Source organism: Equus quagga, chromosome 5, assembly GCF_021613505.1.
Source record: "Equus quagga isolate Etosha38 chromosome 5, UCLA_HA_Equagga_1.0, whole genome shotgun sequence".
In the NCBI taxonomy this organism is placed as follows: Eukaryota; Metazoa; Chordata; class Mammalia; order Perissodactyla; family Equidae; genus Equus; species Equus quagga.
In genome coordinates this window covers 40,102,885-40,173,110 of record NC_060271.1, presented here as the reverse complement: position 1 = coordinate 40,173,110, position 70,226 = coordinate 40,102,885, and the positions used below count along the sequence as shown (strand labels likewise).

Below are 70,226 nucleotides of genomic sequence, written 5' to 3'. Positions count from 1 at the left end.
CATTCTTTTGCATGTGACTGTCCAGTTTTCCCAATACCATTTATTGAAGAAACTGTCCTTTCTCCATTTTATGTTCTTGGCTCCTTTGTTATAAATTAACTGTCCATATATGCGTGGGTTTATTTCTGGGATCTCAATTCTGTTCTATTGATCTGTGTGTCTGTTTTTGTGCCAGTACCATGGTGTTTTGATTACTATAGCTTTGCAGTATAGTTTGAAATCAGGGAGCATGATGCCTCCAGCTTTGTTCTTTTTCTCAAGATTGCTTTGGCTATTCGGGGTCTTTTGTGGTTCCATACAAATTTTAGAATTATTTGTTCTAGTTCTGTGAAAAATGCCACTGGAATTTTGATGGAGATTGCACTGAATCTGTGGATTGCTTGTGGTAATACAAACGTTTTAACAATATCAATTCTTCTAATCCGTGAGCATGGATTATCTTTCCATTTACTTACGTCTTCAGTTTCTTTCATCAGCGTCTTATAGTTTTAGGTGACCAGGTCTTTCACCTCCTTGATTAAATTTACTCCTAGATTTTTTTTTATTTTTAAAGACTTCCTTTTTCTCCCCAAAGTCCCCCGGTACATAGCTGTGTATTTTTACTTGTGAGTCCTTCTGGTTGTGGCATGTGGGACGCTGCCTCAGCATAGCCTGATGAGCGGTGCCATGTCCGTGCCCAGGATCCGAACCGGCAAAACCCCGGGCCGCTGCAGGGGAGCGCACAAACTTAACCTCTTGGCCACGGGGCCGGCCCCTTTTTAAAATTTTTGATGCAATTGTAAATAAGATTATTTTCTTAATTTCTCTGTCTGATAGTTTGTCATTAGTGTGTAGAAATGCCACAGATTTCTGCATATTGATTTTGTATCCTGCAACTTTACTGAATTCGTTTATTAATTTTAACAGTTTTTTGTGGAGTCTTTAGGGTTTTCTCTATATAGTGTCGTGTCATCTGCAAAAGTGACAGTTCTACTTCTTCCTGTCCAATCTGGATGTCTTTTCTTTCTTTTTCTTGCCTAATTGCTGTGGCTAGGACTTCCAAGACTGTGTTGAATAAACGTGGTGAGAGTGGGCATCCTTGTCTTGTTCCTGATCTTAGAGGAAAAACTGTCACCTTTTCACTGTTGAGTACGATGTTAGCTGTGGGTTTGTCATAGATGGCCGTTATTATGTTGAGGTATGTTCCCCCGATACTCACTTTCCTGAGAGTTTTTATCATAAAAGGATGTTGAATTTTGTCAAATGCTTTGTCGGTATCTATCGAGATGATTGTATGATTTTTATCCTTCATTTTGTTGATGTGGCGTATCATGTTGACTGATTTGTGGATGTTGAGCTATCCTCGCATCTCTATAGTAAATCTCACTCCATCATGGTGTGTGATCCTTTTAATGTGTTGTTTGTATTAACTCATTTAATCCCCCACAATAACCCTAAGAGGTAGATGCTTTTGTTGTCCCCATTTTACAGATGAATGAACTGAGCTCAGAGCAGTTAAGCACTTCTTCAAGGTCTAATGATTGATAAACCTCAGAGTGAAGATGTGAATTCAGACCACGAATGAGGACGCTATCCTTGCCTTGAAAGGCCATGCAGCTGAGCAGCAGAGAGAGGAGCATGTACTCAAGGGTCCAAGGAGAGGCCAGAGCTTCAGTGCTAGGGAAGGCTAGAGCCCAGAGATGCTCCTGGACTGAGAAGGTGGTATTCTTGCACATCGCCATGTGGGGGCCCTTCATTTTATCCCTGAGACCATGAGCTCCCGGAGGGCAGGAGAGGACTATGTATGATTCCCTTTGCCTCTCCCTCTCCAGTCCTGACAGAGCCCTGCTCACAGCAGGCAGAGCCTGTCATCTCCAGGTGTGGGTCCTAACCAGCTGGGCGTCTGTGTACTTTTCCACCACACCAGTCACCATTCGTGAGGCTCAGGGAGAGGCAGCTGAAAACTGCTCCAATTCACCCCAGGAAGGAGAAAAGCTTGGCTTTGGGGTCAAACCAACTGGTGTTTCAATTTCAGCACTGCCACACATCAGCTGTGTGACCCCAGTCCAGTCACTTGAGCTCTCTGAGCTCTCATTTTCTTATGTGTACGGTGGTGAAGACAATGAGGGAAACTATGACAGACAAGTAGGGAGCAGGTCCAGAAAGCCAGCAAGCAGTTGATGGTGGCTATTATGCCTCCCCCAGTCTCTTCCTCCCACGGTGCTCAGAGCCATCTTCCATGGGGTGGTGGACACAGCTGCTATTTCCTTTGCATTTAACTCACTTACTTAAATTTTAACAAATTTTAAAGAAATGAAGCAAAACACAGCTAAACAACCATTTAGATTCATGACTCCATAATCCAGGAATTCTCCGTCCGATGCAATCTGTTCAGCAATTGTTGTGTGAGTGGGAGGGAAAGCATCGTGGGTAAATGTTTCTGCAGATCCCCAGGGAGGAGGTGAAAGCCCAGCTTCTCAGGATGAGTCTTTTCTCCCCAGAAACATCAGCACGTGTCCCAGTTTGGGACTCTAATGCTGGAGTCTTGGTAAGCTCCTGGGGAGAGGTCTCTGCACATGGGGGCAGGTGCTAGTGTGGAGTGGGGTGAGAGGCAGCCAAGTGGGGACAAAAGCTTCAGTTCTCTGTGGTTAAAATGGCCAGCAGATGTCCTCTGGGGACAGCCATGTCCGGGGGCCCAGAGACTGGGCTGGGTCATTCACCCAATGTCTTGGCAACGGCTGAGTTTATGGCCAAGCTCTGGCTCTGTCACTTGCTGGCTGCGTGGCTTTGGGCGAGTCCCTTAGCCTCTTGGGACCTCAGTTTCCTGAGGTGTAAAATGGTCACGGTAGTGCTCTCCTCATCGCGGGTGATGAGGAACGAGAGAGAATGCATGGCAGAGCTCAGCCCTGCTTCTGGCCCTTGGGAAGGGCTGAGCACGTGGAATTATGGTGGCCAATATTCCCAGGCAGACAAGACAAGGACTGCCTTGACACGCTCTGAGAGAAAGCAGAGAAAAGAGCCAAGAGCTCTGCCCAGGGACAGGAAGGACTTCCCACAGGAGGTGGCATTCCCATAGGAGATGGCCTTCGAGCTGGGCCTGGCATGGAGGAGGTGGGTTCCCATGGGGAGGGTACAGAAGTGAAAGCCCATTTCCTGGAGCTTCCTGCAAGGACCATCATAACGTTTAAATGAGTGTGAGGCTCTTTACATGGGGCTGGTATGCGGTGGGTGCTCACTCCGCATCGCCCTGTCTTAGGGAGTATGCACATCCACCTCTCACAGAGCTCGGAACACAGTAGGTGCTAAATACCTCCTTCCCTCTCACAAGGATTCCACCTACTAAATGCCCTATTCACATTCGTCTCGCTCAGGGACTGGCACATGGTAGATGCTCAATGTGCGTTGCCCCCACACAAGATGTGGCACACGGCCATGTTCAATAAATGCCCGTGACGCTCCCCTGCTCCTGCCTCTTTAAGAGCAGGGCCTGTGTCCCCTCCTTGTTGCCCCGCTGCGTCTCACCCACGGCTGAACGCACAGCAGGTGCTCGGTCAATGTGGACTGAATGGACCTCGACTTGACACGTGAGCATGATTACAGTCCTGGTGCCAACGTCCTCAACTCTCTGGGATCAGTAATCTGACTGCAGTTACTGCCTCACTAACCTGCCCGTTAGCCCCTTGCTGGAGACCGCAGGTATGCTGCTGCCACCTGTCTGCCTCCCTCCTCCCTCCCTCCCACTTTCCTGGGAAGGAGCCAGGCCAGATGGGCTGTGCCGGGCACCTCTCCGCAGCACACCAGGGCCAGCACTCAACTCTGAGTGCTGGAGGATTGGCAAGTGAGAAGTTGGCCAATATGCTGTTAGAACGAGGCACAAAAGGAGCCATGACCAGGATGGAACTGAAGCCCATGAGGACATTTTGTCCTCTGACACTGAGATCTGGGTACCTCATTCAGTCACATTTGTCACTTTGCCCCCTACACTGGGAATCTTGGTGTCTCACTCAATCACATTTGCCTTGAGCATTTATTCCTACCAAGCCTAGAGCTTGGTGCTAGGGATCCTGATGGTCCCTGATCTCCAGGAGCTGCGGTCCACTGGGGCAGGGAGGTTTTAATGGAGGTGCATAATGCAGGCAGGAAGTGCTCCTGTCTCCAAGGAATTTGGGTTGTCCCTACCTGGAGGCATTGGGGGCCTTCACTGAAAAGGTGACATTTGAGTTGGGCCTTAGTGACTGCGTAAGATTAGTCCAGAAGAGGAGGCAAAAAAGTGGACATCAGGTAGTGGGAACAGGCGATGCATGGTGTGAAATGTCGTGAAGGTGGGGACGGGTCACCTGCCCCCTGGACCCATCTTTGTGGCCCATGTGGATGCACCAGCTTCTCCATTTCTTAGAGCCTGAGGAGGAGGAGAGAAAAATCACAGCATTTCAGGGTCCAAGGCCTGCAGCTGCCACCAACACAGAGTTGGAGAGGTTGTCAGAGATCACCCAGCATCCGAAATAGTAAAGAGGGTTTAATTTCAATGCCAACCCCGACCACCTGAGAGGGGAGGTGGGCGCAGGAAAGCTCTGGGGTCAATCCGGGGCGTGGTGGGAAGCAGTGCTTCATCTGCCAGGGGACGCTAGGGGAGGGTGGCAGCCCTGATCTTGTCCACCCTGCTCATTTACACACGTGGAAACTGAAGCCCAAAGGACAGTCACCAGACCAAGGACACAGATGAAGGACCTGCCAGCTCTCCTCTCCCAGTCCAGGGCACTTTCTGATAGACCAATGGTTCTCCAACTTGAGCGTGCATCAGAGTCTCCTGGACAAGCCTGATAAAACACAGATTCTGGGCCCACCCCCGGATCTTCTGATTCTGCAGTTCACATTTCTAGTCAGCTCCTGGGTGCTGCTGATGCTGCTGGCCTGGGGCTTGGCTTTGAGAACCTCTGCTCTACGCCCGCTAGGTAGAAAAATGAAGATATCCCCATTTCCAAAAAATAGGGATAACCATACCCTCCTGAGCTCCTAGGGTTGTTGTGAAGGGCATATGAGGTCAAGTTTAGGAATGTGTACTGTTGGTTAAAGCAGTGGTCCTCAACCTCAGCTGCACATTAGGATCACCCACTGGACATTAAAAAGTCCTCCTTGAAAAGAAATGACAATTATGTGATGTGATGGAGGCATTAGCTAACCCTATGGTGGTGATCATTTTGCAATATATAAGTGTATCCGGGCCAGCTCCAATGGCCTAAAAGTGTGACACATTCTGCTTTGGCAGCCCTGGTTCGGTTCCCAGGCACAGAACCATACCACTCATCTGTCAGTGGCCATGCTGTGGTGGTGGCTCACATAAAAAAAGTAAGATTGGCAACAGATGTTAGCTCAAGGCAAATCTTCCCCAGCAAAAAAAATATATATATATATGTATATATATATATATGTGCATCAAATCAACATGTTGTGCACCTTAAACTTATGCAACATTATATGTCAATTGTATCTCAATAAAGTCCTGCTGCCCAGGCCACAGCCCAGACCAATAAATCAGAATCTCTGGGGTAGAGCCAGGCATCAGCGTTTTCCACGCCTCCCTGGTGATTCTAACGTGTGTCCAGCCTTAAGAAACAGTGGGGGACCTCGTTGAAAATGCAAACTCACATTCAGTAGGTCCAGGATGGGACTGAGAGTCTGCATTCTTAACAAATGCCCAGGTGTTGCCAATGCTGCTGGTCCATGGACCACACTTTGAGAAGCAAGGCCCAGAGGACAGAGAGAACCTGCTGTCATCATCTGAGGCTGGCACATTTCAAGATATTTTCAGTAGGCAGTTAAGGGTTCATCCTCATGTTTGCAAACCCTCCCTCTTTGCTACTGGTGTTAGCAGTGTGTCATCATGATTGCAGCTTTTCCATCCTCTCTGCAGCCCTGACTGGGGGGATCCGGGACCACTCCAGAGCTCATCGCCCAAGTGCAGCCCCTGCAGGCCCCAAGCTGCTTTGTCAGGCAGGAGCCAAGCACACCAGCCGCCACCACTCATTTCCTTCATCTCCGTTCTGGTCTTTAGCAAACAGCGTCAGATATGATAGATTTTTGTTTGCAAACCCAGCCTCGAGGCTGGAAATTGACGTCTCCCTTTCTCCTGTTGCATCCTTTGCATCCCGCTGTCTTTTTGCCGATGATGCCTCCTTGCCCGTTGCCCACAAGGTATTTCAGCCAATTCATGCATTGATTGAGCACCTACTATGTGCAAGGGATGATAGCTTGCTCTATGAACTTGAGCGAGTCTGTTACCCACCCCGACTGAGCAGCTTGTGGGTTGAGATCTTGTTTTTGTCACCTTAGTGTCCTTGGAGCCCAGCACGGTGACTGGCAAGTAGAATGTGCTCATCTAGTACTTGTTAAATGAATGCTACTGAATGAATGATGTCAGGACCTCTCAGAGCCTTGGTTTCCTTGCCTGTAGAATCGGAGTGGTAAGGTATATTTCATAAAAGTGTAGTGTGGGGCTTCTCATTATTGGGGAGGCCTCCAGTTTATAAGTGGGTAGACTGAGGCCAAGATATGCAAGTAGCAGGTCACCAGAGAAAGTGGATCTAGAACCCCAGTCTACTACACTCACGATACTCCCTTCAGGGCAAAGGAGCATTTGCCTTCTGAGAAGAGTGGCCAGGCCAGAAGTGAAGCTGCATCCTGGAGCTGCAGCCAGGCAGGAGGCCGCGTGGGTTGGAGGGGAACAAAGGCAGTGGCAACCCCAGCCCTGGCAGGGGCAAGTGGCCCAGGAGCCAGGTCAGCCGCTGGCTCCCTTGAAGACTGTCTCAGCAGGTGGGGAAGCCAGAGCAAGGTGTGAGCCTTCATTCCCTTTCCTGAAATATCTGCTCAGAAAGGTTAGCCAGCAAGAACGGGTACTGATGCCAAGCTGGAGGTTGGCACATTGGGCCAGGAACCTGGCTCAGAGGAGTCCAGTCTGGGGCAGCCTGCTCTGCCAACCAAATGCAGGCCTTCCAAGGGGCGCCTCACTGTCCACCCCTCCCTCTGAGCATCTTTGTGCTTTCCAGATCCTTGTCTATAGCAGCTTGTCCTGCACTGTCCCAGGCAACTCAGACCCCATCTCCTCCTCGGATGAGAGGATGAGAGAGTGCCGTGTAGAAACACAACCATGAAGGGCTACAGGTTGGAGCCATTGTTGAGACCAAGAAGCTGGGCTTATCCATCTCATTGCACCTGGCTCGCCCAGGCCAACCTGCAGGCAAGAGCCTGGTGCTGCAGGAGCTCCTGGTCAAGGACAAACGTGCTGGCATCAGTCAGGCTACATAAAGTCACCTGGGTTCTCCACCTCCCCACACCCACAGCTTTGGGCCCCTCCCCATGCTCCCCTGAATCAAGATTAGTCTCTAAGAACTTCAACTCTCTGAGATTCAATGAATTTTTTATTCTAATCATCCTTGGCTCTAGGTGTCCAAATTTTTGTAATTGTAGGATTCCAAGTTTATTTCTCAGGATTCTTTCAGTTGCAAGGGACAGAAAACCTGTTCCACCCGGGCTTATAGTTGAAAAGTCCAAAAGTAGAACTAGGACTTCAGTCATAGTTTGATCCAGGAACTCAAATCTCTCTCTGTTCCTCAGTTCATGGTGACTTTATTCTTGGAAGCAATGTGGTGGCATATGGCTCCTGGTAACACAAAGCCTGTATCCTCTCAGGTTCAAGTCCTGTAGGAGAAATAGTCTCTTTCTGACTTCCTCTAACTCCTCATACCAGGCCCAGCAATTTGACAAAAAGTCCAGGACTGAATTCTCTTTGGCCTGGATTTGTCGTGAATCTATCTCTGAAGCAATCGCTGTCGCCAAGGGGATGGTGGGGTACTCTGATTGGCTTAGGCCTGGGTCACATGAGCATCCCCCCACACAAATCACATGGCTTGAAGGGGAGGAAATTGGGGAGCTGCTATCAAAAGAATGGTGAACAGATGGAAGAAGGCAAAAATAAAAAGTGTCCCCAGGGGCCGGCCCAGTACCGCAGCGGTTAAGTGCGCTCGTTCTGCGTTAGCCGCCCAGGGCCTGCCGGTTTGGATCCCTGATGCAGACATGGCACCACTTGGCAAGCCATGCTGTGGTAGGTGTCCTACATATAAAGTAGAGGAAGATGGGCACGGATGTTAGCTCAGGGCCAGTCTTCCACAGCAAAAAAAAAAAAAAGGAGGATTGGCAGCAGATGTTAGCTCAGGGCTAATCTTCCTAAAAAAAAAAAAAACTGTCCACACACTGAGGTTCTGAGGTTATACAGATCAGTAATCCTATGAGAACTTGACTCAAAGCTTTGAGGGGTCCCTAAAGGTCGCCTCTCAGATTGGCTAGTTCCAGAAGGTGGGGTGAGGGAAGTCTCCCCCACTGTCCACCCTTCCAGAGCTAAACAAACTGTGTGCCCCTTTCCTCTTCCTTTGCTTTCAATTCTTGGAGCCTGAATATTCTCTTTACACTTCTCCATTGTTATTTTGCAACCAGCATGGCGAAGTTTTGGCTGGGGAAGGTGGAGAGTCAGCCAAAGGCTCTGCGGGAGGGAGGTTGGGGGGACCTGTCCAGTGGCTTTGGGGCAGTTGGCTATCAATTTGAATCTGTGAGAGGGGAGGTGGAGGCGTAAATGCAGCACAGAAGATTGAGATAGCTGTCTCAGTTCTTCACTCTCCTGAAGCAGCATCTTACTTTCACACCTTTGCTTGGCCACACGGTGAGACACGTCTACTCCCTCATCACTTGACTTTGGGCTTGGCTGGCTGACTTGCTCCGGCCAATGGGATGGTAGCAGATACCAGGAGAGGGGAGGCTTGAGATGTGTTTCCGTGGCTGTGCTTGCCCTCTTGCACTCCTGCCATAGCCAGAAAAGGAACTTCACTAGGGTAGCCACAGCCCCTTATGTGACACGTGGAGCAGACACGAGCTGATCCACAACCAGAAACAGAGCCCCTCCAGTCAGCTTCCAGACCTGTGAGCTAAATATGTGTTACTGTTAGATGCCACTGAGATTTTGAGGTTTGTTAGGTCGCGTTATTTTGGCAAAAGCTGACTGATAAAGCTATCAGGGAGGACTGGAGGTTCTGGGTGACAGAGAGCGAGTGTGCATCAGCCCAGCCCTGCAACTGGAGCTTTGGGGACCCCACTGGATTAGGAGTCGGGAGCCCAGTTTCTACAGTCCCCTCGTGAAGTGCCATATGATCACGGGAAAGCCGTTCCTTCAATGAGCCTCAATTGTCCCGTCTCTGAAATGAGAAGGATCATGTGACCCTGACTTCTGACCTCAGTAGCCAGGTCCTGGAGCAGATGGTCCCAGAACGCCAGGCCCTGCTGCTGCTTATGATCTGCCCCTTTACCCTGCCCTCAGCCCTGGCTGGGAAATGGCCCCTCTACAGAGTCTTCGGGCATCTTCACACCTCGTGCATTCTCACACAACAACCTCTATATAGAAAACACGTCAGACTGTGATACACGCAGAAATAGATGTGTGAAACTGTTCTAGGAGCGAGGTGGAAAGCGAGTTGAAGACTCTTTGGGGAAAGAGTGGGGGTAGGGTTGGGGGTGGCTTCATCATGGAAGGGATGAGTACTTAAGGATGAGTAATAGTTCAGCTGGTAGAGAAGAAGAGAGAGCTTTTCAGGCAGATGGAGAGACATGAGTCAAGGCTGAGAGGCACGAAGGATCCTGGTGTGTGTGAGCGACGTGGGCTGGCTCCTCAGCTGGGAGCGGAGCTGGGGCTGCTGGGGTGGGGAGGGGGCTGCCGTTGATGGGGTTGGAGAGAGGCCACTGAGGAGGAAAGGGCCTTGAGTGCCATGTTTTTCGTCAGGGCTGTGTCCTGCAGGCAGTGCGGAGGGGCAGGAACAGCAGAAGTCGTGCTGGCTTCCTGGGTGTCCCGGGATTTCTCCTGGCTTCCCCCAGGCCCCGAGACCAGGCCTGGATTCAGGGCTTCTGTAGGCCCCCAGGCCCTGGGAGCCCTGCAAAGTGAGCAGGTTTGGGAGTGGGAAGGTCCAGGGAATCTGTTGGGGTTAAAGAAGAATTTTTGAAATAAATGATTGGGTGGGAGAGGGTGAGTTTCCAGCTAAGACAAGAGGAAGCGAGAGGGTGGGAGGTGAGCTCACCCGGGCCATGCCATTGGAGCAGACGGACGGAGCCTTGGACGGGCCACGAATCCCACCCTCCTCTTACCTGGTAGAGACGTGGCTGCAGTGGGAAACCCCTAGGCTCGGAAATCAGTCCAACCTGAGTTCAAATCCTGGCTCTGGCATTTACCAGCTGTATGACCCTGGACTAATGACCCAACTTCTCTCAGTCATCTCTTTTCTAAAACAGGGACTATAATATTCACTTTCTGAGATTGTTGTGGAGATTACATAATTAAAGCTGACATTGACCGAGCACTTACTGTGTCTAGGCACTGCTCTCAGTACCTTCCAGGCACCCCCTAACTCCTCAGCACAGCCTTAGGAAGAAGGCACTACTATAAGCCCCGTTTACAGATGAGGAAACTGAATCACAGAAAGGTTAGGTGACTTTCCCAAAGTCACACAGCTAGCAAGTGGCAGAGCTGGGATTTGAACCCAGGTCATCTGGCTCCAGGTCTTGTGCTCTGAACCCACATGATCTATGTGAGATGATAGGAGCAATTCACACATCACACATGGGACATATACAAAAATGTTGGCTATTAACTTGTTAATTAAATCCTACCAAAAATTATTTAGGAGGACACACAATTTCTGGGAAATGAGTCCCAGGGAGACCTCCACGGGGTAGAGTAAGTACGTTTCTCTAAATTCCCTTGAGACAAAATGAGATGGAGCCAGACAATGCCATTGCCCGGGGACTGCTGCATGCCAGACACACCACATAGGCCACCTTCTTGGATCCTCACAACTACTCCTTGGGGTGAGTGTTGTCTCCATTTTACAGGTGAGGACACTGAGACTCAGAGAGTTGAGGCAACTTGGCAACATCACTCAGCCAGTAAGTAACATAACTGTAAATGGAGTCAAGTCTGTCTGACTCCAAACTCCCTGCTCTTAGCCACCAGCGCTGCAGGCTCTGTGGTTGTCCATGGATTAAAACGACAGTGATCACAAAATCCCCAGGGGATGAAGGGAAGTACTCTGTACTTGGCCCAGTAATGCTCGGTCCCACATGTGACAGTCTGGTTCCATTTTCCTGATTTCCCAAACCTGATGAGCATCAGCTGACCCTGGGCTGCCCATACGTACAGTGGGAAGGGAAGGATTAGAAGGCACAGAGAACCTAATAATCCAGTGTGGGGAGATGAATTCAGCTTATAGTTTTAAAGGAAAACCAAAAGAAAAAAAGCACCCGCTAAACAATCCATCCAAGGCCAAAAGAGAACGCATCATAGCACCTCCTGCCTCCTTGCTCCATGTGTGATGAAGTGCTACTGTCCCCAGCAGAGCAAAGGGACCGGAGAGTGTGGGCTCGGAAGTCAGCTGGACCTTATAAACCCTGAACTCTTTGCACCATATTTTCCTCATCTGTAAAAGGGAGATGATGATTCTCCAAGGGCTATTGTGAAGATTAAAGGGGACGGTGCATGTAAAACCCTTGGTATGGGGCTTGTCACACAGTAAGTGCTCAATAAATGTTTACTGCGGTCATTATGAAGGGAAGGGGTAAGTGTGAAGGATGAAGGTGGGGAGTTTGGGAGCATAGCAGGGAGACACAGAAAAGAAAACAAGGAGGAGGAGGAGGAGGGTAAGGAGAGAGGAGAAAGAGGAGGAGGGTGAGGGGAGAGGAGGAGGAGAAGGAGGAGGGTGGGGGGAGAGGAGGAGGAGAAGGAGGAGGGTGAGGGGAGAGGAGGAGGAGAAGGAGGGTGAGGGGAGAGAAGGAGGAGAAGGAGGAGGGTAAGGAGAGAGGAGAAAAAGGAGGAGGGTGAGGGGAGAGGAGGAGGAGAAGGAGGAGGGTGAGGGGAGAGGAGGCAGGTCGCTAAGGGGACATGTCGCTAGCCCAGCTCCCCAGGCACCATCAGCCGTGCTGGCCTGGCCCAGGCGACTGCCCACGTGGTCATTAAGGCTACTCATGCATTCCTCCTGCATCCTGCTGCCACATCTGCCAGATGTGGCCCTGGATGCCAGCAAGAACAGATGTCCCCAGACGTGCCCAGCTGCAAAATGGGGACTTGGGGGTGTTGTGAAGGACACAGAGGCCTTGGAGGGGTGGCCAAAAGGACAATTCTGTCAGCAGGCAACCACCCCACTGTGACCACTGCCCTGAGGCTCCGTCTCCCCATTGATCAATGAGAAGCTGGGACATGACCTGGGGTTTTGTGTCAGGTGATGCCAATCCCATGATGTGTCCACAGCCAGCAGCCCCAGCCCCTACATCTTGTTCTGGAACGTACGGGTGTGACCCTGTCCTCCTGGGTCCTAGGACTGTCCTGCCATTTTGCAGGATGGCCCTTCTAGTTTCCATGGGCACATCTCATCAGACAAAGCAATTCTCAAATTGGACTGTGACTCTGTCTTAGAATGTTTCCCTTGGGAGATTGGGGCTCAGAGAGAAGCAGTGACTTTTCTAAAGATGAACAGGGAGGTTAGTTGTGTTGTAGTCCTAGGATGAGCCCCGAGTGCCACAGTAGGGGGCTCTGAAAGTGGGCACCCAAGGGGGACCTAATTCATCGGGGAGCAGCAGAGTAGAGCAGATAAATGTGGTATCTTGGACATAAGGTAAACCTTGGTTCAAATCCTCTCCATCATTGAGGCTTTCTGTGACCTTAACCAAGTCCCTTAACCTCTCTGAGCATCAATTTTCCCTTCCGTAAAGTGGGAATAATAATGTGATAAAGATTTTGGGCTATAGAATTAAATTGCCTGAGGTTGCGTTCTCAGTATTTACCTGCTGTGTGACATGAAGCGACTTACTCTCTGAGCCTCAATTTCCTCACCTGGAAATGAGGATGACAAGAAGACTCACCTCATGGGGTGGTTGTGAGTTTAAATGAAGTAACGCATATATAGGGCCTGGCGCTCAATAAATGGCAGCCATTAATTATTATTGGTGCTGATGTTGTTAGTAGCATCTCTTGCTTCCTCAAAGGTGTTTTAAAAGCCTGGGCACTGATGATCTGTCTACCAGCCCTTCATTCCAACTTAGGGGCCCTGGCCACACGGTTCTCTGGCATAGAACATTTCCTGCCCTGCCCACACTGGATGTGCTGGAATAGGAGCTGGCACCGGGGCAGCCCATCAGAGCCGCACAGATTTCTGGCTGGGAAAGTGCCAGAAAAGCTCTTTCTTGCTGTCACTGCAGAAGCCCAGATGGAGCCTGGTGGTCAGGGTTAAAGCTGGCCTGGCTCCTGGCGCCAGAGGGCCAGCCAGGCTGACTGGGGCAGGGGGAGGTGCTGACCAACTTTGCCAGGAAGCTGAGGCCAGAGGGACAAAGGGGCAGGGTGGAGTGAGGAGATGGGGCTGGGATTCCATGCTGAGTCATGGAAGAGCTTGCACACAGGCAGGTGCACCAGGAGCTTTAGGAATTCCTGGGGAGGGGCTGGGAGACAGGCCCTATACATGACCCTACCCTCTAATGCTTGGGCAGCCCCACCCGGCACTCAATGACCACCAGGTGTAACTGAGTTATTCTTGAGCCCTGGCATCACTAACACTGAGCATCACACCACCTTCAGGGATCCAATTCAATGGCCAAGTCTGCACCACTCATTGCTTTGCCTGACCCTCAGCCAGGGCCCAGGTGTTTGGAGGCTGGCATCGGCTGCTGTCCATGGTCCCTGAAACACCCCACCAACAAGGGCTGCACTCGGGACAGGTACCCAGCCTTTCTCAGGAGTTCTGAACCAGGTGATGATCTTTATTTCCTATCTTGATAAAAGGTGTGTGGTTTCTTTGATGTAGAACCAACAGATTCAGGACTCTAGACTTAACTGTTCATATAAATGATTTCACACTCTTTTGACAATTCCATCACATTTACGACTGCTGCCATTCACCCCTCAAAACACTCGTGATTCCATGTTCCCCGTGGCCTCCTACTCATTCTACACTCATTCCCTCTGCCAATACTCTCCTGAAAGATCACATTTAGAGGGGCTCTAGGGAAAATCTTGCCTCATGCCCTCATTTGCAGGTAGGAACAAGAAGCCAGAGTGGAAAGGGCATCAAGAACACAGTGTAAGTTAGAGCAAACCTGGGGTCAACGTCCAGGTTTCCTAACTCCCCATCTATCTCATTCCCTATTGCCCCACACTTCCAATCCCCTGCCAAGGGACCTACAGGCGACATGGACTTTTTTCTCCTTCCAGTGCTCTTCCCATATTGAATGCAATTGCTACCATTTATTTCCAGCTCACTTTGTGCCACTCGCTGTGCTGCTATGTGCTTCTGCACAGCATATTCCTCCTTGGGGAGGCATGGCCACTGTCCCCAATTTACAGGTAAGGAAATGAGCTCAGAGACATGAAGAAATTTTCCCAAAGCCACAAAGCTAGTATGTGACTGAGCTGAGATTAAAACCAGAACTTTGGGGGGTATTTCTGACCTCTCCCTTTCAAGCCAGTCCTAACAATCAGACCCTCAGGGAATCTACTTAAAACCATCAACCTGGAGGTTATACCCTCTCCCACACAATGGGGCAGTCTTTGGCTAACGCCATACTGTCCAGATCTTGGGCAGGTCCTGCTCTTCCCCGCCAGTGCTTTGGTCCTGCTATGCACAACGCCCCTCGAGGTCTAACCTCTCCTTGACTTTCATTCTTGAAGGCCTCAGCAATACTTGGTCTTCCACCGATGTTGGGGTCAGAGCAAAGGTCCCTAGAAACACGGATGGGGATGAAGGGACTATCATGCTGGGAAAGGATTATGTGGCAACGTGAATACTGATGGAGCTGTAATTGGCTCCCTCTTTCCGAGCCTGGGTGTCTGCAGGCCCAGGTGCTGAGGCTAATTGTTGCAGGCAATTAATAACTTGGATTGTATTCACTCTGGCGCAGGCTGCCTACTTCCTTGGAGGAGGCAGGCAAGGCTGGGAAAGGAGAGCTCGGCCCGGCTGCTTGCGGAATTCTGGAGGAGGCAGGAGTGGAGGGCTGCCATCTGTCCAGCTGCCCCCAGGCCTTCTCTGCAGCATCCCCATCCCAGTCTGGCCCTTTCATCTTTCTTCAGACCTCTCTCTCCTCTTGAAGTATTGGCTTCTCTATCCTCTTCCTTCATAAACTCTCACTCACCTCCTGAGTGGTGCTCCAGGGAAGAGGGGGCTGGGGAGAGGAAAGATGGTGTCTGGGAGAAACGGAAACCTGGGAGGCCTGGGTCCAGCCCAAGCTCTTCCACTAACTTGCTACATGACCTTGAGTTGGAAATTCATTCATAATGAACTTGGGCAAGTTTCCTGAGCTCTTTCACATTCATTTTATTTCACATGAAATGCAATCAACCCTGGAAGTCAAGGAAACAGGAATTGATAATTCTATCTATCATGTATCTCTCTAACTACATATAACTATAACAATATATAACTATATATGTAACTATATGCATATGACTAATTATCAAGTTGTTACCTATACATCCATGCTCCATCTCAGCTGAAAAAATAATTGCAAGCATATTATAGGTGGAGATCATTATTACTCCCGCTTTGCAGTTGAGGAAACTAAGTCTCAGAGAAATGAAGTGGCTCATCCAAGGTCATACAGCTAATAAAAGACACACAGAAAAACTCAGCTTCCTGAGTCTAGAGCTCTTCCCAGCACACCCCAGTTCACTTGCCTGTACCCAATGGCTTCCTGGAGAAGGCAAGATTGGAGGCAGGGGCCAAAGTCAGTGTCCTAGCAGATTGAAGAGAGAATTACTTATAAGTGTAATCCCTCAATTCCCTGATGCTGGGACAATGGAGAAACTGTCTTAATCTATTACATTTTTAAAGATAAACACCCTCAGCCCTCCCCATATAGCCTTCCCCTCGGGGGCCCAACCATCTGGTGGGACTTGATTTATACACAGTGCTCCTCACCACGGATGGGGCGAAGAGGTGAGAGATGTTATGGTCATCTCTTGCCCGGCAGGTAGTAATAATAACAATAATAAGCTAATATTTATTTAGACTTTGGTTTGTGCCATGCACTGTGCTAAACGCTATTTTTGCCCTGAGATTACCTCATTTAATAAACTCTTTATAACCACTGCTATGAGACGGATCCTTTTACCGTCCTCATTTTGTAAACAGGATGACTGGGGCTCAGCAAGGTGAAGTGACTTTCCCAAGGTCACATAGCTGGGAAGGGGCGGAAAAGAAATATGACCTTACTGGGAGTGGTGGAATCAGAGGCTGGGCTCAGAGTCCACAGATGAAGAGAAAATAGAAATAAAGGCATGAAAGCTAAGGACAAAGCAGCCCGTTATAGCTCAAACCCCTTACAAAAGAAGGCTTTTCAATTAGTTGTGAAGACAGAGTATAAGGGAAGCCACTTATTAGCAGCAAGAGGCATTTAAATCAGACCCAGGAAGAACGTTCACCAGATAGTGCTGGAGTGGGGGCCAGGCAGGATGTAGAATCTGCAGCCTTTTAGTTGGGCAGACTATTTGGCCACTGGAGTCATCTCTAATTACCACCAAGAGGTAAAGGAGGCTTCAGGGATGTGCCCTGAGACTGGGCAGGGATCTCTGAGTCCAGTACTCCCAGGCCCCTGTAAACAGGCACCCTGCAGGCAGAGCTGGGAGCAAAGGGAAGGAAGTCTGAGGATGAGGCCCCAGGAGGAGGATTCTCATGACTTTGCACACCCGCGCCAGCTCCTGCTGCCAGCACTGGTTCCCCTTTATGGCAGGCATATTTCAAAGGCCCGGTTCCATTTGCATTTTTAAAACCCTGCTGATGGCCTGGGAAAATTGCATCCTTCCAGTGTTCCTGGGTACCACACTTGCCACCTCCTCCCCGACTCCGCTGGGCCTCTGCCTCTGCACCCTCGGTTCCCAGAAGATCCTCAACCCAGGGCAGAGCAAACCCACTGGAGATCGTCTGGAGGTCCTAGGAGGCCAGGGAGGGCTCTGAGGCAGGTATAGCTGGGGTGGCCACGGCTATAGCCAGAAGGGCAGCATGAAGCTAGGACCCAAATCCACTAAAAATAGTTACCAGGGGAGTGGGGGACTGTGTCTCCAGGAGTGGGCTGAAGTGACACGGCACCTTAGGGCGCACCAATGGCATTCCCTGTGGATTTGTCAGACTGAGAGGAACAGTGCAGGAGCCCTGGAGAACTTCCTGGAAGCAGCCTTCAAACCGACTGAAAAGAGTAAGCCATTCACCCAGCAAAGAAAACCCTTTGCTCACCTCTGGGCTTGGGAACACAGTTTGTGTCTCCCCCGGTGCTCCCTTAAAAACAGATCTTTCCCTGTTCTCCTTCCTCCCACCCTCTCCCACGGCTCCGTGTTCTCTGCCTTCCCGCTGGGCTGTAACAAGAGCGACTGGAAGTTTGCAGGGCAGTACTTGGTCTGTTCCTCTGCATTTTCACGTCAGATTTGGCCTCTGATCTTGGGGCAGCAACATGCACACTCTCCACTTCTCAGGAGAGATCTCCTGTCTCTTTCTGTCTCTTCACAGGCCCAGGCAGCGCCCTTCGTGCCAGGAGCTGCCTCCAATCCTAATGTCTTTGAGGCCAGATGGAGCCTCTGGGAGTCCCTTGATAGGCTTGGTCAGCCTGGCAATGGATCCCCAGACAATCCTGAGCACATGGGGAGTGAGTGCCAGGGCAGGGACATCGGCTCGGGCCATTTGCTTCTGCATAGATGAGCTCTCAGGGCTTCCAGGGTTATAAATACCGATGTGGCCAGCTGGCAGCCAGCCAGCGGACACAGCTCCAGGGATTTCACACCAGAGAGACAGAAGCAGTGGCAGGTGAGCAACAGAGCAGGAGCTCCGCTCAGCACCTTGAAGTTAGAGGTGCCTCTGACTCAGTTTTCCTCTATTAAAAAGAGGGGCTGCGGGGGCTGGCCCCATGGCCAAGTGGTTAAGTTCACGCGCTCCGCTGCAGGCGGCCCAGTGTTTCGTAGGTTCGAATCCTGGGCGCGGACATGGCACGGCTCATCAAACCACGCTGAGGCAGCGTCCCACATGCCACAACTAGAAGGACCTACAATGAAGAATATACAACTATGTACCAGTGGGCTTTGGGGAGAAAAACGAAAAATAAAAATCTTTAAAAAAAAAAAAAAAAAGAGGGGCTGCGGAAACTGACATGGGCTGAGTGCCTGTGTGCTTGGGGCTTGGTGCTTCATTTCAGAGCTCTCTGGTGTTCTTATTCCCCCCAAAGCTGGGAACTTCCTGAAGGCAGGGCTTGTATCTCACCCATCTCGCTCTCTTCCCTGTTCCTCTCTCGCTCAGCTCTGAGAATGTATGATAAACTCCTGGCTCACACAACAGTGGGCAATGGCCTGCCTTCTTTCTGGCTTCCATAAGTAAAACCTCTCGATCCTGCTGGGGGCTGGCAGCTGGTCCTCTTCTGAGGTGACCCCCTTTGGCTCTCCCTGGGTGACACCAATGCCAATGCCCTCTGAACCCTGATGGAGAGAAATGGCACTGGCTTTGGCTCCCCAGCCCCTTCTCCTTGTGGCCCTCCAGCCACGGGCAACAAGGAGACCGTGTGCTAGAGCTGGAGCGATGCCTGGTTCCAGGGACTGGCATGACTCTGGGCTCTGGTGCCAGAGAGGTGAATGGAGGAGGGAGGAAGGGACGGCGCCAGCAGCCTGGGCTTGGCAGCTCCCTCCGGAGGAGCCCGGGGATGCCCTCGAGTGTCCAGGGGGCTGGTGACCTGCCAAGGCTGGACGCACCGGGAGAGGAGCGCAGGCGGGGAGAGACGTGAGAAACTCGGGGGCTGGCCGGGGGGCCCAGCCTGGGCCGTTTGCAGATGCGGGGACTGACCCCCAGGGGTCGCTGCGCCGCGCGTAGCCCCCTCCCGCAGGCTCAGGGAGACCGGCTGTACCACCGCGCGGCTCCCGCAGGGGGAGCGGCGGCCACGGCGGCACCTGGCGGCGGGATGCAGACACAGCAGTGCGCGGCGGAGCGCCGGCCCTCGCTGGCCATTGACGCAAGGCCCGGCAGCGCGGAGACCAGAGGCTCCAGTGGCTGCGGGGCGGCAAGGCTCCGGAGCCTGCCCCGGACACCCCCACACCCTGTGGTAGGAGCCAAGACCCAAACAAAGGCGGGCGGCGAATAAAAGGCGGCGGCGGCGGCGCCAAGTGCTCTGGATTCCGCGCTGGGGACTGGGATGCGCTCTGGAGCGGAGCGGGGAACCCCGGCCTCCTGTAGCTCGGAAGAGCTTCTCCCTGAGACTCCCTCGAGGGGACAGGTCCGCACGGCGGGGTGGCTGCAGTCCCCGGCCCCTCCGGCGCGCCTCCCTCCTGCGCCCGCGGCTCAGCCAGCTCAGCTTGGCCAGCCGAGGTGAGTGCGACAGCCGTTGGGCACCATCCGGGTCGGGGCCGGGGGATGCATTGCTCGGAGGAGGGAGGCAAGTCCTCCGCGCCGCCCCCACTCCGGCCTGCGCGGGGCTGTATGTGAAGTTCTCCCGCTGTGCACTTAGCCGGGATGCGGGCTTCGGACCCTGCAGGAAGGCTGGCTGGTGGGGGTGCTGAGCCCAGAGCTTGCCCCACCATGGCCGGGCTGCAGCTCCACACCAACTCCCCGTGGGGCCCGAGGACCCTTGATCTGCACTGGCAGGTTTGATGTCCACAAACGGCAAGGCTTCCGACCTCCGGAGAGGCTTCAGACCTCCGGCCCCTGCTCGTCCCCGCGGACGGATGACTGATTCCATAAAAGTTGAGCGTCAGTCTGAAACCGTCTGAGATCGAGCTTTTGGCCAGGCTAGCACGGAGGGAGGAGACAGGAAAAGGTTAATGACCTCCTCTCCATCCACTCCCTACCTTAGCACACTCATGCTTTTGGCGGGACGTTTCCTGAGTCCTGGGGCCAAATTAACCTGGCTGCAGGTCCAGCCAGGCACGCGGGGAGCTCTGGGGCAGACCGAGCGGGCGATAGAAGCCGAGCGCGGGAGGGTTCCCACGCTCTACCGAGAACGCAAGTGAGGGTGGAGGTGGCATGGGCAGCTGGGCAGTGGCGGCGCTAAGAGTCAGGGGAAGATTCCTGGCGAGAGCGGCGGCGAGTCCCGTGAGCCAACCCCGCCGCTGGGAAAACTTTTCCCAACTCCCAGTGGGGGCCCGCCGCTGGGCTAGGAATGAGCCTCCGTGGAGGCTTCCCTTCCTCTGCCCCTCTCTCCTCCACAGTCTGCGCCAGCTTCCTGCGGTCCCACCTGAGGCTGGGCGCGGGTCCCTTTCCGTCCACGCCCTGGGTCAGCACCGCGGACAGCGCCTCGAGGCCGCCTTGGAGACTCACGATCCCCTCACGTGCCCACGGTCCCACGCATACAGACCTACAGTCCACGCGCACACTCACACAGATCTACAGACCACCTGCAAACAATCCCCACACAGATTCATAGTCCGCTCACGCAAATATTCATCCCCCCACCGTCCACACAATCCACATACAGAGGGAAGATGCACGCACACGTGGACAAAAACAGATCAAGCACCAGCAATCCGGGCAGCATCTGCACTCCAGGTCCCGCAGTCTCTGGGCACCTGACTAAGCCCCAGACTCCAGAGCTCACCGACAGGTGCTCACAGAAATGCCCAGTGACTCAGAGCCATTCAGGCTCCTGGGCATACACACACTCTTCGGGGAAAGCAGCAGTTGAAGAGCGAACCCTTCCCCGCACCCCAATGCGGACCTGGGCAGGAACCAGGGCATATGCTAAATGGAGGGAGGAGGCTGTGGCCCAGTGGAAGCTGCAGGCAGAAGCCCAGCCTTACAGAATCTTGATTTTATGCTCAGAGTCCATTTTGCTCAGCTCAGCACCCCCTTTCCTGCTCCCCTTTCCTCAGACCTTACTCTAGACAAATCTCCATCTACAACCAAGGTCCATGGCCCCTCCCCGCATCATTCTTTGCTTGCACTTTCTGTGTCTTTGTTTCCCTGCTCTGTTCCCCTCCCCCACGTTTATCTTGCGCCCCCCTCCCTTTTTTGTCTTTCTCAATTCCACCTCCCCAGCTGCCTTCACTCTCTCCCCAACTTAGGTCTTAGACCAAAGACCCCATAGCTTGGGTCTAACCCAGTCAATCTACTCTACTGCCGGCACAGCTGATGCTTAAGGGGAGCTGACTCTATTCTCCGGGCAGATTCCACGCCCCTTCTCTTCTCTCTTTGGAAGTCTGGTACCCCCTCCCCATGGGGAGCTTCTGCCCCCTCCCTGGGAAAATCTCCAGGGCCAGACGCCCCAGTTCCCCCACAGTCTCTCCAGGGGGTCAGGATTCCCTGGTTTCCCAGCCCCTTGGGGATTTGAAGGATCTGGTACCCATGCCCCAGCTTGCCCTTTGACAGCCTTCCCGCTGTTGCCCTTAAAATCCGGAAACTGGGTTGAAAGAGGAAGCGTCCCAGCATGATGTGGTGGAAGGATCACTGGAGTGGAAGTGGGGAGACCTTGGTCCTAGACTCCCACAGACTCCCAGTGTGTCCTTGGGAAAGTCACTTCTCTTTTCTGAGCCTCAGGTGTCCCATCTGTGCAAGGATAGGGCTGGTCCAGGTGATCTTCAAGGGTCCCTGTTTGGCCTTAATAATTTGGGACATTGACTCTCTCGTGAGTCTCTTGAGTGTGTGTGGGATTGAAAATCATGGTTCTGACCCTAGAGGTTATGGTACCTTTCCCCTTCCTCAGAGCACCACCACTGGGGAAGTCATCCTGTCCTCTGAGCAAGGGATGTTCAGATGATTTCCTTTATAGGACCAGAGATGTCAAGTAATTTTCTTGAGGTCACACTGCTGATATGCAATCTCCACTGGGGCAGGCATTGATTCTAGTGTCAGTATATCCTCTGCATGAACAGCTGGTTCTGCTGGCGCATGCTTGGTGAATGAATAAATGAATGAGTAGAAGAGTAGGCACTAAAACCTGCATCTCCTGACCCTTAGAATCTTGGAATTATGGGTTGAGCCCCTTTCTCTGATAGTTTAGACCTGTTTCCCTTGTTTCCTCATCTCCCTTCCCACTCACTGGGTCATTCAAAGGCAGATGGAGTTGTCTGAGTTAAGACCCTTCTTCCCTTAAGGCAGATGCTAGGGTGGTGCAAATGACCACAGAGAAAGGACTAGCTGGGAACAGCTTTAGAGGCCTTGCCTGGTGGGTAGGGGCTTAGCAATCAACCCCTGGTCCCTAAGACTTCACCAAGTAGGCTGTCCGTGGGCAGCTGGCCAGCATCTGAGGCTGGGCAGGGAGGGGGGAGACAGTCATTGCTGCCATTTGTCTGAGCAGCCACTTCTCTCAGCCGCATGAGCTGGGCACTGCAAACACTGTCTTTACAGATGAGCAGAGTGAGATGCTGAAAGATAACGTGGTTTTCCTAAGGGCAATCAGCCAGCCCACTGTCAGTCATAAAAATAGGCACCCAAAAATGGTGGTGGTGGTGACAACGGTGGTTGAGAATAAAATCATTGGTGTTGATAATGATGTTAGCATTGTTACGATTGGAAGTTCAACGGCTGGCATCCTTAGTTCCCTTCCCCCACTTTGAAATTGTTCACCCACCTGAATCTCTCTTATACTCCTCCCCACACCCAATATGGAGAAACCGAGGGCTGGGACAGTGAGATAGGGGTATCCAATGGTCCATCAGTCCTAGCAGGGGAGGAGAGCTTGTCATTTGAAATCCTCCTTCTCGTGCCCACCCTCCCCCGCCTCGAGCCTGTCTCCTGCCAGAGGAGCCGGGAGCAGTGTCAAAGTCTGTCAAAACACGCTTCCAAGCTGGGTTCCAAACGCAAAGCCCAGGGAAAATAAATAAAGAGAGCAGCGTCGGCCCGAAATAGAAACACACACCAGCTCACCAATATGCATGTTTTCCGAAAGTCGCATTTCACGGGCAGACAGTGTGGCTCACGCTCCAGCTGCTCAACAAAGGCTGGAGGCATGGACCCTGCTGGGACTGGTCCAGGAAAGGTGGCAGAGCCTCCCCCAGCGAGCTCCCTGCCTGCCTGGCCACCGAGAAACCAGACAGCCACTCCGTCTCCTCACCAGCTGGAAGGTACGCGGGCGGGAGGGCTGCGATGAACGCGGCTGTGTGGTAGTCAAAGCTCTTCGGAAACGGGCACCAGACGAGGCTGATGGCCTCGGGGCCTCTGCCTACAGTGGGAACAGCAGGCTGGTAATAACAATAGCAATAATAATAGCTGCCATTCATTGAGTACCTACTGTGTGCCATGTACTAAGCATTTACAGGTGCTATCTCAACCTTGCAACCATCTCATGGTGTGTGGATTGTTATCACCATTTAACGTAACGGAAAACCAAGGTTCAGAGAAGTGAAGAGGCTTGCTCAAGGCCACACAGCTAGAAGAGGCCAAGTTTTGGGATCAGATTTTGACTTGAATGAAGCAAGCCCCTCTTTTGCCCAGTACTCTGCATTGTTTCTGGTATTCATTCATTCATTCATTCAATATTTTTTGTCAAGAAACCATTATGTGATGGGTTTCAAAAGAATGTAAATTCTTCTGCTGGCTAGGCGAGGGGTGAAGGGCAGCACTGCCGCCTGAGCGTAGCTCTGGCCTCTCTCAGTGCCTCCCAGGATGGATACCCCAGGCTTCTGGGCTGGGGCTGAGACTGGGTGCCTTACCTCTGCACCTCGGGGTCTGACCTCAACCGTGAGAGTCAGAACCCGTCTGCCTGGGATATGGACTCAGGTAGGAGCCCCACTGTGGGGCTCGGACTATGAAAAACAATTTAACTTCATAAGAGGTCAGAGCTGCGAGAGGCCTCTGCTGATGGGGAAGTTACTTTAGAGAGGGCAGTTGAGTTGCCCAGTATCGCACAGCACATTGGTGGCAGAGCCTGAATCTTAGAATCCCAGGCTGGCATGCCACATATCCAGGCTGGCCTCCTTGAGTGTGTGGGGAGGGTCCAAACGGCCCCAGGAAAGGGGGTTGAACAATGCAGGCAGTAGGCCTAACACTTCCCTTCCCAGCACAGAGGTGAAATGCAACTGCCTTTCCCTGCCCAAGGCCTCTCCTCCGCATCCTCCCTGATATCAAGCCTGGCCCTGCTGACCTGCCCCAGGCCATCATCATCGCAAACAACAGTAACAGTAGCAAAGACAGAGCGTGTGCCATGTGCCAGGCACTGTGCTAAATGCCTGGCATATATTGATGGATGAGATCCCCACAACAACCATGGAGGCAGGTGTTCTTACTCCCCTTTGCCACTGAAGGATCTGAGGCTAGAGAGGTCGACTCGCCTGCGCAAGGTCACACAGCTGGTAAAGAGGCAGGTGGAGCCCCACAGAGCCCCTGCCAGCAGGTTTACTCTGGGGCTGAGGAAGGGGAAGCTTTGGAACCAAAGCCAAGGGGAAGGAAGAGCTAACGGGCAGCAGCAGGCTATTTATATTACACCTGCAGGCCTTGTCACACTTGCTGGCATTTGTGCTGGCAGAAGCCGTGTCTCTGCCAAAACCTGGAAGGAAGCAGGCTGGTGCAGGGTCCTGGGACTAGCCCTTGGGGGATGTTACTGAAGCATAGGGTCTGGGTATGTTTCTCCCTGGACTCGGGAGAGACCCCCCCCAGGCGCTCAGAACCCCCAGACATGCCCATGATTCTGGCATCTCACTTCTTCCCTTTGTTCCTCCCTCTGAAGGAACCAGACTGGGGACTGGGCAATTTGGAAAGGGCCCTTGGGTGGCAGATTAGAGTCTCGCTGTATGCAGTGAGCTTGGCCATTGGGAAGGAGGAGGTGGAGGGGAAGTGGGAAGGATTGGCATGGATGTGGATGCCAGCAGACATCCTTGGATGCTCCTTGGAACCAGGGAGTGACGTCCTGACTTAAACCTCTTCTATCAGAAAAAGGCTTCTCTTTAATCCCCTAACCCCCAAGTGTCTGCCTGAGCAGCTGCATTCTGTGCCAGGCACTGGGCATGCTGACGTGGGAAAACCTCAGTCTCTGTCCTTGCAGAGCTCACCAGTGTCTCCCATCCCCACCCCTGGCACCTCCTGCCTGGAGCAGAGGTGATGGTTAATAAGCAATGGCTCACCCAGGTCCCCCTCTGGAAGTAGAAGGGGGACCCAGATGACCTCTGGGGCTCAAAAGACACGATCCAGGCAAATGATCATTCCAGGGTCAGGAGGAAAGTTTCGCGTGGGTGGTGACTGCAGTACCCCCGGGTGCTCTCCCCAGCTTGACGTCTTGGTGGGAGATGGGGTGTGGTAGGGAAGACTCATTCCCGCCCAGCCATCTGCCCAAGGTATCCTACATACATACTGGCACCTGGACGATGGTTCTTTGCCAAACCTTGTTAATAGAGAAGACATGACTGCCAGCTGGAAGCCACTGCTGTCATGAAGGAGAATGTGCTGATCTTGTCTCTGGGGTAGGCCACTTAAATGGGGCTCAGAGTTGGATCGGTTGTGGTGAACTGATGTTCCTGGGCTGTGCGGAAAGGAGTCTGTGTTTTTCCCCCACTGCAGTGGCCTTTGCACTGTCCTGGAGGATTTCTCATGTTCTTTTCTGGAAGAGTTCTGCAGGGTGGTCACCCCAATGATAACGATGATTGTAATAATGGCCATCATATTTTGAATGTTTACTACTTGCCAGGCACTGGGCTTAGAGCTTTACAGGTATTTTTTTCACCCTCATACCTGCTTTATGAGAGAGTTACCATTATTGTTCCTTTTTAAGGATGAGAAATGTGAAGCACAGAGAGACTAGGCAGCTTGCTGGTAAGCAACGGAGATAGGACGCAGCCCCAGGCAGGCTGGCCTCAGTGCCACAAGCACAACCACCGTACGATGACTGAGGCCCACAATTTGGCCTTTATATTAGTTTGACTTCGGTCTTTAAGGATGAGCATCACTGAAACCAAAATATCTTTTGGGTCCTTCAGTGATCTAGGTAATTTGCACACAGACACTCGGGCTGCATCCTGGCTGACAGGATGATATGGGTTGACCATTTGCTTCTTGACTCCCAAGCAAACGAGCAGATCACTTTTCGGAGTCTAGATGTGGGCAACATCTGGCAGCCTGGCAGGACTTTCCTGGCCTTCATCCACATGTTTTCCCCTGTCCTTCCGTGTGGACACAGCTGGGACTGGGATCTCTCTAGACATGATTGTGTGTGTGCCGTTCCCGGTTGGAAAGAGTTTGCTGGTTTTAAAGCATCATCTTGTGACTTCACAAAGGCAGCATGCTGGTTTTGGTTCCTCTCTGCAATCCATGCCTGAGAGACACTAGGCTAAGTTGGAGACAATCCAGGCTTTGGAAAAGTGTTTGCAGCTGGAGGGGAAAACGCCTTCCTTTCTTCAGCCAGAGAAGCTGGGAAGAGGCTGGCTGGTGGAGAACCTCGCAGGCTTGTAGCTGCTGCGTGTTCCTTGCAAGGGTTCCTCACTTTCCAACCTGGTCTTCCAGAGGCTTTGAGCAGATGGGCCCAGAGTAACAGAGGCGGGGATCAGTGATGAACAGGGACATGTCAGCCAAGAGGCACTCTTGGGCATTAGTTAGCATGAGAATAGATCTGGGGTGGGAAGTTTCACAGAGCCTTTGGGAGGAAGGAAGTTTAAGACATCACAAAGTTAAGATGCTGCTTTAAAAGAATGTCCTTATTTTATATAGCAAGTACCAACAAGTGAATGACTTAAGATGATGAATGAGTGAGGGAATGAATGGACAGGTAAATGTAGAATTGATGAACGGGGCTGACGGACTTTGACAGCCATGGCCTTGATTTGGCAAGGCCTGACTCCGAGTACTGACAAAGGGAAGGGTCTTGTTCTTGTCCCCGGAACACCCTTCAGCTCAGGGTTGGGGAGAGAGAGTCTGAAGCCCTGAACCTTGCCCTCCCACTGCATGCCCCAGCCCTACCCCATTCTGCAGGCCGTGGGGCTCCTCTGGCTCCTGTCCACAGCAGGGGCTGGAACCCAGGAGGCTGCAAAGCTGGCAGAGGCTGCAGCCCCAGCCCCCTGAGAATCCTGCAACCCTCTTCAACGTCCCAGCTGCTCCCCAGCCCTAAGCTACCTCCTCTTCTCTCTTGTCATACTTTTGCATCCTGGCCCTTTGGGGACTCCAAATGACAGAACTGGGAAGTACCTGAAAGCTCATTGAGTCCAGCCCTCCCGTTTGACAGAAGAGCAAACTGAGGCCCAGGAAGGAGGAAAGACCTGCCCGAGGTCACAAGCAAATAGGAGGCAGAGCCCCATGGTGGTGGAAGGATTGGGTGAGCAGTTCCCCGTAGACTTAGGGTAACACTGCACCACTGGGCAGGGTGGAAGTGGGATGGAAGAGGCCTGGGATTCCTGAGCCCAGCAGCTTCATTTGGCCTTTCCTGGCATCCGGGGCCAGGAGCATCAGTCCTTAGTTCCTGGGGCCCTGAATCTCCTAAGCATTTTGTGGGAAAGGCAGCAGAGTTGGGGAGGGTGGTACTCAGCGATCTGCTGTCCCTCAGCTCCAACCTGGCTCTTATCTCCATAGGGAGCTGCACCATTGTAGAAGGTGGGCTGAGGCTGAGAGCAAGTGTCAGACCCCCTCACCCTTCAGGGGCCTTTGTGCTGGCCCCAGGTGTGGAGGGGTACTGAGCGCACCTCCTGGACTGACCTCCCTGTCCCCACTATACACACCTGAGCTGTCAATCAGCTGTAGAGCTGAGAAACCCTTTCCTAGAGCCACTGACCTGTACTGACTCTGAAGGTGCCTTTCCACCTGGATACCCAAGATGGTGAAGTTGTGCGTCAGTCCCTGATGATTCTGCTCTCCTCCCTTCGCGGGAGGCTCCCACACAGGCAGGGCTGTGCCTAGACTGGGCCAGAATGACTCGGGGGGCAGGCCCTGAGAGTGCCTGTGCGTGTGTGTGTGTGCATGAGTGCGAGTGTGCGCACGCCACCGGGGGTTGGGAGAGCTGACGCTAGAACGCTGGGAATTTTCATGGGAGGCTCGCATAAAATCTGATATAGTGAGCATAGGACTCGGCTTATGAGAAATCAGGTTCAAATAAATCCCTTTACTTCTTTTAGCCTCTGTCTTCTTGTTTGCAAATTGGAAATAATTCCTGAGACTAGAAAACCTATACGAAAATCACCTGTAAGCTGTAAGCTGCTCCATCGATGCAATATCATTCAGTACCCCCCAGATGAGCGGATCAAGGACAGGAAGAGAAATGGCTCTGGCTTGGGGACATGGGGACCTGAGCGGCCTCCAGCATCTCCTTGCTGGGCTGCTTTCATCTGGTTCTGGCCTCTTTCGCCCAGGCAGCAGGGGCTGGGGAGCCCTGGGTTCTCAGAGGGGCAGATTTGCCTTAAGATTTCTCACCTTCTTTCTCCAGGCAGCAAGGCTGGGGGTACAGCCCCTTCCCAGAGCTCCATCCCCACCCAGTCGGGGTGGCCCCTCAGTGGGTTTGAGCACATGGCCAATGTGCCTTTTTATCTTTTAGCTTCCAATTTACCCTCAGGCTTATCTTTTGTGGTATGGGGCCAAGATGAGTCTTGCAATGTCCCTGGACCCACAGATGTGGTCTGGGTGTGCTGGGGGAGGGGAGGGACAGTGGTCACCGAAGGTTTCCCCACAGCTAAGAACCAGCAGATGGTCACCTCCTGGGTCCCAGCAGAAATGGTCGTACCCAGCATGCGCTATTTGGCAGCTCCTGCTGCTTGATGTGACATTACAGTAGGACCTACCCTGCGTGCCCCGCCCCCCCCCATTAAACAATAGCTTCTGAACAGGGGTAGAGGGGAGCCCAGTCCCCTTCCTCTGCCGCCCTGCCTCTTGGGCAGCCACTGAGAATCAGAGGTGGGGTGTTTAGAGAGTGTCTCTCCCCATCCACCATCTGACAGGTGGGGGACCAACCATCCAGAGACGTTAAGTGACTTGTTCTGGGTACCCCAGCAGGCTGGCGGCAGGGCAGGTCCGTACTCCCAGCCCCTGAGGCCACTTCTGCTGCCCCAACTACCCGTCCCCTGCTTCTGCCACCTCCCTTGCCCCTGAGCTTGAGCTTCAGGAGGAGCTGGCTCCTGCTGGAGCCGGAGATGTGAGGGGAACTGTTTTACATGTTTGTTAATCAGGTCTCAGAGAGAGAGAGAAGGGCCCTCAGCTCATCAGCCAAGAAGGAATCCAATTTGGCTTTTATGGCCATGGTTATTGGTCGTATTTTGTGGGGATCTTTTTATTTTTTACTAACCCAGTGGTCTGGGGGCTGGGGAGCTGCCTGGCTGCTTGGCCCAGTGGGTCCTCCGGGCTTACACAGAATTCACAGCAGTGGCCAGGACTTGGGCCTGGGGGTGGGGAGGGGAGGTGAGGGGGGCGGCTTTAACAGGTTGGCCGAGGCGTGCTGTGAGGGTTTTTAGGAGCCTTCTGACCCTTCAGGCAAGGGACGTCTGGGGGCCGGGCTGTATTTCACTGGCTCTGAAAGGGTTGCTGGTTTTATTAAGCTTTTATTGCCTTTTCCTCAGAGATGCCAAGGCTGCTTGGCGGGTACCAGGAGCCAGAGCTGATGCATCTGGGCCGTGAGGCCTGAGTTGTGCAAGCAGAGAGGAGAGGGGAGAGAAAGGCAAGAGTAGGTCAGGCAGGGTGAAATTCCTTTCGGCAGTAGAGCACAGCAGAGCTCAGCGGCTAAACGGATGGCTCAGAAGCCGGCCTGCAGAGGCTTAGATCTCAGCCCCACTCCTGCAAGCTGCCCTGTCGAGCTGAGGCTGGATCAGAGATGACATAAACAAGGAAAGCGCCCAGCACTGGGCACACAGCGGTGCTCAGTAGACGGGAGGCTTCCTGCCCAAGCCCCTTGTGTGGGGCGTGGCAGATAGGAAGCCCTTGGTTTTCTATTCTCTTTCACTGCCTGGCCCCACCAGGAAGAGCCAATTGGCAGATCTGGGACGCCTGTTTGCATCCCCCTCTCTGGATATAAAGTCCTGTTTTTGGCCCAAATGCCATTATTTCTTCCTTCCCCGTGGCTGGAAGAAGAGGTACTTTGAGGAGTGAGCCCTGGCCAGAGGTCCAGGAGGCTGAGTCCATGCGCTGAGCCAGGAGGCAGGACAAGCCTGCACGTGTGAGCCCCAGCTGGGGAAGGCCAAAGGCCAGATCACCAGGGAGAAGTGGGGACTGGGGAGGGTGCCCAGGGCGGCAGGATCTCTCAAAGAATAGTCGTGGACTGCTTGCAACAGAATCACCTGGGGAGGTGGTGTGAACCCAGATTCCTGGGCCCCATGCCCTGAGAGTCTGATGGACTGCATCTGGTGTCCGGTCCAGGAGTTTGCATTCTAACAAGTGCACCCGGTGACTGATCCACATCAGAGTGCAAGGGCCTCTGCGGTCGACAGTAAAGGAGTCAGCTCCGGCTGACCTGTAGACCTGCCCATGAGTAGGGGCCGGATTTGGGGCTCCTCCCATCTGCGAAGCTTATCATGACATACTGGCTGCTGTGACTCAGCAAGCTGGGTTTCACCATCCCCAATTTACAAATGAGGAAACTGAGACTTGCCCAGGGCACCCAGCTAGCCGCAGAGCCAGGGTTGGAACCCAGGTTCGTCTGACTGCAAAATGCCCGCTTAGCTCCCCGCTCCCCCGGACGATCGGGCCCTGCTGCTCTCAGTACTGGATGTCACTCTTAGTGTTGGGGGACCAGTTCTGTTCCACTACGCCCATTAGAGAGAGAACACACAGAAATGGGGACAGTGACAGTGGCTGTTGTGACCATTAATGTTGGGTTCCTCTGGTGCTGGCTGGGACGTTTCCCCGGGTGATGTACTGACCGGAGCAAAGCTTGTTTGCCTGATATATATGGAGCTGTTGGGTGTATGAGTCAGTGCCCACAGTTTCCTCACCAGCTGTCAGCCCGGGGAGGCCAGCCATCCTTCATGCGCTCCATCTCCGCAGCCCGCCCTTCCCTGAGAAATGAGGGGCCTGGATAGGCTCACCACAGAGCCCCTGCCTACCTCTCTTCCCTCTCCAACCCCACCAGGGCTCCCAATAAATAAGCCCCGATTTTCTTTGGGGGAAGGAATGGTCATGTGCATCCCTCTGAATTTCCTGCCCTCTGCTGGCAAATTTAGCCAAAGAGGATGGTGTTTCTTGGGGGCAGCAGGTCTGATGGGGAGCCACAACGCCAGGTTTCTTCGGGGCCGGGGCAGTGAGGATGGGGTGAGGACTTAGGGTCTGCTTGCTGGGGGAAGGGCCCAGACGAGTACTGAAAGTCACCCAGCCACCTCCTTCCCCTACAGATGTGGAGGGCGTTCCCTGGCTCTGCTGCCGTTTTCCTTTGAGCTTCTGGGTGGGACTTGGGGCTTCTTGAGAGAGAAAACTCTAGGAGGGCCCTGGGTCCAGATGCTAGGATGGGGCTCCCTGCTTCACCCCGACTTTCCCCCTGTGGAAATTGTATTCGTCAGAGTTCTCCAGAGAAACAGAACCAATAGGAGAGAGATAGATGATGGATATAGGTAGATAGACTGGTGATAAGGAATTGGCTCACAGGATTATGGGGGCTGCGAAGTCCCAAGGTCTGCAGTTGGCCAGCTGGGGACCCAGGAGAGCCAGGCATCTAAGTTCCTGTCCAAAAGCCAGCGGGCTCGAGATCCAGGAGGAGCCGGGGTTTCTGACCGAGTCTGAAGGCTAGAAAAAACCAATGCCCCAGCTCCTGCAGTCAGCAGAGAGTACTCTTATTCAGCCCTTTACTCTGCCCAGGTCTTCAGTTGATTGCATGAGGCCCAACTCAGGTCTGGTGGGGATGGTGCAGGCTTGCTAAAGGGCAGTAGGTTTCTTCAGTGAAACGATGAAGACATCTCCGCTCTCAAGAAACTCAAGGGCTGCCTGGAATGGAGAAAAGAGCGTGGGCTTTGGAATAGGTACACCTGAGGTTCAAACTCTAGTTCCACCCCTTATTAGCTGTGTGGCCACAAAGGAGTCACTTAACCTCTCTGTTTATTCTTTGGTGAAATGGGGACACTCATAATGCCTCCCTTGCAGGGCTTATGTGAGTATGAGAGAGGGTGGATGGAGAGATTGCACATGTTCTAACATAACAGGTAATTATTATATTATGCTATCTTAAAGGGTATCAGAGTTTCTGCATTGATCTAGTGGGACTTACGACTTCACCCCATCTGTGAGATTTTGTCCCAGTTTTGCCACCATGTCTCCAATGCTTCTGCAGCCTCCTGGCCTGAGATGGAGTTCCCAGGTCTCAGAGAGGAGGGTTTGGGACTCTGGATGGCAGGCACAAAGCCGGGGCATCTGGAGGGTGGCGGACTCTCAGAAGATGGGGTATTGGGACTGAGGGCAGTGATGCCCAGGAGGGCCAGCCCTCTTTCCTTTCCTCCCTTCTCTGCGTCAGATGGGCTGAATTCACCAAAGGGTGGGCCCACAACCAGGAAGCAGAGAAGGACACAATGTCCCCACTTGGGCACATCAGGTATAGATGAAGCTGTTCAACTCAAAATATCTCATTTTGAACTCTGCCTGAATCTCTCAGCCCACGGGTAGGAGAATCAAAGACCCAAAGATGTTTCCAAGGACCAGAGCTGAACCAGGGAGGCAAAACACCCCGAGACAAGAAGAAAAGCTGATTAGCTCCTAATTGCTGTTAAATTGTACATACATATACGTATTTTAAGTCAAATCTGCATGTCTAATGTGATTTTTTGATTACATTTTAATAGTCTGGCTGGGATGGGGGAATGAAGAAGGAAGGCTTCCGTCACCCCTCGCCAGGAGGAGGGAAGTGGTAGCCAGGGCTGCAGGCAGGCTCTGGCATGGGGATACATCCCTGAGCCACCGGGGAGGAGAGTGAGACCTGGTGGGGCCTGGGGGCGTCTTTGAGGCAACACTGCCCCCCCCCGAAGCCCCTTTCTGTCCAGCTGGGGAAGTCCATCTGGCCTATGACTTGAAGAATGCATCTTTTCTCAGACCTTAAAAATAGCTTCCCTATTTTGCCTCTTTGAGTCCACACGGCATCTTCTCCAGGCCTGGTTGTCGCCCGAGGCTGCCAAAAACTCCCCCCAAAATCCGGTGATGGAGGAGACTGAGCACTCCTCTGAGCCAATAGTCCTGGCTCTGCCACTGGGATATGACCTCGGGTAAGTCCCTTCTCTTCGCTGGGTCTCAGTTTCCCCATCTGTAAAATGAAGGAGTTGGACTACCTGTGCTCTGGGTCCCTTCTGGGTCCAAGGGGACCATTGGACCATGATCTACTTCCTGCCCATTTTACAGACGCCTCTCTCCATCTCAGGGGAATAGGAGACGCCGTACTCATCCACCCATTGAGCACCTGCCAGCCCCCTCTCTGCCCAGGCCGTCTGCTTTCTAACCAGGATCGCTTCTGCTGCAACTTGAGCCACCTCGCCTTGTTTTCTCTCCCTGGAGGACAGAACCCTCCCCTCCTGCCTATTATAGTCTCCTCCAAGAGTTGAAGGCTGTTAGCAAAATCCCTTCCCCACACATACACACGTTCTCTTTTCAAATAACATTTATTTTTGATTCTAAAAGTAAGCCTGTACCTGATCAGTGCAGCAAAATTGGAAATATACAAGTATAAAGGAGAAAATAAAAATCACCCACAATCCTTCCAGACAGAGATAACCACTATTAGCGGAGTTTTTAAAAATGCACATATATGTGGATTTTTTTTTCCTGTTGTAGAACTGGGATTACACTGCAAATGTGGCTTTGGGTTGCCCCAAGCCTGGCCCTTGAAACTGGGCCAGGTTCTTCCTTCTAAGGCTCCCACGGTCTGCTGTTCCCCTTTAGGCAACTGCCCCACTTGCTTTTCCCAAGACAAGGAAGACCTTGTTCCATGGATGTGTGTCCACCTTGGTTCATGGGCCCCTGGGAAGCACAGAGTTTAATTTTGACCACCTGTGAGTGTGTATGTTTATGTGTGTGTCTGTGTGTGCGTGTGTGTGTGTGTGACACAGAGACAGAGATGGAGAAAGGCAGAGAGCCCGTTGCTCGCTGAGCAGGAGCACACTCCAAGGGCCCGTCCTAATGGGGAATCATAACAGCATGATCTGTGCCCCATGACCACAGTCCTACTTTGGGCTCTTAGTCTGGGCCAAAGACAGGTATCGAAGGAGCCACCCTTAGCTCCCTTCCAAGGAGCAGCTGGAGCTCTTCACCAAGCTAATCAATTCCTGCCACTTGAGAAAGGAAAGCAAATTTGCAGTTTGCTGCCCATCCTGTGGACAGGCCTGGAGAGGTGGTTGCTGCCTGAGGCACTGGCTTCAGACTCCACTCACTAGCCAGGCCTCCCTCGGTTTGGTGGCGTCTCTCAGATCCCACCCACACTCCTTGGCCTGCAGACTAGGGCTTCTCAGAGAGTCTGGGGGTGTCACAACTGGTGGGACCTGGGCCTTTACCATCGCACTGCCAGATGGGGGAGACAAGGACCAGGAGTGGACGAGACATCCCCAGGGCCACACAGAAAGCTGGAGGCAGCGTCTGGTGAGATTTCCCACATGGAAGCTTTTCTTTTCAGGGGTGGCCTGAGAAGGTGGGGATGGGGCCGGGGTCAAGTCCACTTCGGGCTGGTCCATTTCATACTCTCCGGGCCTTCCCACCCCCCGCAGAAGAAACCGTACTCTCTGCCACACGCGTGTACGTGTGGTGTCTGACTGTCTCTGTCTGTGGGAAAGTTCTATCTAAAATCTAACCCAGATTCTTCAGAGAGTCCTTTTCCTCCCTTCATTCAATAAACGTCTGCTAAGCACGGACCCCCTCCAGGAGTATTTTAGGCCACAGGAACCCAGCAGGGAACATGACAGCCAAGTCTCTGATCCCTCGGAGTTCACGTCCACCCAGCTGCGGGGCTCTCACTGGGAGGGAAAATGGCTGTGCCCAATTTTCTGGTCACTTAAATCCAGCAAATGCTGCCTGCAGGCCATGGAGTCATGCATATGGGATGGGCGCTATTGCCCTTGTTCCAGTTACAATTGCCTTGTAACAAACTATTCCAAGACTTAGTGATGTATGACAACCAGTGTGTTATGCTCATGGACTCTGTGGGTTGGGACAGGCACAGGAGACGGTGGCTTAGCTCTACTCCACAGTATCTGGGCCTCAGCATGAAGACCTGAAGGCTGGGGTTACTCAATGACCTGGGGGCCGGAATCATCCGTCTTCACACGTGTCCAGTGGTTAATGCTGGCTGTCAGCCGAGTTGTCGGCAGGAGCTCCTCCATGTGGTCTCTCTGCATGGGTTAGTCTGGGCTTCCTCACAGCATGGTGGCTGGGTCCCAAGGAGGAGTGTCCCAAGAGAGCCAGGTGGAAGACCTGGTGCATCTCCCTTTACAACCTAGCCTCCGCAGTCACAGAGCCCCACTTCTGCTGCAGTCACCAGCCCAGCTGGATCCACGGGGAAGGAATGCAGGCATTACTTCTTGATGGGAGAAGTCTCCAAGTGCCATCGTGAGAAAAGCATGTGAGATGGGAGATACTGTTGAGGCCATCTTTGGCAAATACAATGCATGTGGGTCTTTTAGGAGTTCACAGCCTTTACGGAGAAGCAGAGTCTAAAAAACAGTACCTGTCATTTCCCGAGTTTCTTATACCTACCAGGCACTGTGGGCAACCTGCTGTGAGATCATCTTTCTCACAACCTCTGTGGTGAGCGCTCTTAGGCCCATTTTGCAGATGGGAAGACTAAGGCTCAGAAAGCTTATATCGCCTGCCCTAAATCATACAGCTGGGATTGGCACCCCAGTCTGTCTGCCTCCAAAGCCATAGCTCTTAACACTCTGCTACACTGCCTCACCTTCTCTGTCTGTAAGTAATTTTTATCCCCAAAGCATGGCAAGAAGCTTAGACAAGCAGCTGGGGGTGGGGGGCGGTCAGATTTGGGAAGGCTTCTTGGCAGAGGTGACGTTTGAGCAAGGCCTTGAAAGATGCTTTAGATTTGGACAGCTGGGGAAGGGAGTGGCGTTCCTAGTGGAGTAGCAGTGGGATAGAGGGGCCCCCAAATCACCCAATCAGTGCTGCTGTGACCCAGCATCCTGGCCTTTGACCTCCTCACACTCCAAAGCTTTGTAAACTACACCCTGAGATGCAGGCGGAGGCTGGGGACAGGTTGGATGGACTTAGTCCCCAGAAACAGTTCAAAAGTCGCTCCTGCCTCCTCCACCGTATTACCATCGGCTTCCTCCTGCTGGTAGGTGGCTGGGACTGTGCGAGGCTCCCACAGGCCCCCACCTCCATGTGCAAACTTGGTTTTGCCCTTTGGAGATGGGGTGAGTCTGGGCGCCTTTGGTTCACTCGCAGGTGTTTCTGCGAATACAAATTGGGCCTCAGAGCAGTTGGCGTCCCTTCATCCCCTTGGTAGACTCGCTTTAGGGCATCATAAACCGGAGTTTAATTATTTCATTGACAAGAATCTCGCATATTACAGAGCAGTTCCCCCCTCTTCCAGGCCTCTGTCCCTTTCAAGTCTTCTGCTGTGCCCCCTCCTCTCCCACCCACCGCCAGCGCCCCATGCTCACTCTTTCCGTTTCTCTCTTTGCATCCCTGTCTCTGCCCGGACCCAGTCCCACTCACCCTTCTGTTTCTCCTCTTTCCATCTGTCTCTGTCTCTCATCTCTCCTGCCTCCTGTCTCTGTCTCTGTCTCTGTCTCTGTCTCCCTCCTTCCCCTTCTCCTCTCTTCCTCACTTTCCCGGGGCTGACGGCTGCCCCTCTCTTCCCGGACAGACCGTCTAATTGAAATGGAGCACTCTAGAGAATGTTAATAAGAAAGGCAGCATTAATTAGCCAACTCTGGCATAATTAGCTTCCTCCTCTCACTGCCTGGCGTCTAACTGGATAATGAGTCTCTCTCTGTCCAAACAGAGGGCAGACAGGACAGGGGGACAGGCCGTGCCTGGGGATGCCTGGGGGCCTCTTGCTTTCGGGCCATCCTGCTGGAATCCTCGGGCTGCCCAGCCCTGCCTTTTCCTGCCAGGCCCTCCTGCTGCTCGTGCCCATGTCTTGGGGAGACAGATGCCTGACCCCTGTCTGTGCCCAAAGGTCTGATGCTGCTGGAGCTGCATGTTAAGTGATCTGAGCCTGACAAACAGTGGCTGCAGCTGCAGCATCCCAAAGAGGGGGTGGGAACTATGGAGACTTCTTGAGGAGAGCTATGACAGGCATCCGCTGTGGCACAGCCACATGGGCCATGGCTGAGCACATTACAGTCCCCAGAGGGGAGCAAAGAAATCTACTTATGCGACAGATAATAACTAATGTACTATACAGACTGCAGAGTGCTTCCACCCTTGACCCTCCCCACAATCATGTGAGGCACGAATGGCTACCTCTATTTTATAGATGAAGACTCTGAGGTTCAGAGAGGTTCATGCCACCGGGACCCAAACCAGGGTCCGTCTGATTCCAAAGATCATGTTCTTTCCCTCCCACCCTGATACTTCTGTAAGGTACTTTATAGTAAGGTACTTTAAAAGTGATTGCAGTGGAGTTACGCCTCACATTGGCAGTGAGTTCTAAAATCAGAATGCAACAAAAATTGGGAAATCATGCATAGCCAAAATTTCCCTTGAATATCCCTTACATGGGGAGGAATACCTCTTCTGTTTGCAAAAGGGCTAAGATTTTTCTTTTTCTGTGACCTTGAAAGCCATGATCTAGTTGGGGGAGGTGATGGCAAATAAGAGGATTTTTCTTTCTGCTTGGTGCACATGTGGTTGAATTCTGTTGGGCTGAATGCCTGCGGGATGCAATTCCATTGTAGTATTTGTACTTGGTTATGAGTGGGCAGGGTTCATACCCAGGGCTGGGCGACTGCAGCCACAGGGCACCGTCCTCTCCCTCTCTCCAGCCTGCTAACCCTCTCCCTCTCCTGTAGGCTATGGACTCGGAGGATGACCCCTTGCTGCAGGATGTGTGGCTGGACGAGGAACAGGAAGAGGAGGAGGAAGCAACGGGTGAGGCCTTCAGGAGGGCCCAGAAGCTGGGGCCCCAAGCTGGGGCAGGGGGGCAGTGTTGCTGGCGGCACTGGACCTTGCCCTCCCGGCCCCCAGCCTCGGGCTTCTGGAGTACCCTGGGTTGGGCCTTCACCAATCCGTGCTGTGCTGGGCTGGTGCTCTTCCTGGGCTGCAGCATCCCCATGGCCCTGTCAGCCTTCATGTTCCTCTACTATCCGCCGCTGGACATTGACATCTCCTACAATGCCTTTGAGATCCGCAACCACGAGGCCTCCCAGCGTTTCGACGCCCTCGCGCTGGCACTCAAGTCCCAGTTTGGGTCCTGGGGGCGCAACCGGCGCGACTTGGCTGACTTCACCTCTGAGATGCTCCAGCGCCTCATCTCAGAGCAGTTGCAGCAGCTGCATCTCGGCAACCGCTCGAGACCCGCAGCCAGGGCGCCCCACGCGGTCCCTGTGGCCCTGGGGCGTGGCCCCGGCCTGTCGTGGGACACCTCTGCCTCCCAGAAGCCAGTAGCCAATCGGAGCGGGCGTCTTCGGCGCGAGACCCCGCCCCTGGCAGATCTGGCAGCCAACCAGAGTGAAGCCCCGAGGAACCAGGGGCTGGACGAGACTGGGCGCCGCCAACCCAGCGACCCGCCCCCCATGGCGGCCGCGGCCAATCAGAGCCGTGCCCGCCGGGGCGCCTCACGTTGGGAGTACTCTCGCTCTTACGTGAGCGCCAACACCCAGACGCATGCGCACTGGCGCATCGAGCTCATCTTCCTAGCACGTGGCGACGCGGAACGCAACATTTTCACCAGTGAGCGGCTGGTGACAATCCACGAGATTGAGCGCAAGATCATGGACCACCCGGGCTTCCGGGAATTCTGCTGGAAGCCCCATGAAGTGCTCAAGGACCTGCCGCTCGGCTCCTACTCCTACTGCTCCCCTCCCAGCTCGCTCATGACCTACTTCTTCCCCACTGAGAGGGGCGGCAAGATCTACTACGACGGCATGGGCCAGGACTTGGCCGACATCCGGGGTGAGCAGGCTTGGGTGTGGCTGGGGCCTGTCCCGTAGAGGGCGGGGCCTGAAGGAGCTGGGGGTGGGACTTGTAAGGGACGGAGGCTGAGGGTGGGTGGGGCTTGCAAGGGGAGGGTCCTGAATGAGCTGGGGCGGGGCCTGGTGGGGTCAGGACTTCAGAGCCTTGTAGGAGGACGGAGTGGGGTTTGGCTGTGAGCCGGAGTCAGGCTGGAGATGAGTGCCGGGCAGGCCTGGGGGCCGTGTGAGGGAGGGCTAGGTGGAGGGTTGACTGAGATGGGACCAAGGGAGGCAGGGAAGGAGGTTTGGGCGCACGCTTGGATTGAGGGAGACTGGCAATTATGCTGTGGCCAGAGTTAGAGAAAGCCTGGGCTGGGGCTGGGGCTTGGGCTTGAGGTTTTTTAGAGAGAAGCCAGGGTGTGGTTACAGAGAACTGGGCATCTGGTCAGAGGAAGATAGGGGAGAGGCTGAGATCGATGGAAGACCAAGGTGGGGTTAGTTTGAGGTAGGTTAGGGGTGGGACTTGAGGAAGGATAGGGCGGGGCCAGGGATGGTTGTAGGGGCGGGGCTTAGGCGTGCTTTTTAAAGGGGATGTGGGCAGCGTTCCAGGTAGATGGAGGAGGGACTGGAAGGGGAAGGTGGAGTTACAGGACTGCGGTGACTGAGCCTTTGCATTAGGTGACGTTCAAGCTGAAATGGAAATGTGAACTTAGTGGGAGCCGCCTGAGCAGATCTGGGGGCCTGCTCCTCTTGGGCGGCTGTGAATTCTCTAAACCGTCCCTCTGTCCTCTTAGGGACAGTTGGAGGCAGCCCGAGGGGGACTTTCCCAGCTCCTTAGAAAGGAGGTGAAGTGGTGAGAGGGCGGGATGACGTTGGTGGAGGGCTGGTGGGGGCTGAGCTGCTGCGTCCTTGGGCCTCCACCCTTACAGGCTCCCTTGAGCTGGCCATGACTCACCCTGAGTTCTACTGGTACGTGGACGAGGGCCTCTCCGCAGAAAACCTCAAGAGCTCCCTCCTGCGCAGCGAGATCCTGTTTGGAGCACCTCTGCCCAACTACTACTCGGTGGACGATCGCTGGGAGGAGCAGCGGGCCAAGTTTCAGAGCTTCGTGGTTACCTACGTGGCCATGCTGGCCAAGCAGTCTACTAGGTAGGAGGTCCAGCCACACCCAGTATGTGCCTGCTCTTGTGTGTACCAGGAAAGGGCTGTATTAGGGTAGAGAATTGGTTTCCAGGTGCTTCTTTCTTATAAATCCCAGATCCCCTTTCCTGAAACCTCTTCCCTAGGAAGTCTTTCTTCCCCAATCGGGGGCAGAGCCGGATACCTCCTTGCTGTCACTCTGACAGGTGAAAGACCTCTTTTCTTGATCAGTGCTAATGGTTATTGAATATGACAGCTTTGGAGGGCGTAGGAAATCCCAGAACTCTTGCCCTGGAGGTCTTGGGTATCGATTTTCTCCTGAGATAGTACTAAACGGCTTTCTGGAAAGAGTATTGACCAGGGAGTAAGGAGTTCCTCTCTGCCTCTGATACCCAGGGGGATAGTTGGCAAGTCACTTGACTTCTCTGGGCCTCAGTTTCCCTACAGAAAAAGTGGCAATGGGTCTTGCCACCCTTCTGCAGTCACTAGGAGGAAATGAGCTGTGAGATGTGAAAGTGATGTGGGGCTGTGGGTGCTTGGTTGTCATCCAAGCCTTGGGATGCGCGTCTAAGAACACAACTGGACCCATCCTCCCGAGGAAAGGGCAAGGTAGTTCATCTGTCAGTCCTGCTGGGGAATAATTTCAGTGCCTTTAAGTCTCCTGCCCTGACCAGGCTGCCGAGGCCAGCCCCGGGCGCAAGACGAATCATTCTGCCTGAATACCCTCATTCCTTCCATTACTCATCCGTTATATCAAGCAACTGCTGCAGTAATCAGAGCTAACATTTATGGAGGGCTTACTGTGTGCCATGCACTGTTCTAAGCCCTTTATACAGGATCTCATTTAATTCTCACATCAACCCAATGAGGGAGGTGCTATTATAATGATCTCCATTTTACAGTAGAGGAAACTGAGGCTTAACTAAATTATCCAAAATTATAAAGCTCACAAGTGGTGGAACGAGGTTGGAATCCAGGCTTTCTAATCCAGAACCCTCATCCTTTGTGTTTTTCTGCCTGGTGCTGTGGTCGGAGCCTTCTCCCAGCCCTGCTTCTTTGCCAGACAAACTCCTATTTGTCCACTAAGATGCAACGTGGGTGGCTTTTCCCCGAGGCTGGATTAGATGCCCACCCTACCCACTTCCACAGTCCCCTTCCTTCTCGCTAAGGGAGGCAGGAAACCGCATACACAGGATTTGGAGTTAGATATATCTGGGGTCAGATCCCAGTTCCTCCACTTCGCAGTGGGAGTTTCAGTGAGCCGTTTCACCTCTCTGAGCTGCAATTTCCTCATAGCGCTTGTCACTCTGTATTTTAATTGTTGAATTCTTTGTCACTCAAAGTGCAGTCCTGGGGTCTTGTTAGAAATGCCGAATCTCAAGGGCTTTCCCAGACCTACAGGATTTCTGGTGATTTGTTCACACATTAAAGTTTGAGGAAGATCTAGTTTAATTATGTCCCGAAAGAGTGTGAGTTTGCTGAGGACTGGGATTGCTTCTGGTTCATTTCTGTCGGCCTAGCCTCCAGCACATGCCAGGAACCCGTTAGTAGGGCTTTGTCTGGGGACTGAATGGATGGTTGGATGGATGGATGGATGGAGGTGCCTCAGGGAAAGGTACTGGCTGTGTGGGCAAGCCGGAAGGGGCTGGCTGTAGAAGGATCCTCAGGGTTTCTGCTACCAACAATTACCTCTCCCTAATATGTTCAGCTGCTGAGGCAAAACTCCCGGATAAAAAACCCCTCTCCCCTCAGAGCTTCATGGGAGTGGTGACAAGCAGACTTGACTTTAGTACCTTCTTTTGGATTAATAAAATCTTTTTTATTATTCTATTACTGGTTACCCAAGAGATGGCAACATGCACCTTGACTTATTACAGAATAATACAAATTATCACTTTTACTACATCCTTGATAATACTAGAATCTTAGGACACGTTTATTGCATTTTTGCACCTTCGGCCTTTTGCATTTTTGTTGCCTGTGTTTTCATTCTATATACATTTTAAACCCCATAAGACATTACATTATTATTTTACTGAGTCCATATCCATCTATATTTGCTCATATATTCATCTTTCCTCTTGCTCTTCATTATTTTCTACAATTTCTTGTTTCCCTCAGGGATCATTTTCCTTGTATCTGAAGGACTCTCTTTAGTGTTTTTTTCGTGCAGATTTGCTGGTGATAAATTCTGTTTTGTTTGCCTAGAAAACATCCTTATTTTACTTTCCTTTTTGAAGACTATTTCTGCTGGTATTGAATTATAAATTGACAGTTATTTTCTTTTAATAAAGATGTCAATCCATTGTGTTCTGACTTCCATCATTTTTGTGGAAAAATCAGGGGAAAATCTTTTGTTGTTCCTCTGAACAATTGTCTTTTTTTTTTTCTGGATGCTTTGAACATTTCTCTTTGTCTTTGGTTTCACCAGTCTTACTATGATTTATGTTGGTGGGGTTTTCTTTGTATTTGTTCTGCTTGGGGTGCACAGAACTTCTTGAATCCATGAGTTAAACACTTTCATTGGTTTTAGGAATTTAGGAATAATTTAGGAATTATTATCTCTTCAAATATTGTTTCTACCTCCTTTTCTGTCCCTTTTCCTTTTAGGATTCTAATTATACAAATGTTGGATCTTTTCATGAGTCCCAGGTGTTTTCAGTACTCTTTTCTAGGTTTCTCTTTTCTGTTTTGTCTTTCTTTGTTTTGGTTTAGATATGCCATTTCATGAATCCTGTCTTCTGTTGTATCTAACCTGCCATTTAATGCCTATTAAGATTTTAATGTTAATGTTGTGTTTTTCTGTTGAGAATTTCCATTTGAATCTTTGTTATTGATCTAAATCCTGGTGAAATTCTTCATCATTTCATTTATTTTGACCATATTATCCTCTCTGTTCTTAAACATATTAATTATAATTCTTTTAAAGTTCTCATCAGCTAACTTTCAATATGGGATAACCTGTGCATTTGTTTCTGTAGTCTGTCCTTTCATTTGGTTTTTGGTCATGTGGTTCTGCCTGTGAGTATGCCTGGTAATTTTTATTGAGTGATGAACATTGTGTATAAAAACATAGAGGTCCGGATCATGTGATTTCCTCCAGAGAAAGTTTATCCTTCCCTCCACTAGGCAGATAAGAGTTGTGGCTGATCACCTTAAACGGCCAGTGGTTACCCTGAGTCAAGGCTGGTTTGCAGCCCTGAAAAGTCTCAGCCTGCCTCTAGTTTGCTCTTGGTTCTCTAGGATTTTCAACTGAGAACCTGGTGTCTTCTGAAGAACCCCTTCCCCTGACAGGTTCCAAACTCTAATCTTTGTGTCTCAAAACAGCTAAAAAAAATTCACTCGGGCTTTTTCAGAGGCTTTCTGCTTTAGATTTTTAGCCTCATGCCCCACACGGCTCCAGTATTCAGCGAAAGTGCTAAGGGGAAACTTCCCATGTGTTGTGCTGGTCTGCAAGTCTCTACCTGAGGTTCTGCCAGTTTGTCTGACTCCCAGCCTAGATTTTCAGCCTTCTGCCTGTGTACAGAATCAGCAAATGCCTCCAGGGTAAAAATGGCTATAGGAGGGCAGCTTACCTTTCCTAGGTTCTTCCCTTTCTGGAGTCTTAGCCCTCTGGTTCTGATTGCTTCAGGAACTCTCTACTGTCATCAAACAGGTGACTTCTGAATTTTATCTGTCTTTTTAGTAGTTCTGGGCAGGAATACTGGTCTTCCAGAAGCTATTCCTTTATACCTAAGAGTGAAAATTTGGGCCTGTGTCCTTTTATAGCCAGCAGCTAAGACAGGACCTAGAACCTAGAAGGCGCTCTGTACATGCTGTACAAATGAGTGAATGAATGAATGCACAATTGCTTGAACTTTCCATTTTCTCCTCTAATGAAAGATCAATTAACCATTTAACTCAACAAAGGAGGTCATCCAGATGTATTTTCTACTTGGTTTCTAAATGTCCTGTTTGGTTTTTTAAACAGCTTTATTGAGGTATAATTGATGTACAACCAACTGAGTAGACTTACGAGTTTACAGTGTGATTAGTTTTGACACGTGTATACACCATAAAACCTTCACCGTGATCAAGATAGTGAACACATCCATCACCCTCAACACTTTCCTCATGTCCCCTGATAACCGCTCCATCCTTTCTCTTCTTGCTGTCCCACCCCCACCCCAGGCACCACTTTCTGTTTTCTATCACTGGATATTGGTTTTTGTTTTCTAGTTTTATATCCATGGCATCATATACTATGACTCTTTTGATTGAACTCATTCACTCAGGCTAATTATTTTGACTTATATCTGTGTATTGATAGTTTATTCTTTTTAAATGCTGAGTAGTATTCCAGTGTATGGAAATGACACATTTTGTTCATCCACTTACCTGCCGAGGAATATTTGGGCTATTTCCAGGATTGACCATTGCAGGTAAAGCTGCTGTGAACATTGATGTACAAGCCTTTCTGTGGATGTATACTTTGATTTGTCTTAGATAAATACCTAGGAGTGGAATGAATGGATCCTACGTGAGATGTGTATTTAACTTTTGGAGAAACTGCCAAACTGTTTTCTGAATTGGTTGTCCCATTATGCATTCCCACCAGCAGTGTATGAGAATTCCAATTCTTCCACATCTTCCCTAATGCTTGGTCTTGTCAGTTTAAAAAGTTTTAGCCATTCTAATAGACACGTAGTGGTATCTCATTATGATTTTAATTTGCATTTTCCTAGTTATTAGTGATGTTGAGCATCTTTTTATGTACTTATTTGATATCCATTTATCTTCTCTGGTGAACTGTCTATTCAGATTTTTTATGTCTATTCCAGTATCATTTGTTGAAAACATTATTCTTTCTCCACTGAATTTACTTTGCCCATAGAACAAAAATCTATTGTCCATCTATGTGTGGGTCTATTTCTGGACTCTCTATTCTGTTCCATTAATCTGTTTCTTTATTTGCACAAGACAATACTACGCTGTCTTGATTGCAGTTGCTTTATACTGTGTCTTGTCCAACTGTTAGTCCTCCAACTTTGTTCTTTTTCAAAGTTGTTTTAGTTATTCTAAGTCCTTTGCATTTCCATATGAATTTTAAAATTTGTCTGTTTCTCCAAAAAAAAAAAGCTCTGCTAGGATCTTGATTATGATTGTGTGGGATCCATAGATCAATTTGGGGAGAACTGACATCTTAACAATATTGAGTCTTCTGACCCACGAACATAGTACATCTGACTATGTCAGATGCATCCCTATTTCATATTTTTATGCACTTGTACATGACATTATTCTTAAATTTCAATTTCCGCTTATTAGTTGCTAGTATATAGAAATAGAATTGATTTTGTATCCTGTAACCTCGCTAACTCCCTTATTAGTTCTAGAAGTTTTTTGGTAGATTCCATTGGACTTTCTACATAGTTAATCATGTCTTCTGCTAAAGAAGACAGTTTATTTCTTCCTTTCCAGTTTGGAAGGCTTTTATTTCTTTTTCTTGCCTGATTACACTGGCTAGAACCTCTGGTACAATGTTGAATAAAAGTGATGAGAGTGAACATCCTTGTCTTATTCCTAACCAAAGTATGTAGGTTTTTTTTTTTTATAGATGTCCTTTGTCAGATTAAGGAAGTTCCCTTCTATTCCTAATTTGCTGATAGTTTTTTAAAAATTAGCAATGAATATTGGACTTTGCAAATATTTTTTTCTGTATCTACAGAGAATTCATACAGTTTTTCTTTTTAGTTTCATGTGACCAGTTACATTGTTTGAGTTGTTAGTGTTAAACTAACCTTGCATTCCTGGACTAAACCACTACCTTGGTTGTGATATAGTTTCCTTTTTATATAGTGTTAGATTCTGTTTATATTCTGTGTTCATGGGCACAATATGCTCAGGATAGCCATTAGGCTATAGTTTTCTTGTAATGTATTTGTCTGATGTTGGTATCAGGGTAATTCTGGTATTATAGAATGAGTTGGGAAGTATTCTCATCTCTTCAGTTCTGGAGAGTTTGCATAAAACTGGTATTATTTCTTCCTTAGATGTTTGATAGAATTCATGAATGAAACTGAGTCTGGAGTTTTCTTTATGGGAAGGTTTGAACAACACATTCAATTAAGAATACACACACACACACACACACACACACACATATGTAGGGCTATTAAAGTTATCTATTTCTTCTTGCATGACCTTTGGTAGTTTGAGTCTTTCATGAAATTTGTCCATTGTCAAATTTGTTGGTATAAAGTGATTCATAATATTCCCTTACTATCTTTTTAATATTTGTAGAAACTGTAGTGATGTCACCTCTTTCATGTGTGTATTCTCTTTTTCATGATCAGGCTGGCTAAAGGTTTATCAATTTTATTGATTTCCTCAAAGAACTAGCTTTTGATCTCATTGATTTTTCTCTATTGTTTTTCTGTTTTCTATTTCATTGATTTCTGCTCTGATCTTTATTATTTCCTTTCTTCTGCTTACTCTACGTGTGATTGTCTCTTGTGGTACTTCCTAGAAGTAGAAGCTGAGGTCCTTGATTTGCAGCCTTTCTTCTTTTCTAATATAGGGGTTTATTGCTATAAAATTCCCTTTAAGTACTGTTACAGCACATCCCACACAAATTTTTATATGTTGTGTTTTCATTTTCATTCAATTCAAATTACTTTCTGTTTTCCCTTTTGATCTCTTTTTGACCCATATGTTATTTAATTTCCAAATATTTGGGATATCATTTTGTGGCTGATTTTTTATTTAATTCCGTTGTAGTCAGAGAACATCTTTTATATGACTTAAGTCCTTTTAAATGTATTGAGTCTTGTTTTATGGTCCAGAATATGGTATGTCTTGCTAAATGTTCCATGTGCACTTGAAAAGAATGTGTATTCTACTGTTGTTGGGTGGGGCGTTCTGTAAATATCAGTTTGGTCAAGTTGGTTGATTGTGTTTTTCAAGTCTTCTTTATCCTTACTGATTTTCTGTCTGATTGTTCTAGCAATTGGTGAGAAAGGAATTTTGAAATGTCCAGTTATAATTGTGGACCTATTTCTTTTTTCATTTCTATCAGTTTTTGCTTCATATATATATGTATTTTTTAAAGATTTTATTTTTTTCCCTTTTCTCCCCAAAGCCCCCAGGTACATAGTTGTATATTCTTAGTTGTGGGTCCTTCTAGTTGTGGCATGTGGGATGCCGCCTCAGCGTGGTTTGATGAGTGGTACCATGTCCGTGCCCAGGGTTCGAACCGATGAAACCCTGGGCCGCCAGCAGCAGAGCACGCGAACTTAACCACTCGGCCACAGGGCTGGCCCCTGCTTCATGTATTTTAAAGCTCTATTATAGGTACAAAAACATTTAGGATTGTTGTATACTCTTGATGAATTGACCCCTGTATCATTTTGAAATTCTCTTCTTTATTCCTAGTAATATTCTTTGCTCTGAAATTTACTTCATTTCTTATTAGTATAACCACTCCAACTTGCTTTTATTCGTGTTAACATGGTATATCTTTTTCTATCCTTTTGCTTTTAATCTATTTGTGTCTATATTTAAAATGAATTTCTTGTAGGCAACTGGCTCTTGATTTTTTTTTTTTGTCCAGTCTAACTGTCTTTGCTTTTTAATTGGAGTAATTAGGCCATTTCCATTAATGCGATTATTAATATGGCTAGATTAAGTCTATCTTATTTTTTTCTATTTGTCCCATATATCCTTTGTTCCCCTTTTCCTCTCTTTTGCCTTCATTTGGACTAATTGAGTATTTTTTATTATTCCATTTTCTTTCCTTTGTTAGTTTTTTTTAGCTATAACTCTTTATTTATTTTAGTGGTGGCTTTAGGGTTTGTGGTATACTTTAAATGATCACAGTGTACCCTCAGATGATGTTATATGTCTTCATGTGTAGTATACGGTCCTTACACTGGTACGCTACCATTTCTTTCCTCCTGGTCTTTATGCTATTGTTGTCATACATTTTATTTTTATATAATGTTACAAATCCCACACTATGTTATTATTATTATTGTTTAAATGGCCATTTATATTTTAAAGAGATTTAAATAAGTAATAAGAACACTTTACATGTTTATTCATGTTGTTACCATTTCCAGTGCTTTTTGTTCCTTCAGGTAGATCCGTATTTCCATCTAGCATCATTTTCTTTCTGCTTGAAGGACTTCCTTTAACATTCTTCTAGCGCAGGTGTACTGGAGATTAATTCTTTCAGATTTTTCATATTTCAGAAAGTCTTCATTCTGCCTTTGTTTCTGAAATATGTTTTTTTCCAGGTTGACTTTTTTCCGGTGGGTAAAGCACGATGCTCCATTGGCTTCTCACGTGCATTGTTTCCAGCAAGAAGTCTGCTGTCGCTCTTACCTTTGTTCTTTTGTGTGTCTGCACCTTTTTCCTCAGGCTGCTTTTAAGATTTTCTCGTGGTCACTGTTTTTGAGCAGTTTGGTTATGATGGGTATTGTGTAGTTTCATTTGTGGTTTTTGTGCTTGGAGTTTGTTGCTCGAGCTTCTTGGATCAGTGGGTTTACAGCTTTCATCAAGTTTGGAAACTTTTCAGCCTCCTTTGAGGGGTCCAGTGATCCATATGTTAGGCTGTGTGGAGGCCTGGGAACTCTCAAGGTAGTAAATCGGGGCAACTGCAGGGCCCATTTTATTTCTCATCTCTCAAGGATCATCAGCCTTTGTTGTCTTATGTCCAGAGTCTTGTTTCACATATTTTCTCATTTTTCTGTTCATTTCACCGGCAGGGTAGGTCTAGAGTTGGTCTTGTTCCTCCGTCTTGGCCGGAAGCAGCTGTCACTCCTGTGTGTATTTCAAAACTCAACTTGACCAGCCTGATTATGTTTTTGTTGTTAAGCAACTTGTTTAAGTTGTTTTAAACTTGTGTTAAATGCTCACTGAGTAGCAGTGTAAAACTGAATATGTGGAAGCTAGTTTGAATTTAGAATTTTGCTGTGAATAACTGAGAATTGAGAGATAACATAGAATTTGACTGTAATGTATTATTGTCTGTATAGAGCAGTGTCTCAACCTCGGCCGTATGGTTGAATCACCTGGGAGACTTTTAAGCACTGATGATTCAGCTCCACTCCTGGAAATTCTGATTTATTTTGTCCAGAGCACAGCCTGGACAGCAGGATTCTTGGAAGCCCCAGGTGATTTTAATGTACAGCCACGGTAAAGAGCGAGGGGTGAGGTGGGTAGCTCCTGGTCCTTCAAGTGTTAACCGCCATCTCTGATCCACTTCCATCTTTCCTCTCTGTGTGTCCTCCTTTCCCCCAGCAAAGTGCAGGTTCTCTATGGGGGGACAGACCTCTTTGATTATGAGGTGCGCAGAACCTTCAACAACGACATGCTCCTGGCCTTCATTAGCAGCAGCTGCATCGCTGCCCTTGTCTACATTCTCACCTCCTGCTCAGGTAGGGCTGCCCTGAACACCTGGCATGGAGCCAGCCACTCCTTTCCACCCAGTGTGCTCCTGTCTGGCCAAAGCCTTCCTTCTCAGGAATGCTAGGAATAATCCAGGTTGGGCCATACCTAAGGGCCCCCACTCCCAGGACCTCACATAGTTTAACCTTTTGCCCTTTGACCGTCTTTTTCATGTTGAAAACCTTGTTTGGGGGAGTCTAGACTATTGGAACCTCCTCATGGATTATTCTGTGGCCTCTTTTACAGTCCCAGGTCCCTTTTGTCCCCCACTTCCCTCTTCTACTGCCACCTTTGCATGTCCCCTTGCACCTTCTTGCTGCATATACAGTAGGTATCTCTATTGCCCACGTGAATGGGAGATTGGTAATACCTTCCAAAATGGAAAAGACATTCATTCATCTATGTAACAGATATTAATTGGGCACCAACTATGTGCTGGTTGCTCTAAGGTGCCAGGGAACCAGTGATGAACATCACAGACACACTTCCTACACCCATGGAACCTCTAGTCTACTGGGGTGACACGTTAAATATATAAAAATTCCCTACTAGCACCTGACGTGAGTTCCGCAAAGATGAGGCCCATGAACAACCTGACTGACTCAGAGATGGCCCCATCTTCCACCTGGGTTCCTGCCCAGCCCCTTCTCTGGGGGTGGAGAGATGTACTGAGCACAGACAGAGTGGTGAAGGGCACCCTGCTTCGGGGTGGTGGGGGTGAGGCAGGACCCAGCTGGGGTCAGGTTCCACTGGGTCCCCCTACTCTATCCCCTATGCCTCTTGCCCTGCCCAGTGTTCCTGTCCTTCTTCGGAATCGCCAGCATCGGCCTCAGCTGCCTGGTGGCACTCTTCCTGTACCACGTGGTCTTTGGTATCCAGTACTTGGGCATCCTCAACGGAGTGGCCGCCTTCGTGATAGTGGGCATTGGTGAGTTGCCTCCATTGCTGGGGCGATGGGCTTCCCACTGGGAACTCTGTCCCAAAAAGGCGCCTTCTCCCAGGACGCAAAGCCTGGCTTCCATGGAGGCTCCACGAAGTCCCTGTCAGGCCTCGGAGCCTTGAGGCTAGACTGAGCGGTGGGCCAATCCTGAGCATATGGTGGGTGGAGCCCCCACGAGGTGGAAGGAACAGGCAGGTGTGCTGAGTAGAAGTCAAAAATGGTGGGAAAAGTCTAGGAAATGTGGGAAGGAGGCTAAGATGTGGAAGAAGGGGCCTCGTTCTGGGGATGGGGTGGGGCCCGGGAGCATGAGGGTGGGGCTTGGATTCTTGGTGGGTGGGGCCAGAGTCAGAGGGGTCTTTCCAAACTCCAAGCTGAGAAGCCGGACGCCCCTGGAGCCTGAGCTCTCAGAGGGCCTCTCAGGGTTGGTCTAGGCCCAGGTCGGGTCTGATCGTGGACACAGCAGAGTGATCCTGAGCCTGCTCCTGCTGGCCCGGGACTCCCTCCCGCAGGTGTGGACGACGTCTTTGTCTTCATCAACACCTACCGCCAGGCCACCCACCTGGAAGACCCACAGCTGCGGATGATCCACACCATCCAGACGGCAGGCAAGGCCACCTTCTTCACTTCCCTGACCACGGCCGCCGCCTACGCAGCCAACGTCTTCTCCCAGGTGGGAGCCCGCCCTCTGCCCCGCCCTGGCCTCCCTGTTCCTCCCGTGCATACCTGGCCCTGGTCTCTGCTCTTCCCACCTCCCCTTCTCGGGTAGCTACACAGCTTTTGCCTCAAGGCACTCGCCATGTCCCTAGAGTCCCTTTTTTTTTTTTTTTTACTAATCTCCATTGCCAGAACTTAACAAATGGGAAAATTATAATAATACAAATCGTATTTATTATTGATGCTCATTAATAGTAATCCAAGCTCTCCCCTGAAGGGCATTTGGCAGTTTCCAAAGCTCTTTCACATTTAGTCCTCATGACGTACTTATGACTTAGGTATAATTACCATCCCTATTTTCCTGATACAGAAACTGAGGCCCAGAGAGGTAAAGTGACTTGCCCAAGGCCACACAGCTGGGAAGTGGTGAGCCTGACCAAGTCTCTGCTGGTCCAGAGCTCTTTCCACCTGCTGCGTGGTCATCCCTCGCACTGATTTTCCTCCCGCTGGCTTCAGGCTCCGTCAGGCCTCCGAGTTGGGCTCCAGAGAAGGATCTGAGTTTGGTCAGGTCCTTGGTGCTGACAGAAGCTGAAGCAGTGAGCCCGCCAATGTCTGGGAGAGACTTTATAACCTGGGCTGAATCCCGTTTAGAAACCACTAGATGCTGTGGGGTTTTCCAGGCCTTCCTAGAGAACCACATCCAGAAAACAGGCAGAGCTGGGTTCAAATCCCACCTCTGCTGTTTACTGGCTGTGTGACCTTAGACAGGTTGTTTAACCTCTCTGAGCCTCACTTTCCTTATGAGTGGATTATTCAGGGACTGAAATGAGATGACTGTGAAAGTATTTTGCAAACAGTGGAGGCTCGTCTGCCTGGTTGTTAGTTTCCTTCTGACGTAATGCCACATCCCTGTGCAGGTCCCGCCCAGGACACTTCTGGAACACAGCTCCCAGGCCCCAGGCTCCCTGTGCCCACCGTGTGGCAGCACTCTCTCCCTTCCCCTCGCTCACACATATCCTGGTCTGACGGCATGTCTTCCTCTGACCCCTAGTCATTCACGTAATGACAGTTACCCAGCCCTTGGTCAGTGCCAGGCACTGTTCCGGGCAGCAAGCTGCAGTGTAGACAAGAACCTCCGCTGCAGAGGTGGGACTCTTCCCTCCTCCGCTGCATCAGCCTTTGGCTTCTGATGTCCCCCTGGGCCAGTGTCTGCCCTCTCTGCAGCCTGGGCCTCCTTGTCCTGCTGCATGCTGGGAGTGCTCTGGGGTCCTAAGTGCCTTTGGCTGCAGAGACCTCAGGCCCCCTGGGCTCCAGGCCTGACCCCACATCACCCCTACTCTCTGTCACCAGATCCCGGCCGTCCACGACTTTGGCCTCTTCATGTCTCTCATTGTGTCCTGCTGCTGGCTGGCCGTGCTCTTCACCATGCCCGCTGCCCTGGGCATCTGGAGCCTTTACATGGCGCCACTGGAGAGCGCCTGCCAGACCAGGTGAGCCGGGTGGAGGTGGAGGGGCCGTGTCCTCCTCTCACTGAGTGTCCGTCCCAGGCCCCCAGGGCCCCTCAGCACATCACCTTCCCCTCCGAAAGCTTTGTGGTTCTGTCTTGAGCAACTTCCGTATGCCCTGTATGTCCGTATGTCCTGTGCGGGGCCCTCCTGGGGACCAAGGAAAGGAGAAGAGGATCCTGTCCGGCAGTTCCCATTTGTGATCTCCTGCTACTTACCAGGAGGTGGGCTGCGTGCTTCTGTACGAGGTCCTATCACTTCCCCCCCCCGCCCCCGACCTCCGCAAGGACCCTGGGAGCTGGGTTCTCTGATTTTGCCCATTTTACAGATGAGGAAACACAGGCTTAGGGAGGCTGGGTAGCTTTCATCTGACTCCCGATCTCACGCTCTTAGCTGCCGTGTTAAGTGTCCTCAGGGTTCTTGTCTTGGTGGAGAAACAATATTTACAGTCAGTGAGCCATGTGCAGAGTTGAACGGATCAGTCCAGAGTTGCTGCTGGAGGTCAAGGGGTTGGGGTCTTGTGGGCCGGGTAGTCGGGGAAGGTGAGGAGAGGGGAAGGGCCAGTGGCATCAGGCCTGGGCGGCTGCCTGGGGCTGGGAGCACTGAGGGATGATGGAGGGTGCCTGGGCTTGGGCCAGGGTGCACAAAGGCAGGGATGTCAGGGGTCCCCTCTCCCCAGGTAATGGCTGCTGTCACCGTTCGTCTCCCCAGGGGAAGAGTGGCCCTGAGGGCCCTGGGGGAGATGGCACTGGAAAGAAATCAGGCAGCAGGCTCCTGGAAGCCTGTGATGGGGGTCCTGTGGACGTCAACGCAGTGTGATCGCTGAGTTCCTGTGGCAGCTGGGGCCTCGCCCCGCCCTCCCTGGACACCCAGGAGCCTCGGGGGTCACTGCTCTCCCCCTTTCTCCATAGCTGCCACCAGAAGTGTGGCCACAAGAACTCGCTGCACTTCCCTGGGGACGTGTTTGCAGCTCCCGAGCGGGCTGGGGGCAGCCCTGCACAGGGCCCCATGCCCTACCTGGACGATGACATCCCCTTGCTGAATGTAGAGGAGGAGCCAGGTGAGAGCTGGCACAGGCCTGCCCTGCTGACCCGGGAAGACCCAGGGGCTGCCCCTGCCGGGGGAGGGGACCCTTGACAAGCTGAGGTCTGAGGACAGGCTGGTCTTGAGGGCCAGTGGGGATGCCCATCAAGCATTCGGGCTTCCCTGGAGAGGGCGGAGACCAGGATGGACTTTGACCCAGTCTGGGCCAGGCCTCTGATGGGCCTCTGCTCTACCCTGGCAGTGTCGCTGGAGCTGGGAGACGTGTCCCTGGTGTCTGTGCCCCCCGAGGGCCTGCAACCAGCCCCTGACAGGGGCAGCCGGGGTCAGCTCATTGCTCAGCTGCAGGAGCTGCTGCACCACTGGGTCCTGTGGTCAGCCATCAAGAGCCGCTGGGTGATTGTGGGTAAGTGGGCTCTCCACCCTCCTTCCCCCCTGTCTTGCAGCTTCTCCCCAGTGCCTGAGCCGTGGGGGACAGATGCCCCCAAAAGGACATGAAGGCTTTGGGAGCCCACCGGCCTCCTGCAAATGAACGGGAGGTCAGAGACGGGGTTGGCGTCCCTCCCTCTCTCCGAGCCTCACCTCCTCCCTGTGAGTGAAGCTGGCCCCGCTGTAGCCGTTGCTCCTTGCGCACCTGTGATGTCACAGGCATCGTGCCGGGCGGTCGGACGGCGTGCTTTATGCTCGGGCTCTACAGTTAGACCAGCTTGGCTGTGTTGGAATCCTCATTCTACCCCATCCTAGCTGTGTGAGCTTGGCTGTGTCAGTCGGAGCCTCGGTTTCCTATCCTATAACTGAGGATTAGAATAGGGTTGATCTAATAAGGCAGTAGAAGGAATGCCATAGTGCATGGCACGCAGTCAGTGGTCACTAAACCTGAAGTGCTGTTATCCTCCTCGTCGTCGACAGTGTTGAGGGTTGCATGCACTCAAGTGGATATGCTAGCTCTTTATAAACTGTTAAGTGCTCTAAGATGGTACTGGTTCTTGTCCAGGAGTATGAGCTCATAGCTTATGGTCTCACCCCCAAGCGACACACATAATAGCCAACCCCTGTCCCTGGAGGACTGAGGCCAGCAAGCTTCACCCACAGGTCAGGCCTCTGCCCACTCCCTCGGGATGCTCCTCTCCCATAAAGGGAGCAACTCTTTCCCAGGGCTCTGGAGGCCCCGACTGTGAATGTGCCGCTTGGGCCCCAGCCCCGCCTGGTGTGGCGTCCTTTCCTCGCAGGGCTCTTTGTCTCCATCCTCATCCTGTCCCTGGTGTTCGCCAGCCGACTCCGCCCCGCCAGCCGCGCCCCCGTGCTCTTCCGGCCCGATACCAACATCCAGGTGCTGCTGGACCTCAAGTACAACCTGAGCGCTGAGGGCATCTCCTGCATCACCTGTTCAGGTGAGGGTTTCCAGCCAGGGGTCCCCGTGGGCCCTGCTCTCTGTGAAGTCCAGGTCTCAAAACTGTTGGCCCGAGAGGTGCGACATCCAGGCCCCCCATCACTGCGTGACCTCAGCACATCACTCACTTCTCTGCCTCAGAGCTCCCTCGTTTCTTTAAACAACTACTGGGTGCCATCGATGCTGGTGCAGGGGAGACCACAGTAGGCAGGACAGGCTTCCCAACCTCAGGGAGTTCACTCCACTGCTAGGGGCCATTGTTGTAGTAGATCTGAGCTGAGATGGAGGAAGAACAGGGTACCCAGGGAACGCAGCATCATGGAAGGCTTCCTGGAGGAGGTACTGTCTAAGCAGAGACTTGAAGAATGGGAAGGAGTTAACCAGGCTGTGGGGGGGGAGAAGAAAAGGGAAGGGGTTAGCCAGGCTGGCGGGGGGAGAAGGGAAGGACTCTAGGCAGAGGGAAGCATCAGAGGTGGGCAAGACCAAGGCCAGGTTTGAGAGAGACAGGTGCAGGAGCTAAGGCTAGCGAGGTGGGCTGGGCCAGGGCCTGGTGGGCTAAGGTGAGGAGTCTGTGGAATGGTTGGGTGGGGGATGACAGAGTGGGTATGGGGGATGAGTGAGGAGGGGAGAGAAAGATATCTCCTTGCCTTGGAGGTAGTCTGGTCCAGGCCCTCATTTTACAGAGGGGAGCCTGAGGCTGGGGTTGGGACGTGGGAAGTCGGCCCAAGGTCATACAGCTTTGCCAGGGCAGTTAGAAACCAAATGAGAAGATGCTTCGGTGAGTGCTCCCAGCTCCCAGGAGAAGATCCGCTGACTGCTGTAATTGCCTTCATTTAATTAGGGCGGTGTTTGGGTTAACCTGGCCTTCCCCTGGTAATGGCATTGGCCGGATGCACCGAATGCATGATAATCGACCACAGCTCAGAGAGGTGCCTGAAGACACCCTCCTAGATTGGAGCCAGCCCCACCACAGCCCCAGTCACGGCCCAGCTCCCCTCCCCACCTGCCTGGGCATACGAATTACACTCCATTATCACTGCTGCTACAGGTCTCCTGCCATCTCTCAGAGCCTGGAGGCAAAAAGCCACATCAGCTCCCATTTCACAGATGGACAAACCCCAGGACAAACCCCTAAGTTCCTGGGATTCTCTGGAGAAGGGCCAGGACCCTGGCCAGAGGCCAGCCCTAGCTCTTGCATCTCAGCTCTGAACTGCCTCTTACAGGGACCCCTGCATGTTGTAGCAAAAAGAGCTTCGGCTTTAGGGGCAGACAAGATGGGATCTTGATGGGGCTCCGCCTCTCACTTCCTCTCCAGGTCACCCAGCCTCCCTGAACCTCCGCTCTCTCCTCTGTCAAAAGGGGTTAATAAGAATGACTTGTAGGATTATCGTGAGAATTAAGTTTTTGAAGGTGTAAAATTTCTCGTTAATCCACAGTGCTTGGCACAAAGCAGGAATGTCTCCCATCATCTCAGCTAGTTGGTAACATTCCGTGTGTGATGCTCCTGTTTAGTGAGCGTTGATCACGCGCCAGACACATGATTGCTCAGTGCATGAGATACAGCATCCCCTTTGGTCCCTTGGCCACCCCCTGTGGAGTATGGTGTCATCCCATGTGACCCACAAGGAGAGTGAGGCTCAGCGAAGATGAGTAGGGAAAGCTGCAGAGTGTCTTTCTCTGGCTGGCAGATGCCTTTTGCCTTAAGTTTCCTGTAAATTCATTATTTGATGTTTTTTTTTAGTTCTATCTAGCTTCTTTCAGACCCCTGACACCCCCTCACTTCCCCAAGCTGAGGACTCCGGGGCCCCTGTCACTGGGGTTGTCGCCCATCCCAGCCTCTGCTCTCCCTTGGCTGGGCCCAGCCAGGGAGGCCCTGTTGTCCCTGACACGGCTGGGGTGGTAGGTCTGTTCCAGGAGAAGCCCCACAGCCTGCAGAACAACATCCGGACGTCCCTGGAGAAGAAGAAGCGGGGCTCAGGGGTCTCCTGGGCCAGCCCGCCTGAGGCCACCCCACAGGGTCAGTGGCAAGTATGGTCTGTCTGGGGTGAGGGTGTCGGGAGAGCCTGCCTGGTGCCAGGGTGTTTTACCCTGTGGGGAAAGCAGATTAAATTCCTTCTTTGGTTCTCCTGCGAGAACAAGAGCCTGTGTTCCTGGGTCACTGTGGAATGGTTGGGTGGGGGGTGAACTCAGGGTGTATTCAGGTCCCTCACCCACCATCCCACCAGCTCTCCCTGGGCAGAACAGTGGGATCCCTTCCTGCCACCACCCCAGCCTGGCCTGTGGTGCGCCATGAACCTGCCCCGTGCACCAAATCCATCCTGAATATCTGGGGGAGAGCAGGGGCGTCCTGAGCACTGAAGGCAGGTTTATCTCTGCTGGGCTCGCCATCAGAGGTGGGATGCTGTTCTGTATGTCCTTGTCGCCCTCTCTGTGCCCACCATTGTCATTACCAGCACCAGCCCCACTGTTGATACTGTGCTCTCCATCGTTGGCTCAGCTCCCCCAAGGTCAGGGCTCAGCTCCTCAGTCAACAGAGCAGAGGGTGGGCTGTTCCAAGTCAGGGGAAGCCAGTCAAGGTGACCGTCCACCCCTCCTCCATCCTCGTTTGTCCCCTAGACTCGCCAGGCACCGTGTACATCTCCAAGGTGAAGAATAAAGGCCACTCGGCCGTCTACAGGTTCTCCCTCAACGCCAGCCTGCCGGCCCCTTGGCAGATCGTGTCCCCCGGGGACGGGGAGGTGCCCTCCTTCCAGGTGAGCCTGGGCTGTTGTGAAGTGAGCTGCCACCGCCAGGGGAGGGGCCCTCAATGCCGCACTGGTGGGCACTGGCCACGGAAGGAGGGGGAGGCTGGGCCTGAGGATGGAGCTGCTGTAGACAGAGGAGGACCCCGTCCTGCCGTCAGCCAGGTCTGCGGCAGGGACCTGCACAGTGTGAGGGCTGGGCTTCCCAGTCAGCCAGACCTGGGTTCGAGTCCTGGCTCTGCCATTTATAATCTGAGTATCTTTGGGCAGATTAGTTAATCTCTCTGAGCCTCAGTTTCCTCATCTATGAAATGGAGACGTGAAAAGTACCAGCCGGGGTGGTGGGAGGTACAGGCGGGGAGGCCTGTGGGTAGGACATAACATCTGGGATGTAGAAAGTGCTCAGTAAATGGCAGCCATTAGTTACATTGTTGTTCTTGGCAGCTCCCCCAGCACCCCAGAAGAGAGCCTCCGAGGGCCAACCCAGGCCTCCAGTTTTCCCCTCACAGGAATCGTTTATGTTTCTTTAACGTGTTACACCCTCCAGGGTGACAGTTACACGAATCAACTCGTTTGTTCAGAATTTGTATTTCCATTTGAAGGATGAAGTGTCTGAGGCATTTCCTGAGGCTGAGCCTCTGCGCTGCTGTTCCCACTGCCTAGGAAGCTTTCCTTCCAGCTTAATGCAAGGCTGACACCCCATTCAGTTCTCAGAGTAGATGCCGTCTCCTCGTAGAGCCCTGTGCTGGCTGCCTGCTCCGTGCCCTCCTCCCTTGCCCCTTTATCCTGCGTCTTATCATCCCCATCATTTAATTCGTTGCCCTTAGAGTCTGAGGCCGTCGTAACTGGCAGCTCCATGAGGACGGGGACCAAGCCCGTCTGCTCACGGCTGATCCTCCGAGGCCCCCTCAGGGCCGGGCATGGAACAGATGCTCAGTGGGAGGAAGGACTGAGGCTGAGAGAGGGCGGGGAGGACTTGTTCCATCTTCAGACTCGAACCCAGGCCTCCTGAGCCTCCGCCCAGGGCTCTGTTCCCCACTCTGGAGCTGGGTCAGGGCGGGTCCACCTAGGAGGGAGGGGCCAGAGCCTGAGGCCGCCCAGGCCTAGGCAGCCTCCGGAGCCACGTGTCTTGTCTCTGTCGACCCACTGCTTAGGTGTATAGAGCGCCTTTTGGTAACTTCACCCGGAAGCTGACCGCTTGTATGTCTACAGTAGGGCTGCTCCAGGCGGCGAGCCCCTCCCGCAAGTGGATGGTGACGACCCTGGCCTGCGATGCCAAGCGGGGCTGGAAGTTTGACTTCAGCTTCTACGTGGCCGCCAAGGAGCAGCAGCACACCCGGTAACCGCCTTCCAGCCCCGCCCGCCGGCCGTTTGCCCCGCCCCCACGCTCTCACACAGGAGATGCCAGCAGGCCCCTTTAAGATACCCCTGTCCATTCCTACACATCTGTTCAGGTATTTCTCTGCCCGGGACAGGGCGTGGGGAACACTGCAAAGATGACAGGCCACGATCTGCTCCCATAGCTGCCGCTCTCCCTCTTGATGGCTCTGCAAGAGACACAGTGGTCATCTCGCTGTTCCTCAGCATGCCAAGCAGTTCCCACCTCAGGGCCTTTGCATCTGCCATTCCCTCTGCCTCGAATGCTCTTCCCCAGCTCCTTGTGTGGTTGACTTCTTCTCAAGATTCGGGTCTCTACCGAAACGTCCCATCCTGGGAGAGGCTGTCCCTGACCAGAACTCCCTCCCCGGATAAAGCACGCGCGCCTGGTCTCTCTCGGTATATCATGCTGCTGCTGTCTTTCTGGCCCCATCCCCTCCGGGAATCGTACTGAGCTGCTGGCTTAGCACCTGCCTCCGCCGGGAGCACACAGGCATCCTGCAGTGGGCACTCTGACTGTTCCACGCTGTACCCCAGCCCCCACCACTGTGTCTGGCACAAAGCAGATGCTCAGGCAACACGTGCTGAGTGAATGAATTAGTCCACTCTGAGCTTCTTCTCCAAGGCACTAGCCACACTCCCGATAGAGATCATTAATTCCGAAAATGTTTGTTTAACATCCCCCTTCCTTAGACTGTAAGTTAACAGGAGACAGACTGTGTCTGTGGTATTTACCTACTGTATATTCAAGCCCCGCCTAGCGCCTGGCATGGAATAAGTGCCCCAGAAACCTTAACGGGTGACTGCATTCTGTGCCTTGGGGGGTCTGCAGGCCAGCTGGGTTGTCTTTCCAAGGTTTTATCCCGCGTGGTCTGCACAGGACCCTACACTCATTTATCCAGTGAGGCCACATTAGCTGAGGGTCTGCTCTTTCATCCGTTCATTCATTTAACAAACACTGGACCCCGACTGTGTGCCGGCACCCTGCTAGTGCTGGGGATGCGGTGGGAAACAAGACAGATGTGGCTCCTGCCCTCGGGCTGACAAGCAGAGACAGCAGCTAACAAGTCAACCGCAGCGTCATTACAAATGACGTTACGTGCTCTGGAAGACAGCCGGGCTGCCAGATTCTGGAGCACGGCAGTGTGGGGCCCTGCACTGGTGACATGTGGGGCTGTGGTCTGACAGGGCCTGACCTCAGGGCGTTGAGCACCCACGTGAAGCCGAACTCCACCTGAGGCAGAGGGGCGTAGCGTGGAGGCTGGGAGGTGACCAAGACGGTCTCGCTGGGCCCTTCCAGCCTGGTGCATCAGGGCTGGGCTTGCTCTGTACATACATAACAGCAACCAAGGCCAGGCTGCCTGGATGAGCTTAGAACATTCTAGAAAGAAACTTGAGCTACATCAGGTCCAGTGGTGAACAAGCTGATCACAGAATCTTTTCTTCAAACAGAATCTTGAGGCTCAGTAACTGTTCACATTGGGTGGGGCAGGGGGCTTCTGAGCAGGGACCCCCAAGGCCGGCCTTGAGGCTCTTCTGTGAACTCTTTCGCCTCCTGGAGGGCAGTTTGGGAACTGTGGGTCTCCTCCACGCCTCCTGCCACAGGCCGAGAGACAGGCCTGGAGGGGAAGGGCTTGAGCGGGCACGTATGGTGGGCCTCGGCAGGGGCAGGGCTAAAACCAGCCTCCAAACCCAGCCCCCAACATGAGACCCAGGCCCTTTGCTTGGGGAGCTGGGGTCCCTGCCCTGCACTCTCCCAGCCCCTGCACGTGGCTGCGCTTTCCTCACCTCCCTGACTCCTCCTGACCTTCCCGGCCTCAGTCCCGGTCCCCTTTGCCTCCACAGGAAACTGTACTTTGCCCAGTCTCACAAGCCCCCCTTCCACGGGCGCGTGTGTGTGGCACCCCCCGGCTGCCTACTCAGCTCCAGCCCCGACGGGCCGACCAAAGGCTTCTTCTATGTGCCCAGTGAGAAAGGTACATGCGCGGAGGCTGCGGTGGGGCCGCGGGAGTCTGGGCCTCGCCTTCCCCTACAGATGTGACTCCCTCTGCAGTGCCCAGGTCCCGCCTGTCGGCCACCTTGGGCTTCAACCCCTGCGTGAACACAGGCTGCGGGAAGCCAGCAGTGCGGCCACTGGTGGATACAGGGGCCATGGTCTTTGTGGTCTTTGGCATTATTGGCATCAACCGCACACGGCAAATGGACAACCATGTCATCAGAGACCCGGTACGTGTGCCCACTGTGGGCAGATGCCAGAGGGACCAGAGCAAGTACCAGCCTGGGGGCCACCAGCCCAGCTCATACACATCCTCTTGGCTCCTTGACGGTTCACCCAGCCCAGACAGGACCCCATGGGCCACTGGGGCAGCGTTTCTTGCCAGGACTGGGCAAGGTTGAGTTCTTAGCATCACCCAGGACTCTAGGTACACTTTGGGGCCTTAGCTGGCTGGCCTCACCATTACGGGCTGGAACAGGGATGAAGGAAGTGCAGGTGTGTAACACTCCCCTGCCCCCTTCCTTCTGCAGGAGGCTCTTCCCTGTGCCCACAGCCCTTGCTTTGTCCTCAGCCGTGGTGTCCCCGGCCCTGTGGGATCTGCCTCCCTTATACACATCTGCACCCTGTGCTGGGCTCTTGGGCATTTGAAGGGAGAGGGACTGACTGAGCTGGGGCTAGGGGTGTGCCTGGCACATGATGGGTGCTCAGCATGTGGTAGGAAGGACCTTGGACGTAGGAGCGGGCATAACCCCTGCGTTGAGAAGTCAGTCCAGCTGGGAGTATGGGACTTCAGACACGAAGTAATTCAGGAGCAGGTGGAGTGGGAGGAGATCCATCTGTTCAGTCCAGACCACGAGTCCCCAGGTGTTCAGAGGGGTGGGGAGGCTGGGAGGAGACAGGCGGATGCTGGAGGACAGGTAGGATTTGGCTGTGCAGAGGGAGAGGAGGAAGAAGGAGCCCCGGGGAGAGCGTCGTGAGTAAAAACGAGGAGGTGAGACCCTGGGGCCTGTGCAGGCGGGCAGCGATGGAAGCAGAGGGTGCTGGTGGGCCAGGGCAGAGTGGGCGGGTGGGGACCGCGAGCCGCCAGGCAGAGGGCGCCAATGTGATGGTGACGATGGCAGGATGGTAGCGGGAGCTGCGGAGGTTCCTCCCCAGGGGCGGGACCCAGGACTGGGTTCCCGACTCACTGAGTGGCCATGCCGGCTCGTGTCTCCTTGGGAAAGGGCAGCGTCATCTATGACAGCAGCTTTGACCTTTTCAAAGAAGTTGGGCACCTGTGCCGCCTCTGCAAGGCCATCGCGGGGAACTCAGAGCTGGTGAAGCCGGGCGGGGCCCAGTGCCTGCCCTCAGGTGTGTAGGGGATCTAGTTCCTGAGGGAGGACGGACTGGGGAGGCCAGGGTCCACGGGTGGGTGGCCCCGTGGATGCTCGCACCTGTCAAGTGGATGTATCTGCAGACATGCCTCTACACTTGAGTGTGTCCACACCGGGGGTGTGTGAATCTTCCAGATGAGAGTAGGCTTGTGCGTGAATGTGAGCTGGCACAGAGGTGCACGTGGGGGGGGGGAATTGTGCGGTGTGTGTGGGCGCACCTGCAGGAGTGGCTTTTCCAAATTGGGAGCGGGGTAGGCGGGGGCTGGCCCACAGATAACCTGGTGAGGTCATGCAGGGTTCTCCCTGAGTGGCACAAGATGCCGTTATCCACCCAGATGGCAAATGAGTGTTGTGGGCTTCCAAGTGACATTGCCAATGGTTGCAGACACTTTTTAAACCTGGGAGGTGGGGGAAGGGTGCATGCCCCTCCCACACTCACACTCAGGTGGGTGACACCTGTGCTCAGGTGGGATGAGGTAGGGAGGGGTGCTCTTCCCAGGTCCCCACCCCGACCCACCGCTCTCCCCTCTCCCTGCAGGCTACAGCATCTCCTCCTTCCTGCAGATGTTGCACCCTGAATGCAAGGAGCTGCCCGAGCCCAACCTGCTCCCGGGGCAGCTGTCACACGGGGCAGTGGGTGTCAAGGAGGGCCGCGTGCAGTGGATCTCCATGGCCTTCGAGTCGGTGAGCCCCTGGCGGCCCCACTGGGCACAGTGCAGAGTGCTTGTCTCACGTGTGTCACTTCTGATCCCCAGCCCCTGGCCCAGATCAGAGGGGTTGCTCTTCAGAGGGGCATCCTGAGGCCCAGAGAGGGGTGATTGCTTGCCCCTTGTCACAGGGCTCGTCAGTGTCAGCATCACTGCTAAACCAGGCCATCCGACTGCAGAGCTGGGCCCTTCCCACCACACAGGCTCCAGCCAGCTCCCACCACCCTCCCTCCCCACCAACCCGTCAGTGTCAATTTGCAGCTTCTGGGCAGGAGGGCTGGGGCTGGTGAAAGACCAGGGCACTCCTCTCTGCCACTGTGGGGGCCATGTGCTGGGCCACAGACCCCTGTGCTGGGCCTCCCCCAGGAGAGCTTGGAAGACGGGGGACTGGCCATCTACACACCTTGCTGCTTCCTCTGTCACCCCTGACACTCCCTGGGTTCTACCCAAGGAGACACAAGTGCACATGCACACACACGCACACACACACAAGTGCACTTAACCTGGGTACCTGCTGTCCTCGCAGCCCTGGCACGTCGCTCCGTGAGGCTTGCCAAGTCTGTCCCTGCTGCCTCGTGCTGAGACATGGGGTCCAGTCCTAGCTCTGATCCTGGTGTGTTCTGTGTCCTTGAGCAAGTCACTCATCCCCTTTAGGCTCAAGCTCCTCCTCCAAAGAATCGGGGTCCAGATTCCCACCCTCCCTCTGGCGGTCCTCAGTCATCCAGAAGCAGCAGTGAAATCATGTGAAGGTGTCAGGGAATGAGGATGAGAATGACAAGGTTACAGGTGGAAACCGAGTCTCCTCTGGTGCCCGGCCCTGCTGTCCTTCCCACCATCTGTGCCACTCACTGCACAAGCACCCAGGCCGCCAACCTCCAGTGAGAGCCCCGGAGGCCCTCCAAGCCCTCGTGAGCCCCAGGCTAATGCAGACACCAGTTCAAATCCCTGGGTAGTTATTTAAAAATTGTGGTAAAATATACATAAGAAAATTTACCATCTTAACCATCTTTAAGTGTCCAGTTCACTATATTAAGTATATTTACATTGTTTTGCCAACATCACCCCCATCCATGTCTCGAACTTTTCATGCAAAACTGAAACTCTGTACCCACTAAACGCTAACTCCCCAGTCCCCTCCCCAAGCCCCTGGCACCCACCATTCTGCTTTCCGTCTCTGCACATTTGACTGATTCAGGTACCTCCTGTAAGTGAAATCCCACAGTATTGCCTCTTTGTGTCTGGCTCATTTCACTTAGCATAATGTCCTCCAGGTTAATCTGTGTTGTGGCACGTGTCCAAATTTCCTTCCTTTTTAAGGCTGAAAGCCTTAAAGCCCTAGACAGTTTCTGAGAGGAGAGAATGTCTGCGCAGGCTCCTCCACATGACAGGACGTCACTTCCAAGCTGAACCCCGCCAACACTCAGACACATCCGTGTACACGGACACAGTTAACTGGCTTGTGCTCAGGGAGCACAGAATTGGGCCAGTGAGATAACATTTGTGAAAGTTTCAGAGCAGAGTAAATGCCTGTCTCCTTCACCATGCCCTGAACAGCTCCTCAGAGCTGGGCGCTGTGAGCGAGGCAGGCCGCTCCCACCCTCCCGGACTCACAGTCCAGCCAGGAGACGGGCAGCTCGCCAGGCAGTGACAAGAGCTCTGATGGGCAAGGACTGAGGGCTTGCAGGCCCGAGTGGAAGCCTATCTTGGGGCATCAAGGAAGGCTTCCTGGAGGAGACACGACCTCAGCGAGCCTCAAGAATGAGTGGGAGCTGGCTGTGCAGGCAGAGGGAATAGCATGTGCAGAGGGTGGAACGTGAGAGTGTAGGGGGCTCTGGGAGCTGAAGGTGGCTCTGTTGGAAGGGGACAGGGACTTTGGTGGTGTTGGAACCCAAGAACCACATGTGCACCCAGAGACTGGCAGGAGGTAATCGTGGATTGGGTCATCTGTCACCCCCAACACACACACGCACACACGCACACAACATGCTCTGTTTGCAAGTGGCCGAGTGCTGGCTGCATTTGCCACGTCCACCTGGGAAGGGAGAGTGGGCCACAGCCACCGGCCCGTCTCACTGGCTCTTATCACCCGCAGACCACATACAAGGGCAAGTCCTCCTTCCAGACCTACTCGGACTACCTGCGCTGGGAGAGCTTCCTGCAGCAGCAGCTTCAGACCTTCCCCGAGGGCTCGGCCCTGCGCCGCGGCTTCCAGACCTGCGAGCACTGGAAGCAAATCTTCATGGAGATCATAGGCCAGTGGCAGCCCAGCCCCTGACCCCGGGGGTCCCGGCAGGGTGGGCGGTGGTGGTGGGGGAGACAGGGAGGTGACCCAGGGCAGTGAGGGCATGGCATGGCCTATCTGAGCCACACTTGTCCTTTTCTCAATGCTGGCCAAGAGCCCTGGAGAAACTGGGATGACCCAGTGGCCAGAACACTAGTCAGAGGCTGGAGTTCGGGTCCCCTCCTGTTCGGGGACATCTGGCCACATTCTCTGACATTGAATTTGGCCACCTAAAAAGTAAAAGTCATGAGCATAAGGCAGCTGTCTGTCGTTCGGAGCCCTTCTCGGGGCAGGCCCTGTGCTGAGGCCTGATCTGTGTTCTCCCTGTAAACTCCGACCGAGGCTTGTGGGGTAGGTACTGTTATTAACCCTTTTTATAGACGAAGAAATGGAGGCTCAGTGGTTTCACAGAGTGACAGCTAGCCGTGACTGTGCCCATCTGTGTAACCCCAGCAACCTTTGAACCGTGGGGTGAGGGGCTGTGGGTGCCCTGTCCGCACAGCGCGGCTGAGGGCCCTCCTCTCCCCTTGCAGGGGTGCAGAGCGCCCTGTATGGCCTGGCCCTCTCCCTGCTCATCTGCGTGGCTGCCGTGGCTGTGTTCACCACCCATGTGCTGCTCTTGCTGCCTGTGCTCCTGAGCATCTTGGGTACGTGGGCCGTGGGGCAGGGGCTGTAGGGGTCCCACAGCAGAGGTCTTTCAACCCTTCGCTGTCCCATCTCCTCGGGGAAGGCTTCCCGGCCTCCCCAACCCCCAACCCCAACAAAAAGACCCTCTGCTCACTGCTGTCTCTGCAACATTCGTAGGACTGTCCTCAAGTCTGCATGCTCCCCACGGAGAGCCAGATGTCGCCATGTAGTAGCTCTCAGCCCAGTGATATGTTGCTGCACCTGTCCCCTCTCTTGGGGCCCTCCCAGGTCTCTCTGCCCCTGTTGCTCCTTTTCCGTCCTGTCATCAGAGCTGGGGGCTCCACTCTAGACTTCAGCGTTCCCCATTCCCCAGGACTATGAGGGTAGGGCCGAGTCCGAGCTGCCTCCCGCTGTCTCCTGCCCCTGCAGGCATCGTCTGCCTGGTGGTGACCATCATGTACTGGAGTGGCTGGGAGATGGGCGCCGTGGAAGCCATCTCCCTGTCCATCCTCGTCGGCTCCTCTGTGGACTACTGCGTCCATCTGGTCGAGGGCTACCTGCTGGCTGGAGAGAACTTGCCCCCCCACCAGGCTGAGGTGAGCCCCCTGCCTCCCCTAACCATCCCCAGCGAATCTTCTCTTTCCTTGGTGCAGCTCCCCAAGGGCAGCTGGACACCCCAGTGCCCAGCCCCCAACCAGGGCATGTTCCAGGAGCTGAGGCTTCTGGGGCCGATCTCCACGCCCAGGGGACTCAAGTCTCTGCCCGAGCAGTGCTGTGGGCCCTGGGCGGGTCCACGACTCCAGCCTCTGTCTCCTGACGTGAGCCTGAGCGGCTAGACCAGGCCACGGCCAAGGGCCCATCCTGTTTCTTGGCTCCAAGTCTCCTTCTCCAGCCTGGGAGCACGGCTGGGCCCTTCTAGTCATGACCCCAAGGCCACCAATCCCCCCTCCGGCTCTCTGGCTTCATGAGGACATGCCCAAGTACTCAGTGCTGAAACCAGCCCTGGGTCTCGTGAAGTTTTTGTTTTTTCCTAGTTCGGAATTGTATTGGTGTGAAAACATTCATAAATATGTAAGTTAATTACACAGTTAGCTGCTTTTGGTCAAGAGAAAGAAATCAGTTCCAGTCAGGGCTTCCCATTTATGAGGACCTACTATGTGAATGATCAGCATCCTCGTCATCACAGCAACACTTAATGCACCCCCACTGTGCACTGTGCCTAGTGTAGGGGAATCATTTCACCTTCACACCAAGCCGTGGAGTAGCTGCTGTTATCATAGCCAGTTACCGAGGCAGAATCTGGGGCCTCCAGGGGCAGGGCTGGCCTTGGGCAGTGGTGTATGTGTCTACCCAGAGGCCAAGCCCCACCCCAAGCCCTGGGCAGGGAGGGATCGCAGCAGTGTCCAGGGCCCCAGCTTTCCCTCTCCCCCCCCGCACCCAGGACACCCACTCCCAGCGCCAGTGGCGGACGCTGGAGGCTGTGCGGCACGTGGGCGTGGCCATCGTCTCCAGCGCCCTCACCACTGTCATCGCCACGGTGCCCCTCTTCTTCTGCATCATCGCCCCATTTGCCAAGTTTGGCAAGATCGTCGCACTCAACACGGGCATCTCCATCCTCTACACGCTCACGGTCAGCACGGCCCTGCTCGGCATCATGGCGCCCGGCTCCTTCACCCGGACCAGGACTTCCTTCCTCAAAGCCCTGGCCGCCGTGCTCCTAGCAGGGGCCCTGGGGCTGGGCGCCTGCCTTGTGCTCCTCCAGAGTGGCTATAAGATCCCCCTGCCCAACGGGACCTCCCTATAGCCCTGGCACTGGGTCTTGACTTCTCACCTTTGGTCCAGTGGGTGGGGATGAGGCTCTTGTTCTCTGACCCCAGAGACACTCTGTTTCCCAGCTCGGCTCCAACTATTTGTGTTCCCAGGCCTGGGCTGGAAGGTGCCCGGCGGCCCAGGATGGGAACTGGTGCCCACTTGTGTGGCCCACACTGCCGTCATCACAGCGCTGAGCCAGAGCTGGGTGGTGAAGCCAGCCGCCACCCCAGCCTCCGGGCTGCTAGCAGTCGCCCTGGGCTCCCCCCGACAGTGGAAGAGACCATCCCCCCTCCCGTGCCCGGTCCCCCCCCCCCCCGCCGGGCTCAGGTTAATTTTGCAGGGGGCCTCCCTCACACTCCCTCAGTGCTCACAACAACTTTCCGATGTGGGTGTCAGAGCCCCCAGTCTACAGATGTGAAACTGAGGCACCAAGAGGCAAAGTGACCCGTGGCTGGGTCGGTGGCAGAGCCGGAGGGACCTCCTGAGCCCCGTGCCTTCCTCCGGGACTTTGCAGGAAGAGCACAGTGGGTTCGCGGGCGGGGGCTTTGCACCCCCTGCCCCCTCCTCTCCTCCCTTTCAGCTTTGCAGCGGCCAGTGCTCGGTGGTCCTGTGGTCCTCCCCAGGCCTTTTGTTCCTGGCCAGAGAGGATGGAGGGACGAGCCTGGGGTTCTGCATGTCCTACTCCCGGCCCCAGCCTCAAGGGGCTCCTCCTCCCTGGGGGCTGTGGGGCCCCAGCACGGCCTTCCTCACAGCTCTCAACCCCCATCTCCCCTACTCGACTCCAGGGATGGAATCATTTTGTGGGGGGAGGCTGTGTGGGGGGAGAACTGGCCGTGCCTGCCGCCTGCTCGCAGCAGATGGTTCCTGTTAAAGTGAAATGAAACTGCAGACCGCCGCTATTAACACATGCATTTTAAGCCTCGCTGACTCCATCATATTCTTAAAATTGAAATAACTAAGTGTTCGGATGCTGCCCAGCCATAACGTGGGACGAGGGGTGGCCCTGGGGCTGGGCCTGGAAGGAGGTGGAGGTGAGGTGGAGGGTGCTGGACCTCCTAGAGACCAGGGTGAGGGAGTGCTCTGCGGCCCAGGGGGGAGTTGGGGGCCTCTGGGTCACACTGTGGGAGTGGGGCTCATCTGGCTGCCCGGTTGGGACATTTTTGAGTGCTTTCGGAGAGCCCGGCTTTGTGCTGGGCACTGACCTTCCTTGGGTCAGGCATGGCCCCCTGAGCCTTAGGCGATTGGACACAGACTGAGCCCTGAGGGTGGGAAAGATGTCATCAAAGGTGGTCTCCAGGCCAGCTCACCTGGTCATCTGTAAATATGAACTGGGGGGCTAGGCATGCAAGACAGATGTGCAACACCATGTCCCCTGCCTAGAGCATGCCTGGCACCAAGCAGAAACTCAGTATTTGTTGAAGAACCATCAGACTTTTGGACCCACCATCTGTGGTGAAGACAGACACCAAGCAAGCAGTTAGTGGTGCTGGTTGACACGTAGCACTAACCATGCCAGACGCTCCTTGCTGGGCTCGTATTAGTCTGCCAGGGCAGCCATGCCAACGTGCCACCTGCGGGGGGGCTTATAACAACAGAAGGTTATTCTCTCACAGTTCTGGAGGCTGAAGTCCAAAGCCAAGGTGTTGGCAGGAAGGTTCCCTCTGGAGGTTCTGAGGGAGAGTCTGTCCCATGCCCCTCTCCTGGCTTCTGCTGGTTGCCAGCAGCCCTTCGTGTTCCTTGGCTTGTAGACACATCGCTCCGATCTCCACCTCTGTTTTCATGAGCCTGTCTTGTCTTTGTGAGGCTCACGTCATCTTCCCTTTATGAGGACAGCAGCCATACTGGACTAGAGCCCCCCTTCCTGACCTCATCCTGACTTGACCATCTGCAAAGACTCTACTTCTAGAGAAGCCCATCGCAGGTACCAGGGTTAGGATTTGAGCACATGTTTTGCAGGGGTAGGTACACAAGTCAACCCATAACAGGGCTCGACATGCATCAGCTCTTTTGTTCACCTCAAGGAGCAAGTACTTTCATTCCTGTTTTACACATGGGGAAACCGAGGCTCCGAGAGACTGACTTGCCCACATCACGCAGCCAGTGATGGTAGAACCAGGCTTTTGACCCCAGCCAGCCTGCCCCAGGGCGTGTGCTCAACTATTAAGGTGTACAGCCTCTCCTAGAATTTTAACACAAAGGGTGATGACAGTTACAGGGAAGCTCAAGGTTGGTGGTCAAGAAGCCTGTTCTTAGAGACTCTGGAATGGAAACCCGTGAA

General features: G+C 52.8%; 1 protein-coding gene across 1 annotated transcript; it reads left to right on the top strand.

Moving 5' to 3' along the window:
- Positions 1–19,328: 19,328 nt before the first annotated feature.
- DISP3 (dispatched RND transporter family member 3) lies at positions 19,329–67,940 on the top strand. The gene is made up of 21 exons (XM_046663310.1): positions 19,329–19,385; positions 37,835–38,936; positions 39,865–40,084; positions 49,358–49,494; positions 50,298–50,432; positions 50,954–51,114; positions 52,449–52,588; positions 53,515–53,663; positions 53,889–54,050; positions 54,874–55,035; positions 56,938–57,051; positions 57,651–57,787; positions 58,930–59,114; positions 60,998–61,128; positions 61,206–61,378; positions 62,372–62,498; positions 63,060–63,205; positions 65,321–65,480; positions 66,043–66,156; positions 66,566–66,732; positions 67,578–67,940. The coding sequence occupies exons 2-21, from the start codon at positions 37,838–37,840 to the stop codon at positions 67,938–67,940; spliced, it is 4,182 nt and encodes a 1,393-aa protein (XP_046519266.1). The 5' UTR covers positions 19,329–19,385; positions 37,835–37,837.
- Positions 67,941–70,226: the final 2,286 nt, after the last annotated feature.

Excerpts from the sequence above, each read along its gene's own strand:
- DISP3 (XM_046663310.1), top strand. The coding sequence starts at position 37,838 with ATGGACTCGGAGGATGACCCCTTGCTGCAGGATGTGTGGCTGGACGAG. Across the intron at positions 52,589-53,514 it reads GAGAGCGCCTGCCAGACCAG|CTGCCACCAGAAGTGTGGCC; the intron begins GTGAGCCGGGTG and ends CTTTCTCCATAG. Across the intron at positions 66,157-66,565 it reads TGTGCTCCTGAGCATCTTGG|GCATCGTCTGCCTGGTGGTG; the intron begins GTACGTGGGCCG and ends CTGCCCCTGCAG.